The sequence below is a fragment of the Protopterus annectens genome, chromosome 17.part0 (assembly GCF_019279795.1).
Source record: "Protopterus annectens isolate FY-2018-M chromosome 17.part0, PAN1.0, whole genome shotgun sequence".
NCBI classification, from domain to species: Eukaryota; Metazoa; Chordata; order Ceratodontiformes; family Protopteridae; genus Protopterus; species Protopterus annectens.
In genome coordinates, this window is record NC_056751.1 from 223280629 (window position 1) to 223352717 (window position 72089).

Here is a 72089-nt window from a genome sequence, read left to right on the forward strand (position 1 = left end):
AAACTTGAGGAACATGCACCTTTTAAAACCCCAAATGAGGTACGTTCCTCGTAATGAGGTACACCTGAGAGCTATGGGCCCAGCACGGCTGCAGAAGTGCATCCCCCACAGGCTGTAGTGCCGTATGTTGGGAGGTGAGCATTGAATGTGTACATAAGACAGTTGCTCTATTGCCACATGTACGACATATCCCTCATATAGACAGGCAGTAGCACTGGTACGTGACAGATGGACATGCCTGTATATACAACCATGTCCCACAGGATATGTGCGTTATGTGTGTACAACAGCTGTCGTACCTTAAGCAAGCTGGGAAGTGTAGAACAGCCAGTGTACCTGTGGGAAATGGTGTGGAATGGGCGCTATAGTAATCAGTAGCTCATGACATGCTCACAAGTTCTGAACAAGTGCCTAGCATAACCATACAATACAGATAGGGTGTTGGATAATATAAAACCACAAGTGGTGATGACAGTCATTTAGGGTGGCACCGCACTATAACCCTGCTGAGTATGGTGTGCATGTCCATGAACCATTAGCACTGTAGATGTTAGCAGTACAGATGTACAAGACAGCACGGATATTTGATTACAAATACCTTTGCATGTCACAGGAGTGTTCCACCAGTGGCCTGTTGACACTACTCACAACTACAAAAGGTGCAAGAGTGACATGTGCACAGCACATCAGTGCCAGCTACAGCAGAACAGGGTTAATGTGTTGTACCCCACCCTCATTGTAGCCCATACCATACAGACAAATGTTAGGCATCTGTGTATGTAAGGCTGTGAATGGTCATGACCTATCAGTATAGCTGTATCAGTGTTGTGAACAACATACAGAATGGGCTGTGTGGGTGAGGTGTGTGACATATGTGCACAGTCTGATGGATGATACCAGCAGTGTCACTGCTAGGTGAACATCCCTGTACCCATAAACTACTACCTAGGCTGTGGTCAACATTATGGACACTGTGTAAGGGATGGTGCTGTGCAGTGCACCCCCTGACATGGTGACGTCTCCAGGCCCCTTAGGTAGTCATATGAGGTACCCATGTCATGTCAGTGTGCCATCCATGAGCACGGAGATCACTGGACAGGCATATACAGCACTGTGGTGACCAATATTGGATCACATACCACCTGTAAGGGGTAATGGCTATGCATGGATGTGCGATACCAGCCTTCACAATCCACACTTCTACTATGCAGCATGCTGTCTACCTTGCAGAAGGACATTTGCTACACCATGATGCTGGACATGCTACATGTCCATATCCTGATCTATATGACATATGTCATGGACAGCCACCGTCCTAATACTAGGATCGCCACAGGCTGGACAGATCCCTGTGCCATATATGTGACATACTCCCACCATACCATGCAACCCTGTCCATCAAAGCTGCACATGTTATCCCAGTCATACATGGTGTGATGGCCGCATGGTAGATGTACTATCAACTGACTGGATCAGTAATGTGGCACTGATGCACCTTGTGGTGGCACAATGGCTGTCTGTTACAGCATGGAAACCGTGCTTGCACATGCTATGGTTGATGACCATCCCTGCAAATGTCGTCTGACTAGCCATTGTCCCTTGTCTATCACATGTGCAATACAGGCGATCCGTGGCAGGATGTTGAACAGTTGTACAGTGCTGTGTAGATGTATATGGCAAAACACATGCATGTACAGGTGTCCATGCATATGTGTGCATTGTCACTGCTCAAGTCCATTACGACTGTGTCTGTTTTGATATGTGACATATACACAGCATCCAGGTCAACAGTAGTACCATGGACACATCGAGGCATGTGCAGATAGGTAAGAACACAAGTGCAGGCAAATAGACATGCCCACAGCAAGACAGCATTTACATGGAGTATGAACACTGTAATGAGGTGACACACATATATGGTGATGATATCCAATGCATAATGGGTGTGACATGTGTGACACAAACACGTCAGTTGTGTCAGTGTCATGACGCTTTGCAAAGATAACTGTGCAGATGTAGTAGATGTCATAGAAATGTATGTGCAGCAGTATCTCTGTACATCTCTGAAACTGTGACCTGTCACCATCATTATGTCTTACAGATAATGCCCCGTACACGCCTCCCAGCATACACCCGCCAGGAGGATGATGTCCTCATCCCACAGCTCCATGACAACTATGACTTGTTGTTCAGCCATGTGCCACAGCATGCCCAGCAGCAGGATGACCTGTGGCAGGATCTACGCAGGAGGGTAAACGATGTGGGTGGCCATAATTGCACCTACCAGCAGGTGCGCAGACACTGCATGGACCTGATACGACATGCAAAACAGCGTGCCACTGCAATTGCCAGGGAACAAGGTGGAACAGGTGGTGGGCCACCAACCCAGCCCCCACTCACACACACCGAGGAGCTACTGGCCAGCCAGGGGACACCCAGGGAACAGCATCCAGAAACACTAGCTGCCATCGTGGAGGTGGGTGTCTCCCAACCAATGAGCCTGGAGTTGCCTGGTAAGTCAGTACTGCACATATGGCTATTATATCCCATGTAGTTGCATGTGTCACTGTACATTATGTAAAGTAACAACATATGCCAGGTATGTGGACACACATGCTGCATACTACAGTATGCTACGTTGTGTATGCACACATGTGCATACTGTATGCTATTACACAGGTGAATGTGTTCACATACACAGTGCAACCTGTGGCTGTCATACAGTCATGGATAATGTTCATACTGGTGTGTCACCCCTATACAGGTACCTCTGGTGTGCCGCACAGACATGGGTCCATTGCAGGTGAGACTGGCATCAGTATCAGGCATGTTACAGTGTAGATCTATTTGCCATGTGGCCAGTTAACACTTGCACACCTGATGTTTGTTCCAGTCACGATATGCAGGTCACACCACCCTTCATTCACACACGCCACCCATGTGCAATAAATACAAATGTAATGATACACCAACTTGAAACCACAGTACTTGTCATTGCGACATGTGTGGTCAGCTGTGCATACAATGGTGGAGGTGTTCTACAATGGAGGCATATGTAGTATGCATTGGAACAACATGTGTTGTATGCACACAGTACCACACAGTGAGCTGTGATATGGGCAGCCAACAGGTGTCACCATTGTGTCATATGCCCCTGCATTGGGTGCACACATTGTGATGTGCCACCTGACATGTCCCAGACATGTAGTGTTCTGTCTGCAATATTGTCACACTATCGCATGACGTATACCCCACATACCAAACATACAACCCGTTGTCTGCATAGCCCTGTGGATTGTGACATATCTGACATCTATGGGTGTATGTCATATGGGACAACACAGACATGTGGAAAAGATGCCCATCACACACAATTGGCCAACACATGTGCACACATGGCCATGGGGGATGGCCAGAGACATGTAGCCACACAGTACTTGGGATGCGTATACACCCTGTTGCACATTGTCCACACATGGTCCAATTATAGCCTTAGTTGACCGATTATACAGTTGATGTGGTACACTGGACAACCCAAAAGCCTGTGCACAGCTACTGGAGGTGTCACTGAAGTCTACCATATACGATCTGTTGAACATCACGACTGTGTTGCAGTTATGGCTATGCAATGTGTACATATTATGCATTCTACAGCAACATAGATGCCTCATGTTGCCATGCAATGGCACAGCGTCTGTGCTTCACACTGTATAGCAATGTAGATGGCTCATACTACCTTCCCATGCTCATGCACATTTGCTAAACATGCATTCTATCTGTAGGGCATACACACAACACTGCAATGTGAAGCCCATTATGATGCTGTACATGTGTCAGGACACCATTGTGTCAAACATGTATGCATGTTAATGCACATGTCAGCAGATTACATGTCAAGGTCACATCAGCCATGTGTACTGTTATCCTGTTCTGGGCCACATGGTGTACCACGGGAATGCATGCATACTACCATGATTGTGTGAACTGCATGGCTACTGATATGACACCTGCTTGCTGTAGTGTGCACCCCAGGGAGGTATGCTTACTAACACTATTAATTTCTGAGCTGCATGCCCTCTGCTGTATCACAGGCATGCTGCATGCCATCTGACAAATCACATGCATGGTGTGTCTGTGTGTGTGTCTGTGTTTGTGTGTGTGTGTGTGTGTGTGTCTGTGTATGTGTGTGTGTGTGTCTGTGTGTGTGTGTGTGTCTGTTTGTGTGTGTGTGTGTGTGTGTGTGTGTGTGTGTGTGTGTGTGTGTGTGTGTGTGTGTGTGTGTGTCTGTGTGTGTGTGTCTCTGTGTCTATTGTACTTTACAGTATTTCTTTGCATTCACAGGTGATGTAGGTGCGTTATCCTCCTGCGGTCCATCTGATGTTAGTGTCCCCACAGATACTAGCGGTGATGAACATATGCATGAGGTACAGGCAGGGTTGTCAGGGGCTGAATCTGTGCCAATGGTTACCATCCCAGCTATGTCCCTTTTTTCCCCGCACACAGTTCTGCTGCCAACACATACCGCATCACCAGTGGCCAAAGAGGAAGGACATTCAGCGTCTGTTAGCACGGAACAGGAACATGTGGTGGCTACAGAAGGTGTGTCTACACACCATGGTGTCAGTGTAATGACTGCAGATGTGCTACACAGGCATGTAGCCGGTGCTGCTTGTAGGAGGACCTCTGGCAGACATGCACCTGCAGGACAGAGCGCAGCAGCTGGTATCACCGGACGCATGTTCCAGACTGTAATGGTGGCACAGGCACGTGCTGAACGGTAGAACAGAGAAGGGCAGAGGCTGCAGAGGGCTGCTATCCATACTGTAAATGACAACATCCAGGCATTGGCAAATGCTCAACAGCAGATTGCTAATGTTCTGGATAGGCGATTAGGTGAAATGGTCAGAATCCTTGACCGAGGCATGGCAATCCGCGAGCGGGAGCTATCTGTGCTGGAACACCTGGCAGGAGTGAGGCGTAGGCCACATGGATGTAGGCCAGCAATACCACTTAGTATAGGTCGACATGAGCGTGCCACCTCACATTCCCACTCCCATAGTGCCTGTAGCAGTAGCAGTGCAGCTGGTGCTGCGCTGTCAACTCCAGGACACAGCAGGCCACATGGACGTGGCCCTGGACGGTCTCAGCAAGGACACGGTTCCAGCGGACATGTGTCGTCAGACAGTAGCCACTCTGTACCTCCACCTGGTAGTGCACGTGCAACCCCAGGCAGGCACAGGTCACGTGGCCGTGGACGGACACAGTGAGCTGTACAACCTGCTCTGTACAATCTGGGGCTGTCAATTATACCCCGTGTAGGCATCACAAATGGCAGAACTGTGTACACACATACACGCACACAGCAAACACAAATGTAGGGCTCCACAACATCCACATGCATACTGCACAGACATGTCCAGTCAACTCACCGGCCCTTACACACACACATGATGTTATCCATTGGTGCAGCCTATGCCCCTGGCAAACATATCACCCTGTGCATATGATGAAGACTGTGCCGCATCCCTGTCATCCACACCATCGGTGCAGGGTTATGCACAAATATTCTGATGCACAGGGTGGACAGCATAGTGAGAGGTGTATGTAATACCTGTGTATGCATAGTGAGGGATGTGTATGTTGCAGTGGTTGTGTGTGAATACTGAGAGATGTGTATGTGACATAGGTTGTGTACTGTCGACATGCACCAGTCATACCATGTAGTGCAGGTGCAGCATGCATTGTGATGTTCTTGGTTTGCTTGCATTTACTTCGTAGCTGTTGTTTTTCCTTGGCTGCCGTTTTTGCGATGGAAGATGAAGGGGACCTAAATCAATCACAGGGTAACCTGACCCAATTATTGAATTTAATTAATGTACGCCTTGACCGCTTATCGGAGAAGGTTGATAATGTTGCTAGTTCCAACTCCAGTGGACACTCGAGGGGTTCTACTTCACCCAGCAATACCAACAGTAACCACCAACAGCTTCCTCAAAGGCAGGGGAAGTTTCAAAATGAACAGCGTCAGCCAGTGGATCATATAGAACGGAGGCCCATTAGTTTGGACAACAACTTTAACATCAGGTCATGGCTGAATGCAGAACTGAATATGGATGAACAAAATACAGGTATAGAACAGTCTGATAACATTTTAAACATGGGCAATCTAACTGAAAAACTTAAGATCTTTGACAACAAACTGTTTAAAGCAAAAAAACTACAGTTAGAATTAAACTATCTAAACAGATGTGTTCAAGAAAAAATTGTGCCTAAGGGGCTAAGGCTTTTTTCTTACCCCACTGGTCTTGTATTTGGTTCTGATTTCTTTAATGACTTGACTGAACTGTACAACAACCAAGGCCTGGAAATTTTAAGGTGCATGATGAAGCATTATGCCATTTCTTTAGAAGATCTGAACAATGAGATTTCCAACCTGGAAAATGAGATAAAAAATGATATGGACTTCAGTAGATACAAATTTGAATTTGACAGAACTCTTAACAGTGTTTCTCAACAAATGGTCAAACTTAAGGGCAACAAATTGAAAAAATTACAGAGGGACCTTAAAGCGTATAGAGAAGGGGAAGCTTTTCCAAAACCCCCACCCACTCACAAAGTCAATGCTATAGTAAAATCAAATGGTCCCAGTTACCCAAAACAGCAAAATAAAAACAGGCATGGGACAGTTAGATCTACTACAAATACCTATGCAACGCCCCTTGACCATGTGTACGTGGATGAGGAAACTTTTGATGATGTTAACAACGAACCGGAAACAAGTCACAATGTTCAGTTTGGGAATGTTACCAGGCATAACCAAGGTGGACAAAAAAACTACCAGGGGGGGAGGGGGAACAATTGGACAACCAATCCCCCCCACGGTCAGAAACGGAGATACAACACCAGGAGCAACAATCAACACCAGGATTAAGATTGTTTGAAGTTATATCAAACACCAAAAATGACTTCAAAATTTATAATTATACTGAATGTCATATTGATTCTAAACTGGTGGAATTGTTTGCTAAGGGAATGACTTTTGTTCCAACAAGAAAATGTGATATTACCGAACTAATTTTAGATTTTAAAATGTTCACACGTAAATTAAATTTAAACATCATGTTTGGTAACAATAGTTACAATACAAGTGAACTTAAGATAGCCAGCACTTATAACCCACCTCACAACGACACCTTAAATTTATTTGAACACTTGTGTATTAGTGAATTTAGGGAACTTAACAGACATCCCAACAACAGTGACCAAAAAATTAACATGTCAAATGAAGAAACTTATTTACTGAACACAATTAGAGAATTACCATTGAGGCTTATGAAACCTGACAAAGGTGGGGGGATAGCAGTGTTTTATAATAGTGACTATTCAAACATTATGGTTTCAATTTTAGGTAGCGATACATATGAGGAGACAAGCAGAAACGAACTCAACCAAGCATACAACAGAATAAAAATGTTCTTTAGTGACCTTTACACAGATGGTATCATAAACATCAATCAATACACCTACATCACGATGTTGGCACCCAGAATTCCTAAGATCTTTGGTATACCAAAGTTACATAAAAATGTACTTAATCCACCATTTAGGGCTTTGGTAGATGCAAGGCAGTCCATAACATACCCATCTGCAAAGATGGTGGACTGTATTCTTAAAAAATATGTAGAATCAGAAACACAGATATTAAAGGACTCTTGGTCCTTCTTAGAATGCATTCAGAATACACCATTTAACGCATCAGGAAATTTTCTAACAGTTGACATCTGTGAGCTATATTCTTGCATCCCACATGCCATTGGGACTGAGTGGGTCATAGATTTCATCCGGAGCAAGGGGGCAAGACAATGAATGTCTGTTGGTTGAACAACTATTGGAGATTATTTTAGCAAACAACTTTATCTTCTTTGAGGGTTTGCTTTTTAGACAAAAGGTAGGGGTAGCCATGGGTTCCCCTATGGGTTCGAGTTTCGCCAACTTGGTTTTAGCATTTTGGGAAAAAGAACACCTACTTAATAGTGTATGGATGAACCAAATCCTTTGTTACAAAAGGTTTTTGGATGACATATTCATTATTATTAAGGGGGACGAAGAATATGCAAACCAATTAGTGGACTACCTTAGTTCAACCACACACTTTTTAAAGTTTACTAAAAACTTTCAGTGTAGTACAATTAACTTTCTTGACGTGTGTTTATCAAAAGACCTGGACAAATACACGGCGAAGATTCACAGGAAAGAAACTCACTGTAATAGTTACCTACACTTTACCAGCATGCACCCCCACCATCAAAAGAAATCAGTTGTCAAAGGACAACTAGTCAGGGCTGCTAGAATGGTAACAGTCGATGAGGACTTCAATGAAGAATGTAATTTGTTGCATGAGATGTTCATAAACAGGGGCTACCCAGACCCATTTCTAAAAGGTATATTTGAGGAGGTCATTGAAAAAAGAAATAGGGGCATTTATGCACCTATCTTGAACGGCCAAGTTAAATCTAACATTACTTCAGTGTATAACGGTAACTCTGACCAAACTCCTTCATTAATTACAATGGCTACAATGCAAGAATCTGGTGACAGGGAGGGCAAAACTGAAGAAAATTTCAGTACTGCATTTACTTTCACATACTGTATTGAGGCATTAAACATAGGCAATATAGTTAGGAAGTACTGGCGGTCATTGTCATTAGATAAAGATTTAACACACATCCTTGCCCACGATCCAATTATTACATATAGAAGGGGCTATAATTTGAAAAAATTATTGGAAACAAAAAGTAAAACTAAACTACTCAAAAGAGGTACAACAAAATGTGGGAGTTGCAAATACTGTCCATACATAAATACTTCAGAAAGGTTTAACATCAGAGACGAAACCTTCCAAGTTAACACACTGTGCAACTGTAATTCTAAAGGAGTAGTCTACCTGGCCCAGTGCACAGAATGTTTTTCATTCTATGTGGGCAAAACCGATAGACGACTCCGTGATAGGATTTATGAGCACTGTTATGCAATTGCCAAAAATAAGGATGACAATGCCCTAGCTAGGCACTGCACAAAGTATCCGGATCATAAATTCAAATTTATGGTAATTGATCAAATTAGGAAAAACTTTACTGAGAAAGGGTTGGTGAATGACATTATGTTGAAATTAGACTTAGAGAGAAGAGAATTGAAATGGCAAGTTAGGTTAATGGCATGCACCCATCCAGGCCTAAATGAAAGTTGTTCTATTTCATGCATCTTAAAAATTAAGAACTTACTAAGATATAACTAAAAGTCAAAATCAAAATGAAGCAAAATATAGACTATAGTTTAACAACACTAAACATAGTGTACATGTCAAACTTTAAAAGCATAGAATTTTGACAGTACAAAATGCAATGAAAAGGGATTAGATTAGGTCAAAAATTAGAATAATTAAAGTATTATCTTTTAACACACTTACATCAAATAGTATATATAAACAGTATTTTTCTATTGCTTGTTCAATTTCATTTTGAACAAGGTAAACATTAGTAATCGACTATGTTACAAGAACATACACTATGGGGAAGTGTGGGTATGAGTATCCAGCTATATTCTGGGGTACTTTATATTATTTTGTTTCATTTTGAGGGTAACTTATGAATTGTATCAGTGTGCCCACATTGGCAGCAAATAGTAGCAAACTGGGGGTCTTGATGACCCCTAAGTTCAAACATTACCTTTGATTGTTCGCTTATCCGGTCAAGATATATAGGACCTATACACTGTAGGCAACGATTTTTGCATGCCCACTGGTGGGTTTATTGTAACCTAGAACACACTGTTAGACTCTACATAAGTAAAGACTTAAAACTGCAAGACAGTGAAAAATAATTAAGAAATTTACTGTTACAAACTTCAGCGTATTGTTAAAAAACACGCAATGCACAGGTGGACAGTTATATAAACATATACTTTTTAATGCAGTGAACTTATTGTAGTCCATTGACTCCTATTTGGAGGGTTATGCATGTATGGCAGTAATGTGTCCACACTGGTAGCAACTAGTTGAAATTTGGGGGATCTGACTACTTTTAGGTTTTGATTTTTTCATATGTGATTGTTGTACACCTGGACAATATTTATAGGACCTGTATATGGCAGGTAACGATTTTTGCAGGTCATTTCATATATATTTTTTCTGTAACTTACAGTACACTGGCAGACGCTTTATGAGAAAAGATTTGAAATCGTAGGACAGTGAAGAACAATAAGCAATTAATGCTACAAACTTGAGCGCATTGTTTAAAATATGCAATGCATGGGCGGTTATTTACATAAAAACATCCTTTTAAGCAGTGGAGTGTTACTTAGGTAAAAAATAAAACATTTATTGACACACTTTGTGATAGTTGGTTTTCGCAATTTGAGCCATAGTAACCCAGCGCCATTTGGTGCAATACAGGGTTACGGGGCTCTTGCGATCCACTAAGTTAGGTTGCATTGAAACCGGTGATGTGACTTGCAAGCTTGGCATGTTGCTTGCATGTTATGGGACGTAGTGGACTGTCATGCGCACAGGACTGCCGTTCCCAGATGGGGATGCTTGTCATTGTAGATGCAGGACAGAGCAATGGAGGACATATACATTTTACGTTTTCAACAACCGGATCCCAGTATTGGAATGAGATTATTTAACTCGCGCAACCATTATGTAGTGTTGTATCAACTAGCCTAAGCAACCTGTTGGATCAGAGTAGAATTGAGGATCTCTGGAGTACGGACAGATCAGGTTGTTTGCGTGTATTTTTTATGCTATATTAAGCGTGGTTTTATTTACAAATTTTTAGATAGGGATTTACTCGTAAAGTGAGTGTTTATTTATAATGTTTTAAATGGGGAACTATTGTCTATGGAAATTGTTTCCTAAACAACAAAATTTAACTGGGATCAAAGTGTTTTAAAGGAAGCTAATTAACTTTGATACATATGTTTATAATTGTTGATTTATGTTGACACTAGGTTTCAGTACATGTCAGTTTTATTGGTTATTCGTGAACATCAGAATGTTTGGAGTTTTTTAGAAAAACGGAACTTAATCATGTTCCATACTGATTCCTTTTTTTAATTGACAATTCAATCAATGATGCTGGTGCACTATTTTGTACATAAGTACTGTTATGACAGGAAGTAATTGTCTGATGAAGTTCCGGTAGTGACTGGGACGAAAAACACTGTTTGTGTTTGGTGTTTAACGTTACTGAGTGGAATAAAAGAGTGTTAACTTTTAGTTAACGGCTTACTTGTGAATTTTTTATCACATACAACCTGCTCTTCATCTACCTTCTCCAGCGGCCGTCAGTCGTGTGTTCATGCATTGTGATGTGTTCACGGTATGTGTCTCAGTTACATCTGTAGTACCATGTTGGTTGTGATATCCTGGTTCCCTCCTATGGTGTACTTGCATGTGCCTACAGGTAGCAGTGTTTGCAGTCCCCCACGTGTAACCGTGGATTACTCACAGGCACGTCTGGCAATATCAGCATGCTACATGTACTCTCAACCTGACTGTTGGACACACCAACATGACACAGATGTCCGCACATATACTGCACCTGACGCATATGGTTGGTGCCACAGGCTACACTGGACAGAGACGTGACATACATAGCAGGACACATTACAGGTATGGTGACATGGTGCAGGGGTTGTACACAGCAGCCTGGCCAATGATGATGTGAGGTGTCAATTGGTAGCTGGAGGCCACACTGTGCAGCAGTAGGACCCTGTAACAGTACAGGAACATGGCCGCATTCACGGGGTGTACACCACTATAACGCACACCCCATAGTGTGCAGGTGGAGACCCTTGCCTGTGTGGTCATCACCCTCACAGTACTATGCACCCACACGACGTGTCACAGAGAAGGGACATGCACAGGTAGCCAGTATGGCTGGGACCTATGGCATCAACAGGGTTGTGCAATGCATCACCATTACGGGTTAGTCACCATGTGGGGTTAGTGATCATTTCCCACCGTATATTAGCATACACCCTCACACCAAGCACCAGACATACATACAGACATACACACACTGTGGTGACCACACATGTGTATACGGACAGCCAACGGGTGTGATGCACCACACCGGCTGATGTCATGCTTCCCACACTGACATATGTACAGATCTCTACAATGTTGTACAGGAATGTGTAGCAACTGTGACAAATTCCCCGCGATATGTGGCATCCCTGGTCACACATTCGGACACACATGGCAGTGCTGGGAATGATACACCTGTCATATGATGACACGTTTGATAGACATGCAGCGGTATTGATTGCATTATGTGTACCAACGCTATATCTGGCAGATGTGCTGCTATATGCACACGGGAGGTTGTAGGTGTTACAGGTGCCATGTGACATATAGTTGTTAACACCTGACCGCTGTGTATGCATTATGTCAGCACCGTCACGTAACAGAGACATAGCGTACTGTTTGCACATGGCATGATAGGATGGTGCGTGACACAACTGTGAGCCACCCCCTGCACACATACATCTAGACAGGTGGTTCACCACGTTATGTACACACATCCCTCCATACGTGCTGTTTGTATGTCACCGTATACAGGTGTCAATGATGGGTCTGCATTGCATCTGCATGTTGTAGGTAGGTGCAACTATGTTACGGACATCGGCCACTGCACATGCATGGTTGCTGCATGCACAGCACAGATGTCACATGTGTCTCCTGTTGCCATGTTTGTATGCATTGCTATTGTTGGACATGTGTGTTGACATACATAACACATGGACTGCGGTATGATATCACGGGTGTCGCAGGCGACCAGTACAAGGGTATGTGTCCCGGTCAACACTGCTACCCCCTGTAGTGTGAGCATTCAACAGACATGGGCACACCTTCCATTCGTGTGTGTAGCATTGATTAGGCCAGTGTTATGCATGTGGTACATCAAAGGCTATGTATGTATGTGTTGTGTGTGCAGTCCATGCACACATCCACACAATCACATGTATGACATACCCAGACATGTGTTCATTGGTGTACAGCAACAGTCAGGTGTCACAGCTGTGTAAGGACCATGGTATGTGTTGAGCCAACCTGTTCATGTATACTGGTATCATTGCAATGCATAACACCTGTTGGATCCCTATTGGTACATGTGTACTCTGCACAGCTGGTGTATACCGCTGTACAGCCCAGTGGTCATGTGTCACATGGTGTTTTGGAACAGTAAGGCTGTGTAGTGCTGCACCGACGACATGGTGCTGACTTGACAGCTACAGTGTACACGGCAGTGTGTACGTGTGTGACCTGCACCTGTGACAGCTGTGATGGCAGCTGTGTGTGTACAGGTCACTGCATGTGTGACCGCCCTGTGCGTGAGGACAGTTATACCTTACTGTGCCCTTCTGTGTGTACACTCCATCTACATGCAAGATGGCCCTTTGCAACAGCTAAGTGTGTGAGCATGCCCAGTATGCCGTTGTGTAGATGGACACACAGTACATTCCACACTGCGCCCTTCCATGATTAGACTCCGTGTGCATGCAAGTTGGCCCTTTGCAACTGCTAAGTGTGTGAGCATGCCCAGTACGCCGTTGTGTAGATGGACACACAGTACATTCCACACTGCACCCTTCCGTGATTAGAGCCCGTGTGCATGCAAGATGGCCCTTTGCAACTGCTAAGTGTGTGAGCATGCCCAGTACGCCGTTGTGTAGATGGGCACACAGTACATTCCACACTGCACCCTTCCGTGATTAGAGTCCATCTGCATGCAAGTTGGCCCTTTGCAACTGCTAAGTGTGTGAGCATGCCCAGTATGCCATTGTGTAGATGGACACATAGTACATTCCACACTGCACCCTTCCATGATTAGAGTCCGTGTGCATGCAAGATGGCACTTTGCAACTGCTAAGTGTGTGAGCATGCCCAGTACGCCGTTGTGCAGATGGACACACAGTACATTCCACACTGCGCCCTTCCGTGATTAGACTCCATGTGAATGCAAGATGGCCCTTTGCAACTGCTAAGTGTGTGAGAATGCCCAGTACACCGTTGTGTAGATAGAAACACAGTACATTCCAAACAGACGTGTGATACGAAGCGTGTGGGCATGGCCATTGACATCCTGTATAGCCATGGTGGTCATCCAGGCAACAGATGTCCAATTTCAATGTCACAATGGATGCCTACATTGAACACACTGGTTGCTCTCTCGAAGGGTGTACTGTCTGTGGCGCATCCCGTATCTATTTAGTGTTGTAGTGCTCCGTAGATATTTAGTTGGCCCGATGACAGCACTGCCGTGTTTGTGTACGTCTACCTTGGGACAGTAATATGCTTTCAGACCGCTCACTCTCTAAATATTCCCTATCGGCATCTTTGCCTTTGCGGATGATGTCACCCACCTAGAAGTATGCCTCTGGGAGTGCTGTGTTCAGTAATCTCGGTAGCGCATTCTGTAAATGCGTAATGCTGTAGTGTGTTAGAGTAGGTAGGTGTATGTTCAACTCCCGGCCCTTCCAAGTGTGTGTGTGTGTGTGTGTGTTTCCAGCTGCCTGGGGACACAGTAATTCTTTTAGATGCCTCACAACACATACATTCCCTATCGGCGTCTTTGCCTTTGCGGATGATGTCACCCACCTAGAAGTATGCCTCTGGGAGTGCTGTGTTCAATAATCTCGGTAGTGCATTCTGTAAATGCGTAATGCTGTAGTGTGTTAGAGTAGGTAGGTGTATGTTCAACTCCCGGCCCTTTCAAGTGTGTGTGTGTGTGTGTTTCCAGCCGCCTGGGGACACAGTAATGCTTTTAGATGCCTCACAACACATACATTTCCTATCGGCGTCTTTGCCTTTGCGCATGATGTCACCCACCTAGAAGTATGCCTCTGGGAGTGTTGTGTTCAGTAATCTCGGTAGCGCATTGTGTAAATGCGTAATGCGGGAGTGTGTTAGAGTAGATAGGCGTATGTTCAACTCCTGACCCTTCCAAGTGTGTGTGTGTGTGTGTTTTCAGGTGCCTGTGGACACTGTAATGCTTTTAGATGCCTCACAACACATACATTCCCTATCGGCGTCTTTGCCTTTGCGGATGATGTCATCCACCTAGAAGTATGCCTATGGGAGTACTGTGTTCAGTAATCTCGATAGCGCGTTCTGTAAATGCATAATGCTGTAGTGTGTTAGAGTACGTAGGTGTATGTTCAACTACCAGCCCTTCCAAGTGTGTGTGTGTGTTTCCAGCTGCCTGGGGACACAGTAATGCTTTTAGATGCCTCACAACACATACATTCCCTATCGGCGTCTTTGCCTTTGCGGATGATGTCACCCACCTAGAAGTATGCCTCTGGGAGTGCTGTGTTCAGTAATCTCGGTAGCATGTTCTGTAAATGTATAATGCTGTAGTGTGTTAGAGTAGGTAGGTGTATGTTCAACTCCCAGCCCTTCCAAGTGTGTGTATGTGTGTGCATGTGTGTGTGTCCAGCCACCTGGGGACACAGTAATGCTTTTAGATGCCTCACAACACATACATTCCCTATCGGTGTCTTTGCCTTTGCGGAAGATGTCACCCACCTAGAAGTATGCCTCTGGGAGTGCTTTGTTCAGTAATATCGGTAGCTCATTCTCTAAATGCGTAATGCTGTAGTGTGTTAGAGTAGGTAGGTGGATGTTCAACTCCCAGCCCTTCCAAGTGTGTGTGTGTGTGTGTGTGTGTGTGTGTGTGTGTGTGTGTGTTTCCAGCTGCCTGGGGACACAGTAATGCTTTTAGATGCCTCATAACACATACATTCCCTATCGGCATCTTTGCCTTTGCGGACGATGTCACCTACCTAGAAGTATGCCTCTGGGAGTGCTGTGTTCAGCAATCTTGGTAGCGCGTTCTATAAATGCGTAATGCTGTAGTGTGTTAGAGTAGATAGGTGTATGTTCAACTTGCGGCCCTTCCAAGTGTGTGTGTGTGTGTGTGTGTGTGTGTGTGTGCGTGTGTGTGTGTGTGTGTGTGTGTGTGTGTGTGTGTGTGTGTGTGTGTGTGTGTGTGTTTCCAGCTGCCTGGGGACACAGTAATGCTTTTAGATGCCTCACAACACATACATTCCCCATTGGCGTCTTTGCCTTTGCGGATGATGTCACCCATCTAGAAGTATGCCTCTGAGAGCGCTGTGTTCAGTAATCTCGGTAGCGCGTTCTGTAAATGCGTAATGTTGTAGTGTGTTAGAGTAGGTAGGTGTATGTTCAACTCCCGGCCCTTCCAAGTGTGTGTCTGTGTGTGTGTTTCCAGCTGCCTGGGGACACAGTAATGCGTTTAGATGCCTCACAACACATACATTCCCTATCGGCTTCTTTGCCTTTGTGGATGATGTCACCCACCAAGAAGTATGCCTCTGGGAGTGCTGTGTTCAGTAATCTCGGTAGCGCGTTCTATAAATGCGTACTTCTGTAGTGTGTTAAAGTAGGTAGGTGTATGTTCAACTCCTGGCCCTTCCAAGTCTGTGTGTGTGTTTCCAGCTGCCTGGGGACACAGTAATGCTTTTAGATGCCTCACAACACATACATTCCCTATCGGCGTCTTTGCCTTTGCGGATGATGTCACCCACCTAGAAGTATGCCTCTGGGAGTGCTGTGTTCAGTAATCTCGGTAGCGCATTCTGTAAATGCGTAATGCTGTAGTGTGTTATAGTAGATAGGTTATGTTCAACTCGCGGCCCTTCCAAGTGTGTGTGTGTGTGTGTGTGTGTGTGTGTGTGTGTGTGTGTGTGTGTGTGTTCCCAGCTGCCTGGGGACACAGTAATGCTTTTAGATGCCTCACAACACATACATTCCCTATCGGTGTCTTTGCCTTTGCGGATGATGTCACCCACCTAGAAGTATGCCTCTGGGAGTGCTGTGTTCAGTAATCTCGGTAGCACATTCTGTAAATGCGTACTGCTGTAGTGTGTTAAAGTAGTTAGGTGTGTGTGTGTGTGTGTGTGTGTGTGTGTGTGTGTGTGTGTGTGTGTGTGTGTGTGTGTTTGTGTGTGTGTGTGTGTATGTATATATATATCTTTGTAATCTGTATGTGGATATTAGCGCTATTGAATGTGCTGCATTGTCTGTACATGTTCACCTTGGATGTATCTGAATGTGCTATGGCTCTGTGATAGTGCACATTCTGTGTGCTGTAGTGATCCTGGGTTATAGTTGTGTAGTGACCAGTTATTTTGTTGCTGGGTATTACCAGGGACATTGAAAACAATGATAGTACAGCACCTTTAAATGGTCATGTGCACATCTCAGCAGCAATCAGCAGTGGTTATTACTTTGGAGGATGACTATGGCTCATATACCTATGTATTACATGGCATAACTATGCAATCAGGTTAACATTACTGACACCCGTTTATCCACAGTTTGTGATACAGATCCCATGTATGTATGTGTATACATTGCCAAGTGCAGGACTGGACTATGGTTGAATGCATGGAGGGGTGTCCATGGCCAGGAATAGTGATCTGTACAACCTGGCAGGTACAGTCTGTGACTGTCCCACAACCTCCAGTATATGGCTGACACATGCTGAAACAGTGTACATGCAGAGACACACATAAAACAAACAGCTAGGGATAACACATACACACACACACACACACACATTGCATCAACATTGGGCCATGCAAAACCTGTTGTCCCTCACACACAAATGCATACATGTTGATTGGCTGGTTCACTGACAGGCTCTGGAAAAGAAGCTACATACCCTGTGCATATGATGACACCTGTGCCACCTCTTGTAATGTGTAACATTGATGCAGGTACAGACTAACATGGTGCTGATGCACAGGGTGGCTTCATAGCACTGTAATAATGTTACAATGTTGTTAACACAAAGTGTGATTTCCTTCTAGGTGTATGTAAGCAGGCATGATACATTCCAGCTATGATCATCAATGTAGTATAGTGTATAGCACTGTTAATTCTGAAGATGTATTATCCATCCATGTGCCATTTGACTGACATGTGTAGTATTGGCAGCATGTGTTACAGAGTGTGCAGTACGTGTGAGATGAGTGTAGTACAGATTTACATGTATCTATATGTGAACATGGTGAAGGTGCACTGTCTGCATCTACATGTATAGTGGACACATTGGAATGTTGACATGCCCTGTATTTCACACTGTTAACACGTCATACTTTCTATTGGTGGCCAGTATGCATTATACTACACATATTGTTGTACTTGTCTACACATGTGTGATTGCTATGGTTTTACACGGTGCTGTGGGCGATACTGTTACTATCTGTCATAGTTTTGCATTATGGTAGTAGACACGACCTCAACAGTCTGAATGACCAATTGTTATATGATATCTTCACAACTGACCCACACATGTAGGACACACAGTAGCATGTGGAGCCTACATGTACTATACTATACCAGTTTGTACTGGTATTGACTGCCACACATTGCTGGGACCATTACTGTTTGACATGTAGCCATGTTAGTTACAAGCAAAGACAATAGGGATATTCCTGTCCACATCTGGGAATTCATACTGTGGCCTAGAATGCATTCTGCACATGACACAGTTATTCTACACAAGGGTACCATACCGATAGATACGTGCTATCCAACCCATGCTGTACACCTATGAGGCTAAACAGAGTCAGTTATCCACATTTACTACACATACTTTAAGAACAGTAACACATAGGTATTACACCCCAATATGTATAATGGGTAACAATGTGTACATATAGATATGTGCTATGTCATTTGTCATTTGATATTTGCATTTACAATGGTATTGTGAAGCACATCACTGTATCACATATGCAATGAGAGTTCTGCATGCATATCCTCCAAGGTGGTTGTACAACTATGATGAATGTCCATTATTGACATACTTTGCTGTGTTTGAACTGTTCTGCAGTATTACACATACATGAACAGTCACTCACACTATGTATATAAACTGTCATGTGTGTGTGTGTGTGTGTGTGTGTGTGTGTGTGTGTGTGTGTGTGTGTGTGTGTGTGTGACACAGATGACCTAGGCCGCAGACAATTCTGATACATGTAGTTGACAAGTGCGGTAATACTCCACCAGATGTGTCCAGGCACCAGAACTGTGACTTGAGCGACACAAACACATGCTAGAGTAAGGTTTCTGTATCTGCGTGTGCCTCATTATGGCATTCCTGTTCATGTGTGTGTGCATTTCTGATGTGTGTCATCAGTCACAGTCGAACTGCACATCCGGCATCCCCCACTAGGTGACCATGGGAGTTGTTCTCATTGCCAAATATTTTGTACAGCTGCATCAGATGCCACATATCGAAAGCATTGCAGCTTCCAGGGCATCCAGCACACACATTCATTATTACGGGCTGGCCATCACACACAAACCACCACTTCATGGAGGGGAAGCCCTTGTGGATGATGTAGGCCCTACCACACTCACTGGCTGGTGCTTTGATGCATATGTGCGTGCAGTGTATTGCACACAGTACTTAGGGTATTCCACTATTGTGTGGAAATGACACATATTGCTGCCCAATACCTTACGGGAATTGGGGATATATAATTCATCACTGACATGTGCTGACATGGCATTCATGAACTGGTGCAGTACCCTGGATGCTGATGTTTGTAAAATCCACATCATATCACCAGTTGATCTCTGGAAGGTACCTGTTGCTGGTATCTTTAGGGCAACACATACCTTGGTTTCCACTGGGATAGGTTTCCCTCTGTTGGTTCTGTGTGTGAGACATGGCCTGCACAGATCCACAATCTTCTGCAGGAGGTCTCTGTCCACTCTATAGCACTCTACTATCTCCAGCTCATGTAGCCCCTGGTAGGTTACCCTGTGCCTACACACTCCTTTCTGTCTACTCACGGTGTGATGCTGAGCAGCATTCACATTGGCACAACCCTCCACATGTTGCATATGTTGACGTATAATAGCAATGGCAGCCCCTAACATTATGTTGTCTCAGTTAAGCTTTTACAGTTTGCACTTCTCTTGGTATACTACAGTGTTGCAGTGTGTCTGAGAAAAACATGGTGGACTACTGTTTGTAGAGTTGTACGTGCTGTGCTGTGCTGGCCTACTGTACTGGCTGTGTAATATACTCAGTCTGATTGTTTTCACCTGCTAGCTGTGGTAGTTCTCCTTGGTTAACTTACTGCTATTTGTTTACCTTCCTTTTCACTGTTTGTTTCCACAGTGAGCGGCGCCGCGCATAGGAGCACAGTAAAGTGCATATCCGCTTCCATGTGCACACACAGGCTTATACATGCGTACAAACACTTACACTGGCTTACACAACATTACACGGGCTTCAACAATCTTACAGTAGCTTATTCATTCTTCAAGTCGCGCACACAGGCTGACACACATGCACACATGCTTACTCGGGCTTACAGGCTTGCACGGGCACAAACACACTTCACCGGGTTTGCATGGAACTTCAGTGATATCCATGGCGTACACCGTCAGTTTACTGACTTTACCTAGGATAAATCATAACATGCCTCTTCCACTGATGAGTCACTGACAGCAGACATGTGACACACTGCTCCAATAAGATTACAGTGTTTTATACATACACACTCATGATGTCACCTATCTTCTACGCTGACAGTCCTCTTAACCTACTCTTACACTGTAGAGGCTTGGCCCATATGGCATGACAAATTGTGCTTCACTATCCTCAGCCTCAATTGCATAGGATCGCCTACTAATGCTTGGTTACATCTCTGAGTGTGCGCTTCCACACATAGCAACCACTACTCAGTAGCCATGTTGTGTTCAGCTTGCCATTCACCTGCATGATGCAATAACTTTTAATTGACATTACAATTTGTATGTATATTTTACATATTTGTCTTGTTTTGTATGCACAGCGCGTACTTGTGCCACTGCGCTACGCTTAAACACCGGAGATCGGGGGAGGACAACTAGAGTTTTATTAATTTCCAAAGGGAATACATGCCACTGGCCTTATATTTGGCCATTGGCATGCTTCTTCAACTAAACCATCCTTTATTTGCAGATGACATTGCTCCGTTTAGCTACTTGCAGAATGTTACTCGGTTAACATCCGTGTACATTTCTGCACATACCTCTACTCTTGCACGGACAGCTTACTGTTTCATATATCGCATATTTTACATCTTTTGCATAGCTTTCACCTACAAATGGGGTAATTTTCATATCCTAACATTGTCCGTGCAACGTTTGTTTGAGGGGCTGTGTTACACTCCCCTACAGGATATTGCTGAATAGCTCGGCGGACATCTTGCCTTGCTCTACTCTTACTCTACTCGTACACCGACCAAAGCTTCGTGAATCCTGGCCTAAGCTTTGATGTGTGCTAATATGTCTATTTGTGGAGTAAGCATGGCTGTAGGTATGTTTTGACCTGCTACGTCTGTCATTTCTACAGAGCACCTCCCACTTGCATTATTTGTAGAGGTGAAAGCCCTATAGGAACTATATGTACAGCTGTGACATTTGACAAGTCCACACATACCTGCGGTCAATACTAAACTGACTACTTCAGCACTTTTCATACCTTCAGATTTGTCTTGTAGTGGTATAGTCGATGATACTGTTTCCTATAACATGTATCTGTTTCTGATACAAGATATGTCATTTTATTACACCACTACACACAATATATGGAGAAATCACAGGCCAGATGCCATTACATTCCTTTTGTAGGACACACCCACCCAGAGTGTTGTGTTCCTCACAAAAGCCAACAGGTGCTGATCAAAATATATTCTTCTATCATCTACCTTATGTGTTCGCCGGTATTTGCGCTTTCTGTCAGTGGCAGAACTCACATGCGTGTGTGGGAGACTGAACACTGTATCAGGGACACTGCATAGCACCCTGAGGGACACATTTATGTTGTTTCTATTAACCTTCCACATTGACTATCACAGGGCATTAGTATTATTCCAGATTTGTCGAGGTACATGCTTTTGACGTATACATGTTTTGTCATTTGTCATCACATCTTTCTTCACACCTGTCCACCTAATCGCACTAGTTCTGTACATTTATTTAGGTCAGGGTTACCTTCATACCTCTCAACTGTACACATTTTGGGTAAATGTCCCGAACTTAGACGTCTGATTTTGTTCCTTTTTTAATAATATTGTGCCTTTCTGGTAATTTAGTGGGAAGTCATTTGGGACTGTGGGGTTAGACAATAATGACAGACATTTGTTGTTTACAATTAATAACCCTCAAAACATTCATACTATTGACTGATCCATTATTCTATCAACATTCTGACTTTGTAAGAGGAATATTTGAGATATTCCCTATTTGTACTTATTTTAAAATGCCTTTGTCCAGATGTCTTATTCTGATTGAGAGGTATGGTTACCATCTTATTCGTACGCATGTACATCCATGATAATCGCTTACACGACACTAATATAACTCCCTACGTCTTCCCCCAATAGTTTACACGATATCCAGTAAATGGGTTCTTCATTTTAGAAAGTTAGAGGCGTCTGCTATACCCACATAGGTATATTAATCACTCCCATGGGGCGGACCTCATAAATCTGTACCAACCAACACCTAGGCACCTAAGCCCATTATTGCATATCCACGATTCCCAGACCTGACACCCCTCCACAGTAGTCATAACACATATTTAATGTGAGCGATAATAAAGTATGACAACACTTCTAAGCACTATCCACTCTCCGCATGTCGGTACATATGTCTTACATTCTGTCAACCCATGTGTTATTACACTTGCACAAGCCACTGTTGCATGTACAGCTATATTGTAGTTGCGGATGACACTTCTTTGCAGCAATCATTACAGGACAGTGCATTTATAGATTCACTATTTTTGGAGTCCTGCAAAGGACACCTATATCCATGTTTAAAGAGTAGGACTTACAGATCTGGCACACTGATACTTTCCGGGCAGTAGTTTTGAGAGCAGCAGTGTATTTACCTTAATTGCATGTCTGTTGTGTGTATCCATACTAGCTATGGTGTAACCTTTTATGTACATGTGTTATATCTACGAGGACATTTGTTTATATGTTTGTTAGGTATATATCAATTGATGTTGTATGTGTTTGAGTGTGTATATATATATATATATATATATATATATATATATATATATATATATATATATATATTTATATATATGTCTGTACATTCCTTATTTCATATATTTATTTAGTTTAAGTCTGTGGATATATATATCTATACCCAAATGTATATATCCATATATAGACATTACGTGTAGAAACCAGCATTCATTTGCTATGTTGTGAGCAGATTATACACGCACAGGCGCACTTGCATTTCCTTATTGTGGGTTACGCGCAGGCACACATGCATATCCTTATTGTGGGTTACATATGTTTACTAAGTCTTTGTGCTTATGTGGGCTTTATTACTTGTGACAGTACCAGTAAAATATCTGTAATCCGGTTAACAGACATATGCGAAACACACGTTCACCTTTACATATTTAAATGTCTGTACAGCACAGACGCATTCATTACACTTTAACATTATATGTGCTGTAGCGTAGTTGAACCGGAACTGCATTCACATTGGCCGGATGCTGTAACCACTGTACGTTTGGTGTTCTGACTCATTTATATGCATACCCATAGTACATAGCTACATTAACATATGCCTCACCGCTTCACTTACGACACAGGCATCCATTCTTCTGCTGGGAAAAATGCAGTACTACATATTACACATTCCCTATTCCCTACTGCTCTGGACCCAAGCTGCATATTTCATCACTGCAGGGATATTCAGAACCCCAAGGCTTATAGTCTTGACACATACAAGTCTTTAATTGTCAGGGTGTTCATGTGGTGATCTGGGTTTAGGCTTGTCCGCCTGGTGAACGGAACTGACCTGACCGTGTTCAAATGTCAGACAAAGGACATGGACAGAGTTTGTCCATTTTAAACATTTTATCTGTGTTTACAGACACAGGTGTTTGGGCACCTGTCAGCAGCTTATAATGTTGGCAATACATAATATGGGTAGGGGTGGTTACAATACATTATCCACGGTGAGTGGTGTTCACATTCACATTTGACTATTTCCTCTATTCATTCATATGAGGATTATTATTTTGGACATGAATTAGCTATGAATTAACTACAGGTATGCAGTAGTACAGTAAACATATGAGAAGGTTTGTTACAGTAAGAATGTATGGACCTCTGTAATACTCAGGGACTACTCCACATCCTTCACAACATTTCATGCTAATGTACATACTATTATTCTGTGAACTTTCGAAGTTTGTGAGAGCAGTACTTACATCTATCCCTATTTGTCCACCCGTCATTTTAGGCTTTGTCCAGATTTTGTTGCTGTAATAGGTTGAGTGGTGGTGTCGGTATGTGATTGGGTTGAATATATACTGTCGATAATTCAGTGGAGAGTAGGGTTACCACCTCTTCCTCTTTGCGAGGGGAAGTCCCACTTTGGACAGTTGTGTCCTGCGATGACACGTAAGACATGGCAAGTGTCCTGTGATTTTAAGACACAGGTATATTTCTTATTTTCTTTAATAGTTGCTTCATACAGGTATTTTGTATCTGAAACACATAACTATTATTTGGGTTAGCATAAGCTATTCACATGCTATGACATAAACTTTTATCTTGGCAAACAAGTGTAATTCTGTCCTTTGCACTGGCCGGGGGTATGTTTTATCCTTCAAATTCTTACATTTCTACAAGGGATGTCCCACCTTGGGCATCTGAACAGGTGGCAACCCTAGTGGGGAGACCTGCATGGTGGACAGCTGTTCCATCCTGCGTAGTATGTTTTGCATGTCTGTGTAGACACTGAACAGTACCGTGACTACACATACATGTTTTGTCCAGATGTGTACAGTACTGGACACCGTGGCATGTAAACAACTCTGGGGTTTCAACAGGTTACTTATCCCACGCGGGATGTACACACATTTTGCCGAAACATGAACACGCGGGCATTTGGATTTATGTAACTGTGATGGGATGTTTACAAATGTGGCATACATATTTGCAATCCTGACACTGCCTAGGACGATACTTCCTACTACATATGGGGATTACTCGCTATGTGTAGTTGTACGGCTGCGCAAGGCTGGTAGCTGGATTTGGTGGACATTCGGACATGGGTGCAGGTTATGTGCTATACAGGGGTTGTTGCATATTGCATTTGCATGCATGGGTTCTGCTTTTGCATATCCCGGTTCTGCATATAGCATCCTATGTGTATGTGCCGGTTACGTTCCTGTTCATGTGTATGGCACATTTTAATATACATATGTTTGTGTGTGTTTGGTATACAATTTGGACTGTCAGGTTTCTTTACGGTTGTTATATAGCCACAACTGCCCAGCTGTGTATTATCACTATCACTGTGGGACTGCTGGTGACCATGCCCATGGGGCTAGACGTGTGTATTGGCGGCGCGCTGACATGATGCGCTTCACTTACACTGGGTATAACTACTGACAGTGCAGTACATTACGGACACACAATTCTAAATATCATTTGTTCCATGGACGGAAACTCATATTGTTTTGCATGCATTTCTAGTTGGTTCTCCATTTTGTGTGGCCGGGAACTGTCTTGCATGCTTTGCATATGTTTCATTATCCAAGGACACTGATAGGTGCGATTACTATTGCAGGCAGGCTATAATATTCAGCAGTTTAGATTGCTCATCGCCAGCCGACATTGACACGCCTCCGGGCGCAGCTTAGTAACGCCCCAGGCACTCACGCACGTGTCCTATGCACGTGGATGTGGTGGCAGCGCACCTTCATTAATATGCATATGGCGCTACTACACCATTTATATGCCACACGGCTGGCGCAGGCCTTACACCGGCCTTGCGCCGAGCTTCATGAATCCGGGGGAATAATTATTTCAGGTTTTTGCTATTCCTATAAGTGAATGTGGGTATCTCCCCGACTATGTTAGTCATCTGTTGGTCTGTAGATAAAAAGGGCCAATTATTCTTTATAATGTCATGTACCACATTCACATCATTCATGTACTTAGTGGTAAAGGTTACCCTTGCCCCTACCAGCGACCCTTAGGAAAGTGGATCTTGTCTGAGTGTTATTATTTCTAACTATTGGTAAGCTCTCCCTGTTTGCCAATACTTGAACTTGGGTCTTGTTCACAAGTATTTCACTATATCCTCTATCCAGAAATAACCCTGTGAATATATATATATATATATATATATATATATATATATATATATATATATATATATATATATATATATATATATATATATATATATATATATATATATAGATATATATATATATAAATAACTCTTTCTTTAAGTCATCCTCCCTGGTACATAATCTGGATATCCTAGTGAATTGGCTCTTGACAATATTGGGAAAGACATGCCTTGGATGCATGCTGCCATTAACTAGCGACCCATTTTTCCAACATGCTTTATGATATAAAGAGGTGGAGATATCACCATTCAATTCTCTTTTGAGTAAGACATCTTGAAAATCAATCTCAAAGTAAGAATACTTGAGGGTAAATTTTAGGTAGAAGACAAACCTGCATAGTGAATCCTCACCCAGACATTGTCCACAAATTGTCGATAAAACTTGACGTGTCCTGAAAGTTCATCACTAAAAAGATGTTTGTCTTTCCAAAAATACATAACCAGATTGGCATAAGAATATGCACATGGGGTATCCATGGTGACACTCCATTTCTGCAAATATAACTGTTGATCAAAAATAAAAGCATTATTCTCTAAGATCAAGTCTAGAAACATACAAATCAAATTAACAGTATTAGTAGTAAAATCACATCTGGCAGTTAAAATCTCCCTTATGGCTTCAACACCATAAGTGTTGGGAATGGATGTAAAAAGATTCTTAACATCTAGGATAGCCATCAAACATGGAACAGCATCAGGATTATGTATAAAGTCAGTCAAGTTCTTAAGGAAATGAATGCTCTCTTAATACTGTAGGCAACTAAACCACGATCTGTTTTAATTTTCCCTCTACATACATTGATAGAGGTTCTGTAGCCCAAATTTCACCCACAACAATAGGTCTCATGGGAGGGTTGGAGGAATCCTTGTGAATTTTAGGTAAACCTTTCATGATAGATATAACTGGATGTGTCACATTCAAAAAATAATACAAGTATTCATCTATAAGTATCCACATAAGTAGATCATGTAGGGTATCCCTTATACATCTCAGTAATCTTTGTACAAAAGAATGGTCTACCCTCAGATAGGTTTCCTCATCATTCAACAATAATTAGAGAGCTGCTGAGTAATCAGTCGTGTTCATAACAAATGACAACACCCCCCTTATCTGCTGGTCTTATACAAATCTCTGGCATACATTCTAAATGAATCAATGCCTGTTTTTCAGTGGAGTTCAAGTTGTGAAAGTTCTTTTTGTGAGGGAGGCTCAAAGCATGACAAATGTCTCTTTCACAAATTCATACAAACAAGTCTATGTGGGGAGGTAGTTGGGGAATGAATGTACTAGGTCTCTTAAGGGTTTATATATTAGTAGTTATTGTGTACCAAACAGTAGCCTTAGCACTACAGTATGTGCAAACATTCATAAGTCTAACAGGACATCACTTACTTTTGTAGAAATGGCCAGAATGTAGGGCAATCCTTTATTTAAAACTGTAAGTTCCATGGCATTTAATGCAGAATTAGGTTAACCACTAAACCATTTACTGTTGAATTCTCCTGCTGTCCAGAAGTCTCTCTGATGGGTGTTTCCAATTCTGTCATCCTCTGCTGCTGGAGTGCATATTCCCGTTCATTCTCTGCTTGACTGGTAGGGGTAAAAAACATCCATATTGAGGGAAGGGAGTATCTTCAGTCTTGCTCCTGTTCTCTCAAAATTAAGTACTTCCTGATTCGGAGGTGGAGTTTAATAAATCCATATTGAGGGAAGGGAGTATCTTCAGTCTTGCTCCTGTTCTCTCAAAATTAAGTACTTCCTGATTTGGAGGTGGAGTTTAATAATCTGTCAAAGCAGTTCCCATGACGTTCAAGGTCACATTGTATGATTTCTCAGTCGAGTCACTAGTTGAAATGGATTGCACGTCTTCCACTCTGTAAACAGTCATCTGAGTAGAAGGGGGCATGTCAGATGAAACAGGATCAATGGCAGTGTGCTTGGGTCATAAAACACATTGCCCAAGTGAAAATCATTAAAGTCTCTTTGTAGTTTACATTGTTTAATTTGCTGTAATTTAACATCATACATCATTATGTTAGGTAGAACAGTTTTCATCATGTTAACATAGGTATCTCCCTTGAAATGATTTATAAGGTATTTTTGTAAATGTTCCATATTAACTGTCAACTCTTCCTCAATAGGTTTAAAATGTTCCAACATCAATTTCACATAGTTAAATCCTAACTCTATATTCAGCTTTTGCCACTTTTGCCACTTTTTTAATAGAGCTGGATAAGCATTTCCACAAGTGGGCATACACAACACTTGCATACCCCTTGGAATATAAAGATAATAAAAAAGGATTTATACTATAACTGATGCTATGAACAACAACAACAACAACAAAAAGTACCGCTAATGAGCTTAGACACTGAGAAGACATTTGACAGCAGATTTTTATGGATTCCCACAAAATTTGGGCCTACTATTTAGGAGCAATTATCTTGACAATAAAGCATAGGTTAAAATATGTACTTGTTTATTGAATTATTTTGAGATTAATAAAGGCAATAAACAAGGATGCCACCTCTTGCCAGTATTATTTGTCTTGGGGATAGAAATACTAATATCAGCAATCAGAACAAATACAAACATTCATGAAATAGGCTTTGGGTTTATTTTTTTTAAAGATAATGCTTTTTGTAAGGTCCCCACTCTGGGCCAGTAGTCAAGGAGTCTGAATCCTCACCAATGACACTGGAGAGGTATGTTCACTTGGAATACAAATGGATACACTCAGTATTTCCAGATACAGACCTCTCTGCATCAAGCACAATTTCCCAGGGTACACACTCAGCCCGAGGTCTGGGTTTCTCTATATCTGTCTCTCCCCAGGTCCCCAATAAAGCTCTCCACTGGCACTGTGAAACCAGTGCTTTGTATCCCTGCTCCAAGTAGCTAACACACATACTCTTTGAGATTTAATTTGCACACACACACACACACACACACACACACACACACACACACACACACACACACACACACACACACACACACACACAAGCCTATGAAAGGCTGGCGCAGATTTACTAGCTATAGCACTTTCTGTTCAGACTATAAGGTAGTTTCACTTCCACCAGTAAGTTAGTATAAAACTCTTAAAAGGGTATCCAGTTATACTGAGTGAAATTAATATTAATACAAATGGTAATATTGAGCAAACAGCAAGGCTTTCTGGAGTGGCCGGAGGTATCACCAAATAAATATATGCAACTACTCTCAAAACTTATATATTTTTCTAAAAAGACCAGTCTTAATGAGAAGTTTAAATATATCTAATGATAAATAATAAAATAACATGAGAACTCTAAATATCTATTTATAGTAAACACCAGAGTTTCATTCACGGGAAATATTAAAAATAACACCGATGGTAAGTTTCACACAGTTATAGTAAGCAGCATTTAGCTAGTCTCAATATCTATTCCTGATTGACCAAAAGAATTACTGTTCCTACTTACTGAATAGAGCAAGGCAAGATGGATGAGTGGCCCTTGTGGTTAGATCCAATACATAATACAGAATGCTCTTGAGACTTCAGTCTCCTCTAATATTAAAACATTATTTCTGTATAGAATGACATCACATACATCTGGTCATCTGACGTCTGGTTTAAAATGCAACACCACTGCCAGAAGGTGTCAGGGTTTAGCATTTATGTGTTACTATGCACACAGAGCATTGCTCTAGATGTGGTGCAGCTGCTGAAAGTCGTAAAACCATAAAACCATTCCAGTCTTCCTACAGGAGCTACAACCTATTCTTTAGTACAGACATTGCATCTCTGGCTCCCTTCAAAACTGTGGGATAACATATTTATGGCTTAAACCATAAAGTAATTTAATTTCAAGAATATTTTTTCAAAGCCAGGTGGACTATGCTGTTACAATGCATATATTTAAGCAGTTACAATAATGTATGTGCATTTTTGTCTGTACAGCAGGAAACACTGTTAATGCATTTTAATACAAGCAACTTTAAAAATACATTTTTAAGCACAAGCATCTGTACAAACCAGTTTGATACACAAATGACTTGTAGTTCTTTACAAAATTCCAGCTAGCTGTGCTGGCATATATTATACATCCACTGCCTACTTCTCCTGGTATGGCTGGCAGTACCTCCTGTCATCACACTTTTTACCGATTATTTGATGTTAACAATCATTTATATTAACCCATCATTACAAGAAATACTGAGAGCATTTCAAAAATTTGGGAATATCTCAGGACTTCATTTTGACACAAGAAAGCAAAATACACAAGTTTAAACAACAGTCAGAAGAAAATAATGTTGGGGAAGAATATCAAGAAAAAGATTATATGGGAGTTATTTTAAATGCGTCATAGAAGATAGAGTTAAAATTAAATTCTATTCTAGAAAATATAAAGGGTATAACACAACACTGGAATAAGCAAATGTATACCTTTGAGAAAAGACTACGACTCAAAAATAATTGTATTCCCTAAGATAATGCATATATTTCAAAATATAGGTCTTACTCCCACTAAATCATAATTAAATAATTTTAATAATGCATTTTTGAAATTTCTGTGGTGTCATAGAAAGCCCAAGACTGCATATATGAAATATGGGATTGGGATAGGGGAGGCATCCAGTTGCCTGATTTAGAAACATATGCCAAACCAGCCTCCTTGAGTTCCTTCCACTTGGCGTCATAAATATTATGGCACCAACTGGAAGGAATTATAGCAGTCCTTATTTAATGTAAGTAACATGAGAATTTCCTTATTAGAAATGGAACTTAGGAAAATAATGCAAGGCTAGTCATATGTAATTATATACAATATAACATTTATTCACCAACATTCTCAAAGCTTGCCAGCAATATTTAAAAAATAAACATATTGTTAAGGTGCATTCTGATAATAAATTATGATTTAAAATGTTATTCCTTTCATTACATCAAAGGGTTTGTCCCAGACCCTTCAATAAACACACATCACACCAAATGACATTTGACGACCTTTATTAAACTTCCATAAACATAATTTCATAAGCATAACTTTATTGACCAATAGTTTAATTTATTACGTCATAAACATCCATTTAATTGTTAACTAGGGTAGCGTGACTGAGCTCACCCTGATCAATCACAGCATAAATATGCATATAAGTGTTAACTAGGGTAATGTAACCTCACTCACTCTGACCAAAGAAGCAGCGTTCTTACCCCCGCTCACTTATTTACTTATCAAGCAGCATCCCATTGCTCACTTTCATTTCCCACTTATTGAATTAAACATCCACCAAATAAGCAGAGTACTTCCTCTGCTCACTTACTTTTACTTATCAAGCAACATCCAATCACTAACTTTCTTTTCCCAAATCATTGAAATGAACCTCCAACACCAGAGGGGGAACAGAAGAGGGACAAGCCTGCCCTTTTTCACCACCCACCAGCCTGACCAGGCTGTTGCCCCTCCCTCATACTAAAACTTCCAACCAAACATCATTCAGTATACTCCATCCTGTCTGAAACAAAATGGCTCCCTGTCATCAATGCCCCACAGCCCTATCATATAAATCTCCAAACCAACCAGTTGCCTAAACAGCTGAAAATAAGCCGATGATCTCTCTCCAACTCCAAACTAATACCCATAATCTTGTAAAACCTCTCTGAATCAAACATATCCTCATTTATCCTGACTACAAATGGTAGTTTTCTAATTATTCATCTGTCATTACCTGTCAAATGCACCACCAAAACTGAAAAGCCCCAACACCATTCAAACCAAGCAAGCCCAGCTGTATGCTATCCTGCCTAAATGCAGCATAGTTTTGCCACTCAAAGGATATAATAATGACCAAAATTAGATTTCTTTTTCACACCGATCAATTTAATAGTAATACCCTCATCTATTATAATGCATACACCTGCTGACTAACATAGCATTTGCTGACTAATGCACCACCCTCACATGAATTCAATACATCCAAAAAGATAGTACCTGCCAGAATTCAACCCAATGAATCTCCATTTACCAACACTAGCCCTGACAATAAACTCATCTTGTCAATAGCCACAGAGTCAGTCTTCGCACTATCCAACCTACCCCAACCCTTCTAACATATGACCCAGCATCCCAGATTTAATAAAATCGCATAACCCTGTCACCTGTGCAACTATACAAATCAGAGACAAATCCACCTTGACCAGCTGAATTGCATAACCTTGCTCCCCCAGCCTAAATACCATTTAACAAACTCTTCAATGTCTTACCATATACCTTCCTATCAAACCTGCCCTGAAGTCCTGTACTGCAACTGATCATTCCAAGTCAACCTAACACATCTCACCTTGACAACACCAAAGACTCATACCACTGCCCTATTGTCCAAATGAAAATTAACTGTTTCCCCACCACTTCTCCTACTAAACCTTCAATACCAGACAAACTGAAGCTAAATCCAAATAGTAACATTCCCTCCTCCAAACATCTTTCCATCATGTACATCCCTCCTCCAAACATCTTTTCATCCTGCCAGCCAACAAGCAGCAACCATTCCCCCCAAAATATAAAAAAATTGGGATCCCAATGAGTTCCATGATGTCTTTAAACTACCCTTGTCATGAAACTTCACCCTCGAATTTGAATCTGGAAATTAAACAAAACTATGACCTGCATTCACTAGTAACCCCTGAAACAATGACTTGCTTGGACCTTCAGACTTCTGCTTAAACAATGAAAACCAGTTCCTCACACATCCTCACACATACATACCTTGCAATGCTGTGTCAAACCATTCACCTAGTCTTAAAGTCCCATCCACTGCTGTCATATGCAATGGAAAACAGTGGTAACTCTCAAAGTTCCACAGGATACTGAGCAACTTATCTGCATAGCCTCGCTGCAGGAAAGCTCAAACCCAAATACCGTGCTGTGCTTTAATGAGCACCTAATAAAGTATGATTACCTTTGACTTCCTTGCCACCTCACTTGTGGACAACCCCTAACTCCCTACTAACCTATGAACCTATGAACCTATGAACCTAACTCCCCGTTAACAATCTCCAAACCTGCTTTACCCAGCCCCTGACTTACCCCATTCTCACCTGCCCCCACACTACTCCCAAACTGCACCAACTCTGATGTACCTTAATGAACACCAAATAAAGTAGGATTACCTGTGACCTCAATGTGCACCACTCCAGCAGCCAGAACATCCACCCAAGCAGAATTAATTACCTTCCAAGTCCACTTCCTTCAGGCCACTGAATGATGCCCACTCTGTGCTCCCCCATCTGCAAAAGAAAAGAAAATTGTAAATCTGCTGCCCACACACAAGCCAAAACTTCTTAATAACAACCTTCCCCATCTGATAAAAGTTCATGTTCCTTGAAACCCTACATCTAAAGAGTCCATTACACATTCCATGTTAGCAATTTAATGGATATCAATGCTAAATAGAACTGAATCATTATTTCTTAAAAGGCCTGTTCCATAAATAAATTTATCACACTTTAACCATCTTATGAACATCCTAGCTTACGTTTTTGGTGAACCATTGGAAAATGCTCCACCTTTCACCCATTTATACTACATTATAAGTGGCAGCATGCAGATGGAAGGAAAGACAATAATCAGGGTAAAGAAAATTAAACCATTCCATACTTCTGCCAACACAAGAAATTATGCAGCTTGTGACTCCATCCGTGTTAAAAGGGGAGGCTTTACTTAACATAACCCCCTCATAACCTTACCAAAACTTACCACAAGTTTCAGATGAGAAGCGTGCACATAGTAGTGGCACTCGCCACCACAGAAAAGCCACTATCTTCACTCAACCACTAATTTTCACAAAAAACAGACACATACAGTTGCATATCACCCTGCCTCTGTAGCACTTCAGCCTTGCCCACCGCCATTTTACCTCTTTGGAGTCCACACTTCAGAGTGACATTCCCAGACTACATCAAGGATTGCCACAGGGAATGTCCATGTAACCCCCCCCTGCAGTTGAATATACCCATCCCTCCTTGTCACCCAAGGGGCTAATGAAAGCTGGGGCAGCTGGGCTATACTCAGGGCATTAATTCTCTATGCCACCAGAGTGGCAGCCAAAACCCATTGATGGTAAGTCAGTCTTCATCTGCCTGTAAAAATGAATCTACAGTCCCTTACCAACTTTCACCTATTTCTATCCATATATAGAAGTATACTGCTTTTCCACATGCTGTGAAGTGATTTTGACCTACTTCTATAGCATGATATGGAATTTTCATCCTAATATTTTATAATAAGCCAAGTGTTTTTAGACTTACACTGGAGGTACCCCCCCCCCCCACACACACACACACAAATATGTGGACTTTCATACAAAGGGGATAATAAGTAAATATGAATACATTTATAAAGATTCTTGGGATTTTTTTACCCAAAGTGTCCACTCAGTTATTTTCAAATAATTTATTGTTTATTACAATAGATGTATGCAATTTGTTCTCAGTAATCCTACATGGCAAAGGACTTGAATTATTTTATGATTTTTTTTGTGTGGTAATTCAGGATTTGAACATAATAAAATTCTTGCTATCAGGACACTCATGGAGGTCATCCTAGAAAACAATTGTTTTGATTTTTGAAAACCAGCTCTTTAAGCAAAATAAGGGGGTGGCTATGGTGACCGCCTGTGCCCTGGTTTTTGCCAACATGGTACTGGCTCAATGGGAAAACATGGTTGTGTTAAGTTCTGAATTTTCTAAGAGCTGGTCCCTTTATCATCATTTTTTGGATGATGTTATTATCTTTTGGACCAACAGTCGTGAAAGACATAACCATTTTTTCCATTATTTAAATGCTAGTACCAATTTTTTGAAATTTGCAACGGAGGTCGATGATGAAAGGGTACACTACTTAGATGTGATCATTTTTAAAGATAGAGCTTTGAAGAGATTTGAATCTTCCATTTATAGGAAGCCCACGTATTCTAATTCACTACTCCATTTTGACAGCTGCCACCCCCTACATCAAAAAAGATCCTTAATTAAGGGGCAATGTGTGAGTTTGGCCCGGATGGTAAGTAAGGATGATATGTTTTAAGATGAATGTCTTATCCTGAGGGGGATGTTGGAAAGGAGGGTTTCCATGGGCCTTTAATTGATAATGTCTTTGATGAGGTTAAAAAAAAAGGGATGGATGGATGGACACTTTCTTCCATTGTTAGGGAGTTCCGAAAGGGGACAGGTGATTTTGAAAGGAGAACCATCCACTCAGACCAGACAGAGGGATTTTCACACGACCCTTATTTTACCTTGTAATTCACATTTTAATGGCATTAGAGACATAATTAATCACAATTGGAATACTTTTTAGGGTGGACTTGGAATTTTCCAAAAAAGTGGGATTGAACCCCATCATTATCTACAAAAAGGACCTATGTTTTAAAACCTTATTAGAGTGGGTAACTTCAGTTACCAGGATTGCTGGTATGTATAAATGTGGATGATGCCCCCAGTGTAGGTCCAAACTAGATGGTACAGAAGTGACTAATGGCACCACGGTGTTCGTGAAAATCTACTGCCAATCATTAGCGGACCGGAGTTCTGCTGTGGTGACCCCTAACCGGGAAAAGCTAAAAGACAAACATATATATATTATATATACAATACAAATGTACACATACACACACACACACACACACACATATATATATATATATATATATATATATATATATATATATATATATATATATATATGTATATATATATATATATATATATATATATATATATATATATACATATATATATATATGTATATATATATATATAGAGAGAGAGATACAAGTCAATATATAGAGATATACATATATATGTAGATATATAAATAGGTTAAAAACATCTACACATATATGGAAGTACAGATAAACATATGCAATAATATATATTTTATATATATATATATATATATATATATATATATATATATATATATATATATATATATATATATAGATATATACATATATACACACACACACATATATATATATATATATATATATACATACACATACATACATGTGTGTATATAGCATCTGAAGTGTTCAAATTTGAGTATAACATGGAGCATAGCAATCACCCATTCTTTCATCCCCAAACAATATGAACATAACATATGAAGAGTATATGCCAATACACTATTACAAATATGTTTTATGGACATGAGCCAAATAGGGTTAGTCACCAACACAACTACAATGACTGCAAATATCCATGACAGAAATACACAGACATCTTTTATTTAGCAAAACTTTTTTACATTCCGATGTATTGCCAAAAGGATTCAAGGATTAACATTACCTGCATGCTATACAGGAAGCACAAGTAGCAATGTTCAGAGATATAACAGCAGTACTCACATTTAGACCAAATCTTCTAGGCATTACACACAATATATTTGTGTTTGCCTCAATACAGCTGTTGCAATAGATTTCATACAACACTTCCAGGCTGTCTGCCTCACAAGTAAGGCAAAGGGACAAAGCCCAAGTGGAGTACTCAGTTATACTTCACTGTTGCCATGGTATTGGCTAATGGAGTAGCTGCACAGCCAATGTGCATGTAAGTAACTACTTCGAAACACCAATTGGTGATCAGGATAGCACATGTTACTGATCTCTAACTATAAAAGGATGCCTTGTCACACATTCAAACCACCTGTATATACCTGCAGAACAGTACAAAATACCCAACAGAAGATTGAAACACAAGCCGAAATAGATTAAAATACCAATCAATAACACCTCCGAGTACCAACAAGGTATGTATAACATTTAGTAGGTCTGTGTATGTAGTACCTGTTCTGTAATAATTACAGCGTAATCAGTGAATATAGTGGAAATAGCTATCTTGTAGTGATGTATTGTTGAGCAGTAGTAATGCTTGTAGTATTCTATGTGTGCACTGTTGTACGTTGCAACTCATAGAATACTACAAGCATTAGGCAAACTCCTCATACACCACAAGGGATGATATATATGGGCTTGGAATTCACCAATTCTTTTCCAGCCACTGTCAGTGTCAGGGTTGGTCCAACAAGTATGTGCTATAACTGGATAGCATATGCTGATATATTGTAACAGTATGTATGGGTGTATTAGTGAGATGAACATGTCAAAGGTGGGCTTACTGTGCAAATATGATTTGCATTGTGGGATATTGTGCCAATAACTGTGTAATGTACAGTATTCTAGGCAGATCTGTATTCTATTTTACATAGCATTTCTGTTATGTTATGCAAACATTAGTCATGTCTATTGGCAATTGCAATACTCAATACCAGGATACACATGAATTGTAGTCATCTGACAGTTTAGCAGCATGATAGCAAAGAAAATTAGAAGAGCTAGATAACTATCCATGCACATAAAACATGTAATATCCACCTCTCTAGTATCATTTGCAAGCAATAACAGCTGTGCATGTGTACATGCTATGCAAATGTGTAGTGACCCTTATTACAGGACTGGACCCAATGGCTATTTGCATACCTACATAGAGTGGATATTGAGAGTAGAGACACACTGGTTGAACATTCAGGTTTGTGTAGCCTAACCTCTCATTGCCAGCCTAACAGCCACTTGCAAATACTGTATGTAAGGTTGTGCACAGTACTGGTAATGAAACAAGTTGCATATCATCTTTAACTCCAGTGTAACCTCTGCAGTAGGAGTGTAAGATGTAGGAGACTGCTGCCCATGTGTAATAGCTGCTTCATAGGTGATGGCTTACACTGTCTGATTATATCCTAATCATGTTGATAGTGGCAGCAGAGTCTATTGATACATGACTCTGTTTGGGGAGTGGGTGTCCGTGCCCGACAGAGCTCATGGTTCTGGTGGATATGTGAGTATATACCCAGAAAAGGATACAGACATGTTGACACTTGCATCATCTGTAATCAACTATCAGGATGTGATATGCTCCTCAGATGAGGATTGCTGCTAAAGGTAGCTACTATGTTTCTGTAATAGCCAGTGTTGTCACGTCCATAACACAAATATTTACTTGTGAGCATCACTGTCTAAAACATCTTCATAAGCAATAAGTAAACTAAATACAGTACTTGGTACTTGTAGTACTGAATGCTCATACAGGCATGTCCACACGTCAGCTACTGGTGTTTACTAATGTCAGCTTTGTGTATGTGGCCATCCTGTGGGAATGTAATCTCTATGCCATGTACACTGCCAAACCCACCTAACACCACACCTCACACATTGTCTGGGATGGAGCTATAGGGGTAAGCTGGAAGGCAGTCCAGTCTACAGCCATGACTGGACTGGACAGTCATGAGGTGTAGATTAATACATGCATCTCATCACCACAACCAACACATACCCTTACGAGAATACAGTAAGGACACCCACACATACCACCAGAAATCACACACATTCACAGAGGCTTCTAAGTATCTGGCCAAGCAAGAGACTTCCCAAGCTGGAATAGACAGACAACATAATACGCAAACTGTATGACATAGTTTGCCAAATTGTGCCACCCCTCAGAATACGTGGCCAGAAACATGCCCAACAGTACTCATTTGTGAATGCAAACTCTAGCACTATGTTACACACCAAGCTATACAAGGGCAAACTTACTGTCAGCTGCCTGTCTGCCATGATTAGCCACATACCCATACACTCAGACCACCTTTTGAACTATACACATGGCTCTGGCATATTCCATGTTGTTGTGCAGGACCTGTGATGCAGTAGCCTGGACTGCATGGAAACACACATGTAGGAACTGTCAGGTTTTGCAGCCCATGCAGGTATATCCCAAGGCCTGGGTAGCATTCTGCCATTGGCCAGAATGATACTGCAGTACAGGGACAAAAGGACTGTATTCCACAATTGTCTAATGTACTGGTGTAATTCAAAGGGTATCCAGTATCTCTGTGCCTGGGATAACATGGTTGACAGACCATGATGCTTTGCCAGACAGGGCCTGCACCTGTCACCCCTGGGAGTCTGGATACAGGCTAGTACCTTCATCATGCAAAGTTCAAGTGAAAGTCCACTGCTGTAACAGGGACAGTCAAGCAATAAACTGCGGGTCTCTCTACTCAGTGATACATTTCAGAAACTCAATATGGACTTACTTGCGTCAATCCTTAACAAAGAGAACATATCTGTGCAGTGACTGAGATATGGTTCAATGCTCCGGAGAGCACCCCTGCATAATCATGTTATAACACATACCTCATCTCTTGGCCATTATCCTTTATTGGAACACACAGGCCACAGGTGTGTCCATATTCCTGAAGGATATGTACACCCCCATGCTAGTTGCACTTGCATAACTTCATTGCATTATGCTGACCAACTACCTTTGTGCCAAAGTGGAATCCAATTTGCACCTTGTGACAGATCACTCACCATGCTTCAGAATTCCCAACTGTCATATTGTTCTGCAATGGAGAATATTATGTTTGAGACAGAAAACCATAATAATGGCTACTCTCTACTATCCCATTATGAACTGGGAAGACTCCTCATGTGCCAACACCTGTGCTCAATGCATGTCGGATTTCATTGACCCCAATGACATGGATCACCATAGTCACACAAACAGGACTAACAGTATGCTACACATAGTCAGTCTCCAAAGCCAATGTTATGCTTCTTAAGAGCGAAGTGGTGACTGTCATGACACCCATGCAGATGGACAATGCATGTGCAAATGCTGAATCCTACACAAATGCACTTTAAGCACTCACATAAGTGCAGTGATTGTGCCATGGAAACAGAACCAAGATTCAACCAAACACAAACAGGCAGGCAAACAGGTGGTACCCTGCCTTAAACTGTACCACAGAAGGTAGTAACTGTTGCAAGAGTGAACACACGAGTGGAGGTGATCCCTGGTCAGCCTCTGTAAGATGCAGATCCATCATATAAAACCACACAAATCTACTGTGAAACTAATCAGCCACATATTATGAGGCCAACCATAGAGCATTCTATAGCTGTTTCATGAATTGTAATGGCAACAACAAGACCTACCGTCTTCACACACTATGGCATGAGAAGTACTGCACCTACAGAAATAGCACTTGTTCATCCAGACAGGGTCTTGGATAACCTAAACCCACTCTCACCTCCCCTCAACAGGTACACGTATTTATATATCTATGTACACTACAGAGCCCCTGCAATAACAACTATGCAGGTACAAGCTGCACTCTCTAAAGCCATACATACAGCTTGCATGAGACCTGTCAACATCCCAGGGTGTATTTTACACAAATGTCAGAACAATTTGCTCTCCACATACACATCATGTTCAATCATGGCTTCATGTCAGGCTGTGTATACATTGAATAGTGCACAGCAACAGTTATCACACCCCACAAAGGGGGAGTCACCACTGATAATGGGGAATAGTGCACTGCTACCCTTCTGAGTCTGGTCTGTAAGGCCATGAACCTTGATCAACTTATTTGATGTAGTCATCATGTAGATGACAGTAAGGTTGATTCACAAAGCATATCATGACCTTGCTAGGTCTTAGGTTCATAGGTTCATACTAGGCTATCTGCCCTAGGGCATTTATAAGCCTAGCCAGAGTGTGTTTGGCTTTCGCCACCCATTTTAAATTAATTTTGCTATGCCCTTTTTCAAGGTTAGTATACTGTGCCTCTGTCTAACAGTGACACAGAAGTGATACCCGGGGTAAACCTACTATCTCCCATCCACTCATCCAGATTCCTCTTGAAGAGAGTCAATGAGGGACTCTGCCTAACCTGGACTGGGATTTTATTCCAGAGTGAAGGGAGCCTCTGGGTTATGAACTGTCCCTCCAGCATGTCCTATTTATTTCAGTGCTGAGGTTCAAGTCTCTCGATGGGATATGGATTTTCTGAGGTGCAGCATGTCCATTAATTCCGGGTTGGACATGGCTTTATACGTCAGGCACAGATCGCCTCTGAGCAGGCAGTATGCCACTGAGTAGAGCTGGAGTTTCTTTAACCGGGCAGCATATGGCATCTGTTTGAGCCCTTTGATCCTCTTGGTGAGGTACTTTTGGGGTCTTTCCAGTTGCTGCAGGTGTCTGGTAAGGTATATCCCAAAAGGGGCATTGTACTCAATTGTGGGCCTAATGAGGGATGAGTAAAGAGGCACGATGACCTCCCCTGATCTAGATGTGAATCCCTTCATGATTAGGTGGGCTATATAAAATGTTTTTCTAACCACTTTGGCCACGTGGGTGTCAAATGAAAGATTGCTATCAACTTTGGTCCCCAGGTCCATAATTACTTCTTCCGTACTTAATGGATTACCACCTACGTGGTAATTTGTGGGCACTTTGTTTTTGCCAAAGGGGATGACTATACACTTTTTGCCGTTTAGCTTGAGGCCATGGCTCTGGCACCAGTTGTCTGTTTCTATGAGGCCCTTTTGTAGGATGCTTGTGTCGGCTGGAGAGTCTATTATGGCGCCCAGTTTGCAGTCATCTGCGAACTTGGTCAGCTACAGTCCTTCCATGTTAGCCTGTACCTCCAAGAAATATATACCAAACAAGAGAGGTCCCAGGACTGAGCCTTGTGGGACGCCACTTGTAACTAGTTTGGAGTCTGACATGGCTCCAGCAATTCTAACCATGTGGGTTCTGTCCTTGAGCCAGTTTGCAACCCATCTAGTGACACAGGGGTTTATATTTAAGCTGGTGAGCTTATCTATAATGCCCGAGTGGGGTACTGGATCGAAGGCTTTTGCAAGGTCCAGGTAGGCTGTGTGGACCACCTTCCCCTCGTCAATGGCCTTGGTGACTGTTTCAAAGAAATTGACCAGGTTTAAGAGGCAGGATCTGCCCTTAACAAAGCCGAACTGGGTAGGATCCAGTGTCTGTAGGTCTCCAATATCTTTATTTATGAGGTCCATGATGATCCTTTCCATAGCTTTGCAGACCAAGCTAGTCAAGCTTATGGGGCAATAGTTTCCAGGATCCGTAGAGGCACCACCTTTGTGGAGAGGGACCACTGTTGCTGTACGCCACTCTTTGGGAACATATCCTGTAGTAAGGCTGAGATTGAACAGTAGTTTTATGTTTGGGTTTAGTTCTTCTTGGAGTTCATGTAGGACACAGCCCGGGATACCGTCTGGTCCCATTGATGCTGTGTTTTTTGCTTTGGAGAGGGCGGCTCTTACCTGGGCATCTGAGATGTCAGGGGGGGAAGCACTATGCTGGGATAGATATTTGCCCTTTTGGTGGGGAAGGGGGGGACAAGTTTGCGCTGAACCTGTCAGCTAGGATGTTGGCAATGTATGTGGGTTCAGTGTATTTTTTGTCATTTTGGACTAATTCTGAGCATATCTGGGAATTCCCACCCAGGTTCCTAACATAACTAAAAAAAGCTTTGTGATTATCCTTAGTGTCCTGTGCAATTTTTCTCTCGAAGGTGGCCTTAGACGATTTTATGAGTGCCCGTGGTTTTTTGCTAATACTGATCAGAGATGCCTTCCCTTTTTGGGATTTTGCTCTATCATGTAGTAACTTCCTCCTTCTATTGTATAGTTTGTTTATGGCTGGGGTCCACCAGACAGGACGCCTAACTTTGGAGGATTGGGTCTTGGTTTATTTGGGATTGCATGATCCATGCATTCCTGAAGGTGTTCATAGAATGCGTTTATAAAAGATTCTGCGGTCTAGGCCGTATTTTCCACAGGCCTGGGGGCTTTGAAGGATTCCACCTTGGTTTTGAGGAGTGTGAAATTTGCTTTAGAGAAGTTTTTCACTGTGGTTTTCTGGGTAGAGGCTGGGGTCGGGATGTGAATATCTAGTGAGATTAGTTTATGGTCTGATCTTACCAGTGAGGGATACACTTCTGGTCTGGAGCATAGAGTCCCCATGTTGGTGATGATCAGGTCCAGTATGTTTTCCCCTCTTGTGGGAGTGGCAACAAGTTGTTCCATAGCATTTGAGTTTATAAATTCTAGGAACCTTCGGGCTAGGGTGTTGGAGCTAGAGTAATGCTCCCAGTCTATGTTAGGGTAGTTGAAGTCGCCCAATATAATGGTGTTTGGAGAGACCTTCAAATTTTCCAGTGTTCTCAGGAAGGCCGAGTGGGGTTCCTGGGTTTGGGAGGGTGGTCTGTAGCAGGCTATAAACTGGAAGGCAGTTTTACCCACTGTTAGTTGCACATGGATAGTCTCTGATGCTTCATGCTGTACCACCAACCTGGAGGTGTGGGTATCTTTGACAAATATTGATACTCCCCCTCCTTTTGTGGTTCGGTCCAAGTTTTGGGGCTGAAAAACATGGTATGAGGTATAACCTGGTAGTGCTGGGGTGCTCTCAGGAGCCTTGAACCAGGTTTCTGTTATTGCACAGATATCTATGTTCTCCATGCTAAGGAGAGTTTTGAGTGCATGCATCTTGAGGTTTTGACTTCTGGCATTGAGTAGCATTACTCTTAGTTTCTTATCCCTTGTGATACCTATGGAGGTGGGTTTGTCTTTTGAGCCTTGCCTAAAAAAGGCACTATGGGGGTGGCAAGAGCCTTTGCCAATATCCAAAAGCCCAGGGGTGACAGGTGCAAGCCATCCCTAGTGAAGCATCGTGGCTTGTCGAGCATGTCATCCCAGATAGACAGGCATTGGATCCCCTTTGAATGACACCAATACTTAAGCCAATTGTTGAAACACCATCACCCATACTGTGTTCCAGCTACACTCAGTAAACTAGGTGTATATTCCTGTGTCACAGGATTGGTTGGCAACTGGACTGCTGACAGAACCAACACTACAGAAGGTGTCTGACTAATGCACGCACATCAAACCAGTGCCAGCTACAGCAATACAGGGTTCATTCCTGGTACTCCCCTTGTTTGTTACCTATACCACACAGACTAACACAGAAGGCATCTGCCCATTGAAGTTTGCAAATAACTATGAGCTAGGAGCAATAGTTGACTCAATGTGTGATGCGGGCAACATACAGAAGGGCCTTTGTGGGTCAGATGTGTAATGTGTGACGTATGGCCACAATCTGACAGCTAAGTATTGCATTGACATCCCCTATGTTAAAAACCCTGTACCCATGAACTACCACCTAGGCAGCAGTCAACATGATGGAAATTGTGTGTTTATGAGATGCAGCTGGACAGTAGTCTTTCCTTTGATAGTCACTTCATCACACCAGTCAGGTAGTCATAAGTGGCATCCCTAATCATGACAGAGTGACATCCATTAATATAGAGAGGATTGTTCAGCCATACTCAACACTCAAGTGACCCATAATAGATCACATATTTCCTTTAAGGGTTATTGGCCATATTCAGATGGCCTACACCAGCCTTCCTAAACCCTAGCTCCATTATGTAGCATGATGCCTACCCTGAATAAAGCCATGTCCAACCCAGATATGTTGGTCATGCTACACTCACACATCCTGATTTCAAATAAACACATACTTCATGGACATCCACCTTTCTAGTACAAAGATCATACCATGCCTGACAGATCCCTGTCCTATACACTTTACATACTCCTGTCATACTATGCATCCTTGTCCAACAAAGCTGCACATTGCCCCTCATTGAGACATGGTGTGATGACCACATGGCAAATATATCAGTAGCCCTGTGGATCAGTTCTGTGGCACTGCTTGAACTGGCCACTGAAAGTTACCTGTCTGTTGGCTACGGCTAGGTAACCTTTCAGCCTAGGCTCATAAATGGCCCAGGCCATATAGCATACAAGTTCACTATGACCACACATGCTATAGTTGATATCCAACCCTACAAATACCATCAAGCTAGCCATTGTCCCATGTGTTTCACATGTGCAACACAGGTAATACATGGTAGGATGCTATACTGCTGTACAGTGCCATGTAGATGTATATAGCAAAACACATACATGTAAAACTTTCCATGAGCACATCTGCAGGGTCACAGGTCATGTCCCATAAGGCTGTGTATGACTATATATGTGACACATACACAGCATTAAGGTCTCTTGCATTAATGTGAACAGATCCAGGCATGTGCTGACAGGTAAAGACACCAGTACAGGCAAACAGACATGCCCACATCAAGAAAACATCAACATGGAATATGAGCAATGTCATCACTTGACACACACATATATGGTGATAACATCAAATCACCAGTAAGTGTCAAATATGTGTGATTTAAACATGTCATTGGTGTTAGTGTCATGCAGATGTGGAAAGATATATTTGTAATCATAGTAAATGTGATACACATGTATGTGCAGCTGTACTTCTGTACTTCTCTGTGAGTTACTGTGACCTGTCTCCATCATTATGTCTTCCAGGTATGCCACGTGCTAGGCTCCCACAATACACCCACTTGGAGGATGAAGTCCTCATTCCATACCTCCTTGACAACCATGAAACACTCTTCAGCCATGTGCCACAGGATGCACAGCAGCGGGATGCCCAGTGGGAGGAACTTTGCAGGATTGTAAATTATGTTGGCGGCCACAATCTCACCTATCAGCAGGTGCGCCGACACTGCACCGACCTCATTAAAACAGCATGCAAATGCAATCACCAGGGAACAAGTTGCAACAGATGGGCGTCACTTACCCAGCCCCCACTCACATGTACCGAGGAGCTACTGGCCAACCTGGGAACACCTGCAGAACTCCATCCACAAGCTTTAGCTGGAATTGTGGAGGTGGGTGTCTCACAACCACTGAGCTGGGAGTTGCCTGGTAAGTCACTACTGCACATAGAACACAACTATATTTCATATAGTTACATGTGTTACTGTACAATATTTAACATAACATTATATGCAAGGCATGTATGCATACATGCCACATACTATAGTTTGCTACTCTATGTATGCACAGATGTGCATACGATGTGCATACTCCATAGTATAGTCTATTGTACTGGCTTATGTGCTAACATGCACATTGCACCCTGTAGCTATCACACAGGTGTGGATAATGATCTTTCTTATGTGACACTCCTATTTAGGTACCTCTGACATTTGGCAGCGACAGCAGCCTGTTGCAGGTGAGATTCTTATTATTTATCAGGCTTGATAATGCACAGATCATATTAATTGTATGCTATCTGCCATGTGTCCATTTAACACACATACACATAATATATGGTGGTATGACTGTCGCAAATATCATGTGCTATCTGACATGTCCATGACATTTTGTGGGTTGACTGCAACACTGGTTAACTATCCTGCAAAACATGATATCTCTCATCCCAAACATACCACCCTTTGTCTGCATAACCCTGTCCTCAGTGGAGCATATGACATCTATGGGTGTATGTCATATGGGACAACACTGACATGTGGAATAGATGCCCATCACAACCATTGGACAAAACATGTTTACACATGGCCATGGTGGATGACCAGAGACATGAAGCAACACACATAGTAGAAGGGATGTACATGTGTGTGCACCCTGTTGTACATTGGCTCAACACAATACAACTATGGCATTTGTGCAATGGTGATATTGCAGATATGACACACTAAACATCATACAGGCCTGTGCACAGCTTGTGTAGGCATGACATCAAACCACCACATAATATGTCTTGAAAATCTTGAGTGTGTTACAACATGAAAGCTTTCACCTGTACAGTATCCAAATACATACATGTGTTGCACAACATACACATAAAACCACATCAGGCCACAGATACAGTACACTCACCTTGCTGATGTCAGACATCACTGTCATGCTTGCTCCTCATGTGTGTGAGGTACACAGATGGCATGTGGGACATGGAGTACTGCTAGGTTAGCCATGTCTGGGCATAGTTGCCAGGCATCAGCAATATGGTTGCAGATGTGCAGGGGTGTCATCTGTATACCCTTCAGTGACCTGTGTCACACATTCCACGTTAGGGTTAGTGTGTATACACCTCAGTGATGTAGGTCACATTCCACATTAGATATGTATTGTATCTGAACACAGTCATGTGTATGAACTGTGTCTGTAACTCACATCGTATAGCAATAGTGAAGCCACATGATGCCCTGCAATGGCTATGCACATTAGCTCAATGTGCAGTATGTCACTGTAAATCTGTAGGGTGGACTGACAGCATTGTGTCAGCTGAAGGTCTGCGTTAGTATAAAATGACACCTTTACCTCACTGTATATTTGAAAGGACACTATTGTATTAAACATGTATGCATGTCATTCAACATATCAGCAGAAGACATGTCATACTATATGTGATTGGCAAGGTCATATGCCACACACAGGTCAGCGATGGTCTGTTAAAATGTGGGGTACATTGCACAAAACATGGCAATGCGGTGCAACGGTGCATAGTGCATGCGTTATGTTGCAGGTTTAGGGCATGAACTACTAACACAAATGGTGCAACACAGGGATGCATGCTAACTACTACTATAATTGTGTAAGGTGCATGCCTTTTGCTATAACACATGCATGCTGTTGTGTGCAACAAAGGGATGTGTGATAACTACCATTATAATTGGCTAAGCTGAATGCCTTCTGCCATATCACATGCATGTTGCATGCCGTTGGGTGCCATATCATGCGTCACTGTCTGTGTCTGTCTGTGTGTCTGTCTGTGTGTGTCTGTGTGTCTGTACTGTGCTGTATAACTTGTAATGTACAGTTTTTGTCTGCCCCTCACAGGTGTTGATTTAGGTATGCTACCCTCCTGCGGTCCACCTGATGTTAGTGTCCCCACAGACTCTAGCAGTGATGATGAAAGTATGATTGAGGCACAGGCAGGGTTGTCAGGGGCTGAATCTGTGCCATCAGTTGCCATTCCACCTGTACCCCCCTCATCCCTGCACACAGTTTTCATGCCTACACATATCCCATCACCAGTGGCCATAGTGGAAGGACAGTTGGTGGGTGGTAGCATGGAACAAGATTGTGTGGAGACTATGGAGGTGTGCCTGCACTCCATGATCCCAGCCAACTGACTGAAGATGTCCCACACAGGCATGTGTCCAGGGCTGCTCGTAGGAAGACTTCTGGCCAACATGCCCCTGCAAGACATAACACATCAGCTGGTGTCACCAGACGCATGTTTCAGGCTGTAATAGAGGCACAGGCATGTGCTGAATGGCACAACAGAGATGGTCTGAGACTTCAGAGGGCTGCTGTCCATTCTTTAGCTGACAACATCCAGGCAGTTGCAAATGCTCAACATCATCTTGCAGATGTTTTGGATAGATGATTGGGTGACATGGTGGGAGTCCTTGAGTGTAGCATGCCAATCCTCGAGCATGGAATGTCTGTGCTGGAACATCTGGTGGAAGTGCGGCATCGGGCATGTGGATGTAGGCCAGTTACATCACCTGTTGAAGGTCTACGTGAACATGCTACATCACATGGCCGCTCCCATAGTGGCATTAGCAGCAGCAGTGCAGCTGGTGCTGTGCTGTCCACACCAGGACACAGCAGGCCATGTGCACGTGGTCCTGGACGGTCCCAACAGGGACACGGTTCCAGTCAACATGTGTCATGAGACAGTACCCAATCTGGACCTCTGCCTGGTAGTGCCCATGCAACCCCTGGCAGGCACAGGTCACGTGGCCATGGCCAGACACCGTCAACTGTAAACCCTGCCCTGTACAGTCTGCACCTGTCAATAATACCCCTGTGTAGGCCAGCCACATGCCAGACCTGTGTGCATACATACACACACACACACACACACACCAGTAACAAATGTAGGGCACCTCAACACACATGAATGACATCCACACACGCCCAATGAGATAAAAGGCCCTAACACACACACATGATGTCATCCAATGGTGCAAACTAGGCCTCTGGCAAACATTATCACCCTGTGCATATGATGATGCCTGTGCCACATCCCTGTCATCCACAACATCAGTGCAGGGGCATGCTCATATGGTCTGATGCACAGGATGAACATACTAGGAAAACAATTGTAGATTACCATTGTTGAGTAGTGTTGACAGGCAGCAGACATACCGTGTACTACAGTTTTAGAATGCATTTTGTACTTTTGACAGTATGTATCATGTGTAACAACAGTAACTGCATGCTGATCTTGATGTTCTGCCTTCCTCTTTCAGGTATAATTGCATGTGCCGGGGGATATCAGTGTTTGCGGTTAGTGTCCCATATGTAAATGTAGGCTACTCACAGGTCTGTATGACAAAACCTGCATGCACTTTGTAGCTTCCACATCACAGTTATAATCTCCCAAGTTTCAAACATGTTTACTGATCTAATGATCCAGGACCATGATATCTGTGTAGTAAGCTACTGTGGCCAGAGCCTACACATCCATAGTGGATGACATCAAAGGTATAGTTACCTGGAGCGGGGACAAGGGAAAAGGCCAATGGAGAAAGTGGTTTCTCATTGGGAAGCAGTAATACCCACTACCATGACAGGATGCAAACACACATACACTCACAGGGATTCACAGACACAGTAACACACCGACAAACTCAGGGATTCACAGAAACAGTAACACACACTCTGACACACACAGACAGACACACACACACACACACACACACAGTTGCTAGTGTTGGGATGAGAACCCCTCCCTATGTACAAATCATCATTATAGTACTACGCAATTACAAGACACACCACAGAAATTACACATGTACAGGTAGTCAGAATGGCCTAAGATCAAGGGCATCAACAGGGATACTAGAATGCAGTCAGTGTATGTGGGGAGGGGAGGGTTCATCAGTAGGCTATGTAACAAGCCTCACCCCAGGGTGTACATGTTTACAGGTGGTTAGAATGCCCTTCTGTGATTGATGACATCAACAGGGATACTAGATTGCATTGCGTGGATGGGGGGAGGGAGTCTTATCATTTCACTATGGTAAAACACAGCCTCACTCCATGGACCAGAAAGCCATACACACACACACACACACACACACACACACACACACACACACACACACACACACTGTGGCATTCACAAAGATATACACCTATGTCACACAGATACAGACACTTGACATGTGTAAGATTCAAACTCCTGCCTATGTCTTGCTTTCTACACTTCACTCTGTACAGAAGTCTACAACAGTGTACAGAAGAGTGAAAAACATTTGGGATGTATTCCCCACCATATGTGACATATATGGACACACACCCACACAGGCCAGTACTGTGAATCAAACACCTGCCTATCTCATGATAGGTATTACAAAGTTATAGCACTATCGCACATGCTACAAAGTGTACTGACTCTTTCCTTTGCCAACTGTGCTGATATATGCACAATATATGCACAGGGGAGGTGTTATTGTTGCAGGTGTCAAGAGGTTTGCCTTCAGTGTCACCCTTACTTCATTCTACGTTGTGTGTCTTCCCCTTCAATTAACAAAACCATAGCTTAGCAGTTACACGTTATTGTAGGAATGGTTGTAACACACCTGTGAGCTGTCCTCAGTAATCATTTATCTGCAAAGTAGCCCCACCACTTAGTAGTTATGTCCAAACATCTGTCCATACCTAAAGTACAGCTTACTGTACTTTGAGCATATCACCATATACAGTTGGCAATGTTGAGGCTGCATTGCAACTGCATGATGTACTAAGACAACAGTCACCTTCAAACATCAGATACTGCACAAACATGGAATCTAAGCATACATCAATAAATGTGCACATATGCAGTCTCCATCAGTAAGTGGACTAGCAGGTCATGAGGATACATTCCACACCTTCCCCACACCATGTGTGAAATCTAGCTGAACATTACACTATAATGGATGTTGTATTCATGTACTGGTAGGACACACAACCACCTTCACTGAGTAGCTAAGTGTACATTTATGCCAACAGCACATATCAGCAAGACACACACACAACAATATTCCATGTCATGATCCCACAAACTGCTAGTTGACAGTTCCACTGTGAAGTCAGGGCACTGTAATGGTCAACAGTGAGCACATCATATTTGCCACACACACATAATATTTGCCACATGCACCTCATCATTACTGGAAGAGTGCCAGCAATGTGCTCTGTTTGAGCTAGGCATTACACTTATTCAAGCATGTGCAAGGTCTGTGACTTGTAAACATCTCACCCCAGCACGTTCTGGCTATTGTAATAAGATTAATGCCCAGACAGCACACAGCATGCATGGCTTGCAATTGTTGACATGGGGTATATGTAGGAGCTGTGGGTCACACATGGCTGTACATGTCATGGACATATCACCTGTAACTACTCAGGAACATACAGAACATAGCTGTATTTCCCTGAGTCTGTCAATACAGGCCACGTATGTAGGTCCTATGATCCTGTTATTTGGGTATGTTTGTAGGCATTGCATTTGGTGGACATGTCTAATGACATACATGCCACATGTGTTGTTGTATGATATAATAGGTGTCATGGGTGACCAGTAGATAGAGAATATTACCTCTGTCAACATAGATATCAAACCTTATGTACTGTTAGCATTCAGCAGCCAAGGAGCTATCTTCCATGTGCATGTGTGTAATGAATGTAGCCACCTGTATGTGCAAAGGACAACAGCAAATATGGTATTTTCATTTATGTTGTATGAGTGTTGGATGTACATATCCAGGGCAGGTACATCTAAGTCATATCCAACCATGAAGGTGCTGTTTACTGGTGTACAGCAACAGTCAACTGTGTTAATGTTGACAACATCCGAGGGACTCTGGTATGTGTACAACTAACCTGGTTACAAACAGTGGTATTATTGCATTGCATAACACATTATGCAATGGTGTCAGTACATGGGTACTTTGCACAGTTGATGTAGGGCTAGGTACAGTCCACCAGTCGAAGGTTCATTGGTGTTGTACCATACAATTTCATACCACATTTATGGATGTGTGTTGGTAGTCTGAGGACATGGTGGTGGATGTGTATGAGGATACAACCTAGAATGCAGCTTTTGCCACTGTCACATGCACCTGACTCATCTGTGATGCATTATGATGGAGTAGTGGTCTTTACTTGTGAGTAGCCTTTATGAATATGTGGACACCACCACCTGGAGTGGTCCATACCAGTGTTATGGCCCACATGTCTGGATCTGAGTTATATGGTGGTAGTGCTATTGTGCACTACAGAGCCTTCAGCCAGGTGTTCCTCACTGCACAGATGCCAGTATTCCCCATTGTAGGTTCTACAATGAGAAAATGCATTACAAAAGCCACACATCTAGCACTGGTTAGCAAAAACATCCAATGCAATTGTCTTGTAGGTGTCAGGGTGTTACTTCTGTGTTTACAACATTTGTCTTGGAATGGCGCTATATAGGTAAATGCGACCTAGGTATTATCCACACTCCCTTGAATCATGGATGCATGTGTTCTGTGACAAAGGCTTGTCTTCTTTCAGTCATGTCATCCTGGAATGACAGACACTGGACAACCTCATAATTACAGCAGGACATTGGCTCATTGCTTTGGTCAAGTGGTTGCCACTCATACCATGACATCACTGCAAGTGGCAGTATTGTACTTGGTATCAAATGCTACATCTAAGGTGATGGACAGCAGAACATGTTGTGTAGATAACCAATGTCAGATATACTTAGTGGAGCGGTCCTGCTAATAATGACAACTACTAACACAGTCAAGAGAGGTCATCTTGACTCCTGCACCTCAGTACTATTAGACAATGGGTCTCACATGTTATGCTTGCACATGCCACTGTTCCAAGTATAATGCCACTGTCCACAAACTGATATCAATGTATGCCTTTCAGGGTAGCAATGTGTGTGACACATGCTGTACTTTGCATCCACCTGTGTGTCCCAGTTAACCAATTGTCTGTCACTTCCACACATGCATGATTGTGCATACTTCACATATATATGTCAGTACTTCATGTACATGTATGCATGTGTATCACACAGCACAGACGCAGATATATAATTTACGGGCCACATACAGGTATCTGGTAATAAACCTGTATGATGTGCATATATACTGACAGTTAAGATGTACATAGCTGTAAACCTGTGTGTTTGCAATAAGAGTCCATTACAATGTGTTCTGTACATCTAAGTATATGAGCATGCACACTGTGGCCTTACGTGGTTAGAATCAGAGTGCATCCCAAACAGCCCTGTGCTGCTAAGGGTATGAGTGTACCCACTGCCACCTTGTGTAATTTGAGTCAGTGCATCCAAACAAGCCCTTTGTTTCTAAGTGTATGAGCATGCCCAGTATAAGCTTGTGTTGTTGTAGTCATAGTGCATCCCAAACGGTCCTGTGCTACTAAGTGTATAAGCATGTCCACTGTCACCTTGTGTAATTGGAGTCAATGCATCCAAACAAGTCCTGTGATTCTATGTGTATGAGCATGACCACTGTAACCCTGTACAGTGATAGTAGTTGCCCATTCCACAGATGGGCATACTCCAGTTCAGGTCTTGTTGTGCTACAACTATATCTCTCAGGCCTACCTATGTCTTACCTGCAGATGATGTGTCTTGTCTGTGCATACAGGTTGTAATGGACTCATACTTTAAACACACAGGTTTACAGCTATATACATCTTAACTGTCAGTATCCCTGTTGTTGTCCTCAATCTTAGAAGGGCATTCTGACTGCTTTGAAATATGTAATCTCTGTGGTGCGTCTCGTAACTGTGTAGTACTGTAATAGTAATCTGTAAATAGGCAAGAGTTCTGATATCGCCACTGGCAACTGAGTGTGTGTGTCAGCAAGTGGTTGTGTGTGTGTATTTGTGTCTGCATCCTGCCATGACAATGGGTTATACTGCTTTCCAAAGAGAAACCACCTTTTGCACTGGCCTTTATCCTTCTCATCTGCTAAACCACCCTTTTCCCCCCTCCCCACTGCAAGTAATCAGTCCTGTGATGCCACCCAGCTCAGAAGCAGAATCAGATTAAGTGTGATTGTATGGGTTCTGTGGCACATACGCCAACTGCATACCACTCTACTTGTTACCTTTACACAGGCAAGACTTGTAAGCAAAATACTGGCAAGTGTGTGTGTACACATGTGTTATGTCTTTTAACATGCTGCACACCATGGTAGTCATCTGTGGTGAGTGGAGTCTACAAATTATTACATAGTTAGGAATAGAAAGGAATAGACAGTCAAGAATGACTACTGTTGGGTATGTTATTTTCCTGTGCCACTGTCAAGCAGTGACACAGAAGTGGTCCCCGGGGTATATTTCCTCAGCCATTATTCCCCACCCCAAACTCCACATACACAACAACCATCCCTTCTCTGGAGAAATGATTAAGATTTAAATGTTATAATACAAGAGTTGCCTCTGTTTTGTGTACACGTCAATTCCTTTGGAACCCTTCTGTGTCACAAAGGGTGTTCAGACATGTTTATATATATGGCTATAGCTGTGTCTGTGTATATGCATATTTATATATATATAGATATATATATATATATATATATATATATATATATATATATATATGTGTGTGTGTGTATATATATATATATATATATATATATATATATATATATATATATGTGTGTGTGTCTATATATATATATATATATATGGTTCTATCTGACTACGCCGACAAGTCAGAACGCCGACAGCGAACACCGACGCCAGAAGATCGAAACGGAGAAGACCGACGGATCAAAACCCCGACGCTGAGAACATCGACATGGGAAAAGGCTGTGGATGTATGCGTAGTGACAGACGGTAGGGTGCGAGTAAGGTAAGTGTGCGACTGTGATAGTTTGTGGGTTGGGGCGGGTTAAGTGAGTTAGGGTTAGGGCTAGGTAAGTGTGCGACTGTGATAGTTTGTGGGTTAGGGGCGGGTTAAGTGAGTTAGGGTTAGGGGCGCTGGCTAGGTAAGTGTGCGACTGTGATAGTTTGTGGGTTAGGGGCGGGTTAAGTGAGTTAGGGTTAGGGCGCTGGCTAGGTAAGTGTGCGACTGTGATAGTTTGTGGGTTAGGGCGGTTAAGTGAGTTAGGGTTAGGGCCGGGTTAGGTGAGTGTGCGATAGTGGCGGACCTTAGGGTTAGGGTTTGGGTTAAGGTTGTAGGTAGTTGTGTATGTGAGGTTTAGTGTTGGTTTGTAAGGATTTTGGTGTGCTTGTGTTGTGTGTGTGCTTTTTGGACCGGGGATTTGTTTTGTTTGTTGCTTGTCGGGATTATGGTTTGTCGGGCATGTGAGGTTTCGTGTTTGTGAAATGTCGGTTATGTGGTGTCGGTGATTTCGTTTTCGGCGTTTTGACTTGTCGACGTTGTAAGATAGATCCATATATATATATATATATATATAATTTATATATATATATATATATATATATATATATATATATGTGTGTGTGTGTGTGTGTGTGTGTACACATCCCGTGAATGCATATATGTATTTAATATTTAGTTATAACAGTTGTAGATATGTAGACTTGTCTATGTTGTTTCACAGAGTACAGTACATTCAAGGGTACTGTACATATGTACACAAAGTGACTGTCCCATTTGTTTTCAGTACTGTGGGAAACCTGTAGTAAAATGTGTATTATAAAAATCATAGCACATCTACACAACCCAGGTGGCTTAGTGGTAAGTCCAGTGACCTTGGTGTGCATGGGTCAGGGTTCAAGATCTGCAAGGGTTGTTCTTAATGTCATGTAGGACTAAATAAGACAGTGGTAAGCGGGTCTGCATGTGTTTTCATGACAGTAAGCAGTGGGTACACTCAGTTAAAAGACATGTACAACTCGCAATACACTTGAAATGCCTTTCTTTGGCAATCCTGCTGATGTCACCCACCAAGAAATACACCTCTGGGACTGCTATAACCCAGTAATCTCTGTAGTGTGTCCTATAACTGTGTAATGCTGTAGTGTAATAAGCTAGTTTGGTAGGTGTTCTAATCCCAGACTTGCTAACTGTGTGTGTCTCTGTCTGCCTGAGAAGGGAATAATGCTTTTTTAGAGTACACACACTCCTTACAATTCATTAACTCAACTTTGGCAAGGATGCTGATGTCACCCACCTAGAAATACACCTCTGAGAGTGCTGCAAACCAATAATCTCTATAGCATATCCTATAACTGCGTAATGCTGTAGTGTGATAGACTAGTTTGATAGGTGTTCTAATCCCAGACTTGCCCCCTGTGTGTGTCTTTGTTTGCCTGAGAAAGGAACAATGTTCTTTACAGTACGCACTCCTTACCATTCATATACTCAACTTTGGCAAGGATGCTGTCACCCACCTAGAATTACACCTCTGGGACTGCTGTTACCCAGTAATCTCTATCGCGCATCCTGTAACTGTGTAATGCTGTAGTGTGATAAACAAGTTTGGTAGGTGTTCTATTCCCAGACTTGCCAACTGTGTTTGTGTCTGACTACCTGAGAAGGGAACAATGCTTTTTAGAGTACGCACACTCCTTACAATTTATATACTCAACTTTGGCAAGGATGCTGATGTCACCCACCTAGAAATACACCTCTGGGAGTGCTATAACCCAGTAATCTCTATAGTGGGTCTTGGAACTGTGTAATGCTGTAGTGTGAGAAACTAGTTTGGTAGGTGTTTTAATCCCAGACTTAGCAACTGTGTGTGTGTGTGTCTGTCTGCCTGAGAAGGAAACAATGCTTTTTAGAATACGCACACTCCTTACAATTCATATGCTCGACTTTGACAAGGATGCTGATGTCACCCACTTAGAAATACACCTCTGGGAGTGCTGTAACCCAGTAATCTCTGTAGCGCGTTGGGTAACTGCATACAGCTGGAATATGATTTAGAACTGTTGTAGGGTTTCATCCATAACCATGGCAGTTTTGTATGTTTTGTGTGTGTTTCAATGTCTGTGTAGGGAGCAATGCATTTTAGCCTACTCACTCGCAGGACATTTACAATGTCCTACTTTGGTAATCCTGCTGATGTCATTCCTTGACAAATACACCTCTGGAGAATGAGCTCCCTAGTAATCCTCATGGTGCGTTCTATGACATCTCTATACAGTAGTATGATATAGATCTTGGTCATGGCTTCTATACCCACACATGTCAGTGGTGGATGTGTTGCGTGTGTCTCACTGTCTGTTTTGTGAGCAATGCATTTTGGGCTACTCACTTGCACGAAGTTTGAAATGCCCTACTTTGGTAAACCTGCTGATGTCATTCCTTGTGAAATACACCTTTGGGGTTAGGGTAGCCCAGTAACCTCCGTAGCGCGTGCTATAACTGAGTAATGTTGTAGTGTGATAAACTAAGTAGGTAGGAGTTCTATTCCAATACATGGCAGGTGTGTGTTTGTCAGTCAGAGCCTGTGTGGAGGTGGCTGTGAGTATCTAACCACTGGACATGTTGAAAAGTGGGTTTTTAATTTTCCTATATGGTGGCCATATTATATGTCACAATGTCCACCTCATGAGGATTACAGATTTTAATCAGCCAAGAAACTGGGTTGGCAAGCCATACCCCTACATCTGGCAAAAGGCCTGGTGAACAAAGTAACCAACCCTAAAATTACCCAGAATACGGTCTGAACCCATGTGTCATACACAAACACAATTGCCTAGAAAATACCGCTATGTTGCTAGTATCCTGCACATTGTTGACAGATAGTAGACATGGTGGGATTGCAGAGGGCACGGCACCCTGTCCACCAGTACAATAGGCACATAATTGTGGACAAGGCGCCTTCACTATCTTCCCCACTGGATGCCTGCAACATATGTGGTGCCATCAAATGTGATCCACAAAGGACATACAATGCCTTACACACATGCCCTGTATGAACAGATGCCACTGACACCAGTATCATGCTATCAGTGTAGGTGCAGGGTCAACCTGCTGTCTATTAGCAGGTCCTGCCACACCAGGCCAGGATTGGCACATCTGATGATAACAGTCTGTGTACATAACATGTGCCAGGCAAACCAAGTACACTTAAACATGTCACTGTACATTAATGTGAGACGTGCACATCCCAGGCAATGTCCATGTCAAGGACTATCAAACACAAACATGGCATGCATTGCAAAGCAATGGCCACACAAAATAGTAACCAGGATGACAGGACGGTTATTACAATAAACCAAAACAGTGTTCTGAGTGCCAAAAATTAAAACTAGTAAACCTGAAATAAGGCACACATGGAGTTCAGCAAGCGGACAACTTCTTTAATTGACACAAGTACAAATAAATCCACAGCAAACGAAATCACAGCAGCACAGCACAGCAAATGAACTCACAGCAGCACAGTAATGCTGTAAAAGTAAATCCACATACGTTTTCATCAAAATAACTTCATCAGATACCTAAACTCTCTTCCTTTGAGGAATAAATAAACTAATCTAGTTCAAATGAACCAATGGCTAAACAAATTCAACTAAACATGTAAAATGCATTGAAACACATGGACCTTAAAGGTAAATGAATCTGAATGTTAAAACCAAATAAATAAATAAATATGTATATATATTTTTTGTTGTGTAAAATACTTCAAATATAAACCTTAGTTAAAAATATATATATAGAAAGTTTCATATAGATATTACAAACACAAACCTGAAACGCTTCTAAAATGTTTTTTGAAGTAAAAGCTAAACTGAATCTAAATAAAATGAAATATCACCATCTAGTGGAAATTAAATTAAATGCATGTTCATCTTGTTAAAAAATTATTATATGAAAATGAACCATGAAATGCTTACATATACAATATGAATAAAATATAAAATTATTTAAAAGTTAAATGTAAATATAAATATAATATTTTTATAAAAAATACTATAATTTAGCAGATCTCAATTTCAGCACAGGTTTCAACATTTCATTTAAACCAGGGAAAGAGCTTGCATCCAGAATAATTTGCCAATATAGCTCCCTGTATTCCAAACGAGTCTCCCAAGGCCCTCCCCTGGGGTCTCATGGGACTACTTCTATGACCAAAAACTGAAATTTAGCTTTGCCACAATTGTTTTGATGTTTAAACAGAGCATTATTATCTTTCATTTTCCTTAGCTCATATAAATGCTCGTAAATTCTCTGCCTCAATTTCCTCCCGGTCTTGCCAACATAAAAAGAGTCACAGACTTCACATATAGCAATATAAACCACACCTGTGGTATTGCAGTTGGCAAAACCTTGAGTAGTAATATACTTGCTTCTCTTCTTCAAAAGAATAGAATCACCTTCCTTAATATTAACACAATATGGGCAACGCCCACATTTTCGTGTCCCTTTTTTATTATTACTAATGGGGTTAGTGAAGTTTGCCCCTTCCAATATATTCTTGATATTGCGTCCCTTCCTATATACACATTTAAATGGTTTCTCAAAAATATGGTTCAAATCGGCCAAACTAGCAAATTTATTCCATTCTTTACTAAGAATACTTTTCACCAGATTACTCTCACCATCAAAGGTGGTAAACATGGCAGAATGAAAACCTTTTTCTAAAGTTGTAACTTTAGCAGTGTTTGCCTCAATATTTTGTACTTCCAGTATATGTTGTACTTCCAGAAGGGACGCAATATCAAGAATATATTGGAAGAGGCAAACTTCACTAACCCCATTAGTAATAATAAAAAAGGGACACGAAAATGTGGGCGTTGCCCATATTGTGTTAATATTAAGGAAGGTGATTCTATTCTTTTGAAGAAGAGGAGCAAGTATATTACTACTCAAGGTTTTGCCAACTGTAATACCACAGGTGTGGTTTATATTGCTATATGTGAAGTCTGTGACTCTTTTTGTGATGGCAAGACCGAGAGGAAATTGAGGCAGAGAATTTACGAGTATTTATATGAGCTAAGGAAAATAAAAGATAATAATACTGTTTAAACATCAGAGCAATTGTGGCAAAGCTAAATTTCAGTTTTTTGTCATAGAAGTAGTCCCACGTGATCCTAGGGGAGGGCCTTGGGAGACTCGTTTGGAATACAGGGAGCTATATTGGCAAATTATTCTGGTTGCAAGCTCTTTCCCTGGTTTAAATGAAATGTTATCCTTGAAACCTGTGCTGAAATTGAGATCTGCTAAATTATAGCATTTTTTTATAACAATATTATATTTATATTTACATTTAACTTTTAAATAATTTCATATTTTATTTATTCATATTGTATATGTAAGCATTTCATGGTTCGTTTTCATATAATAATTTTTTAACAAGATGAACATGCATTTAATTTAATTTCCACTAGATGGTGAAATTTCATTTCATTTAGATTCAGTTTAGCTTTTACTTCAAAAAACATTTTAGAAGCATTTCAGGTTTGTGGTTGTAATATATATATGAAACTTTCTATATATATTTTAACTAAGGTTTATATTTGAAGTATTTTACACAACAAAAAAGATATATACATATTTATTTATTTATTTATTTGGTTTTAACATTCAGATTCATTTACCTTTAAGGTCCATGTGTTTCAATGCATTTTACATGTTTGATTGAATTTCTTTATCCATTGCTTCATTTGAACTCTATTAGTTTATTTATTCATCAAAGGAAGAGAGGTTAGGAATCTGATGAAGTTATTGTGACGAAAATGTATGTGGATTTACTTTTACAGCGTTACTGTGCTGCTGTGAGTTCCTTTGCTGTGCTGTGCTGCTGTGATTTAATTTGCTGTGGATTTATTTGTGATTGTGTCCATTAAAGAAGTTGTCCACTTGCTGAGATCTGTGTGTGCCTTATTTCAGGTTTAACGGTTAATACAATACCCATCTGTGTGGGACATTGCAGACACTACACCCCTGAACCACACTGCAGACCATTGTCAGGTGGCCTGATGCCAAGGATTACCTCTCACCCAGCCTTGTACAGCCATCTTGCACAGCTAACCACTACACACCCATGAAGCAATGCAGACATGCATGTCAGTACTGGCATCTTGTGTCTGCATGTGGGGTATGATGTTCCAAACCACAATCACACCCAGTATAACTCCCACTGGCATACTGACTGATGTCAGACACGTTCATATGCCCTAGCCCATAGAACCTTATGATAACCCCTGTGGCGCATGTAATACCTGTGCATTACTGTAGTGTGACAAACTAAGTAGTTAGGAAGTGTATTTGTGAGCCTGGCAAAGTGTGGTAATGTGTCTGAGTCCCTTAGACAGTGTGGTTGTGTTGACAATGACATCTGTTCATGTGGACAGCCATATGTGCTACACCTAATGTAGGTCTACTATATCTCTGTTGCAGATGTCGCTCACCAGCACATATATGTTCTTACAGCACACCACCATGTCAGCTATGTGGCACATGGAGTAACTGCATGTACTTGTGCTAGTCAGTCAGGGGTTTGAACCCCTTTACTGGTAGATGTGTGACAGAAGATGCTTAAGTTTAGTCTCCCAGCCTTTCCCTGATGAACTTTGCCTCTGTCTGTCCCTCCCACACACTCTCTGGTGGATGTGGAGATGTACACCTGCTCAGCAGCAGCTTGTGTTTTGTAAGTGATGGTCATGATTAGGTGATGGCCTCTGCACCTATTGTAGTCCTCCTCTAGCTGATTGCATGTGGAACAGATGTGGTGACATTCCCATAGCCAATTGCATGGAAACACAGTACAATATCTAGGAACATCATGTTGGTGTTTGCCCATGACAGTCGTTGTGAGTGGAACCTGGATCTGGTGTTTGGTAAACAGCATCACAGATGAAATCTGGTTATTCCTCAAACAACATACACAGTGGAAAATAGCCTAAAGACAAGAGGGTGATGTGCCAAACATGACTACAGCATGTAAGTGTAGCTATGCTTCATTCAGACTACTGGCAATTTAACAGGTTGTGTGTGGTAATGGCTAGTCTGCATGTTTTAATAAACGACAAGAAATCCCCCATCTGTAGGGTCATCTGTGGACTGGTCAGTGTGTGGGACCATTTGTTTCTTGTGTTACTCACAGAACGCACATCTGTGAACTGCAGAAGCATAGTGTGAAGATTGCAGTCAGTACACGGTGGCAGTGATGAGAGTTACTGCCATCGCATCCCTGATTGGACAAATGTCACATGAAACAGTGCTATGACAGTCATTGTCTGAGGTTATTACAGTGACATGCCAATAATGAGCCACTGTTCATAGCTGCAGTCACAAATCATCTACGCTTTGGACAGATGGCATGCAGTATATATGCATGGGTTGTGCTCCCTCTGCAAATGTATGACATCTGTTGTCTTAGGTTGATGGCAATATCTATGCATGTTGTTATAAGTAATCCTAAATGCTGTTGACTATTACTAAGCCTTATCTGTGTTAAAACTGCAACACCATAGGCTGTATGGGAATGGAGGGCCCGGCGGAACTACCTGTCCCACTTCAGCAGGCCATGGCACCAGGCACCAGCACGTCTGGGGCCCAGCTGTGGACCTCCACCTCTGTTGGCTCTGCACCACCTTCTGGTGGAACCACCACTGAGGATGGGGCTTGCCCCCCCTGAGAGCAGGTTCAGACAGGAACATGTCAGCTGTCATACAGTCCAGGCCATGGTGGGTAGAGGGCTCAATAAGGGGGTTTGAGGCCAGCTATGCCAGTCCGAGGGCAGAGTGGCACATTTAGAGGGTGAACCTGCCCCCCTAGACAATCCCCAACACAGCCACCTTTGTGGCTGTGAAGGTGCAGTGGTGGCTGCCCATGAGTGGGGACCTCCATACCACTGTTTCCATTTGGGAGCTCACGGGCTTGTGGCTGCCAAACAGCCCTCCCTGTCCAAGATGTATCTCCCCACATGTGTCATATACCCTCCCTGTATGCTGTCTTGTCTGTCTTGTCTATCATCCTACCCAACCTATCCTCCATGAGCATATCTACTCTACTTCCCCAACATCCCACTCTTACCTTACGAAAATGGAAACATCTAATAGATGTCAAGCAGTAAAATGGAAAAAGGCAACCTCCTCATTTCTTAACACCCCAACTGGTGTCCCCCAAGGATCTATATTAGGTCCCCTCCTCTTCAATATATTTATAAATGATTTCCACAAAGCTATCCCTCTCTCCAATATCATCCAATATGCAGATGATTCAACCATTATCTGCGTTGCCTCAACTATCCATACTCTCATAAAGCTAACTCAAGATGCCTTTTCGACCATTGAACAATGGATGAGAACAAATCACCTAGCACTCAACACCTCTAAAACCAAATTAATGATATCCATCCCTAATAAACTCAACTCTCTCAATACAAACACATTCTCTATTACTAGTGAGAATAACATTCCACTGGAACTAGTGACAGAGACCAAATTACTTGGAGTCCAAATTGATAACTAACTAAAATTCAACTCCCATCTACAACTAAACATAAAAAAACCATCAAAAACTAGGGATGCTCTATCAATAAAAGTTCTACCTTACAACTGCGACTAAAATCACTCCCTCTACTTCCTTTCTTATTCCCTCCCTTCTCTATGGAGCTCCACTACTAACTAACCTACAAATCTCTCTGAAAACACAACTTTCCTCCTGCTACAATAAAATCACCAAGTTTGCTACCAACCAAAAGTCTTCCTCCCACCACTGCTCCTCTCTCCAACAACTAAAATGGCTAGAACTACCCAATAATCTCACCTACACACAACTATCCCTTGCACATAAACTAATTTTCAAACCCTCCCTCTGTCCCTCCCTCTCTTCTGTGTTCAAAATGCACATACCTGATAGAATTTTAAGGTCCAACAACCAAAACCTATTAGAAGTGTACAAACCAACCCATCCCCCAGGCAAACATCTCCTCTCACATGGCTTAGCAAGTCTCTGGAACTCTCTACCTCTATCTATCCGTACTATCTCTAACCATTTCATGTTCAAAAAATCTCTTCATGCACATCTACTTTCCCAGTGGGAATGCTCTTGCTCCCACCCTACTTAACTACACTGAACATCCCCATTTCCTCCTAGTCCTGCTTACACCCTTGATTGCTCTCTCTCATTATCCACAACTCCCACATTCCTATTATTACCATAGAATGTGTAAGAATACTCTACACTCTACCTCTCACTTTCCTATTATTACCATAGAATGTGTAAGAATACTCTACACTCTACCTCTCACATGGAGAACTCTCTTTATGAAATAACTTTAGTAGAATTTTAAATTTAGAATTTTGAATTTATGTATAATCCTTTTTAGTTTTAACACTGTTAAATTAATTGTAATTGTTGTGCATTGTATTTGAATTTGTCTACTTGAAAGTTTTATAATGTTTAAGTATGTATAATACCTAATGTAATCTATAGTGTTCTGGAGCTTTTCTCCCCAAGACTCCATTGAAAACTGGTTCATTTTGGCCCAATGGACTATCCTGGTAAACCAACTGCAAATAAATAAAATAAATAAAATAAATAAAAGGCCAATCTGTTCCCAGAACAACTTTTGCTCCATAAATAGCTGTCCATTTCACACACGTGTCCACTGGACACATGTAACCTTTTTAAATTGCATCACAACATACTACTGTTGTCCTCACCCCTCTCTCAGGCACATGATCCTGGTATGCACATGATTCCTAAAGGTTCCAGGTACACGTGATGCAGACGACCCCATTGTACACACAACACTACCAGTCTCTCTATGGTTACCCCATTTAACTTTTTAATGATAATGATGTTGCATACACCACCTTGAAGGAGTATGTTCTCACGTAATGATTGGACAGGAACTGTTTTGTTAATGTAAATAAAATGCTCAAAGTAATGTATTCGGGCAATGTACAAATGGTTGCATGTGTTAATGACAGTCTGTCTGAGGGAGTCTTGATGTTACATAGGACAACACCACTACATAATACAGGAGTTGCTGGTGTTTCCGTTTTCATTCTTTTTTAATGCTTTGTTGTCACATGGTATGTTCTTGATATATCTATATATATCTATATCTATGCATGTATATATATATATATATAGACATAAACACACACACATATATCTACATAATGAAATACATTTCCTATACTGTTGAATTACTGTGCTGGATGATATGTTTGTGATAACATCTGATGTCTGTATATTTGCCATGGCTTAGTGGCAAATCACAGTGGCTGTGGTGTGCAGGGTCCTGGTTTTGACCCTTGCACAGGCCATTTATTTTGTTGCTGGGCAGAACAAGGGCCATCGAATACAGAGTGATTAAGGCACTTTTAAGCAGTTGTGAGTGGGTGTACACGGCTTTGCCAATGGAAAATAGTGGTTACTTTTCATTACAGGTCCTTACACTCAGTTACCTTCTTGATTGCTTAACCTGTGTAGGCAGTGCTTACCCCATGCAAACAGGCTGAAACCTGCCCTGCGCTAATTTCTTTAAAAGAAAAGAAAAAGTGGTGATAGGAAAGTGGTGAAAAAGGGGCACAAAGAGGGAAACACAGTAGGCAAGGTAGCTAGGGATGTGCAGGAAGGGTGTAGGGAAGATCCATAGCTGTCCACTTCTTCTACAGCAATGTCTGTGCATATGCAATAAATTTGGCAGTACATTTGGACACTCACAACTCTGATAGAGGGGTGAGGACAACAATAGTATGTTGTGATGCCAATTTGAAATGTTTACATGTGTCCAGTGGACACGTGTGCAAAATGGACAGCTATGTATGGGGTGTGCTTTTTTTGCGGAAATAGATTGCCCTTTTTTCTTTTATGTTTAGGTGAGAGTGAGATGTTGGGGAAGGAGAGTAGGTATGATCAGGGAGGATAGGTTGGGTAGGATGACAGACAAGACAAACAAGATGCGTACAGGGGAGGTATATGATACATGTGGGGGGCACACCTTGGGCGGGGAGGGGGTGTTTGGAAGTCACAAGCCCATGAGCCCAGAAATGGATACAGTGGGACTGAGGTCCCTACCCATGGCCAGTCACCACTGCACATATACAGCCCAGAATGTGATTGTGCTGGGGGATGTCTAGGAGGGGCAGGCTCACCCTCTAGTTGCACCACTCAGCTCTCAAGCTGGCATAGGCGGTCTCAAATCTTCCTGTTGAGCTCCATACGCACCATGGCCCGGACCGTACCACAGGTGACAGTTTTCTGTTCGCTCCTGCTCCTGGTGGGGGCCAAGCCCCATCCCCTGTGGCAGTTCCACCCGAAGGTTTTGCAGGGCCAATGGACAAGGAGGTCCCAGGCTGGGCCCTAGATGTGCTGGTGCCCAGTGCCATGACCAGCTGAGGTGGGACAAGTGGGTCCGTTGGGACCGGCCTTCCCATACGAGCTATGTTTTAGCATGTTTAAGGCAGATATGGGTTAGTAATAGTCAACAGTATTCATGATTAGGTATAACAGCATGCATAGGTATTCCCATTACCCAGGGCACCGGATATAAAATAGTTGCAGAGCAGGCAGAACACATGCATATATGGGTAAACAGTGGCCGTTACAACAACATGCAGGTTTCATTGATGGCAACAGGACACCGATATGGGAGGATTTTAACATGGCACATGCATAGAAAAAGATGTGAATATTTATAAATCAATAGGACATATGTCCCAACAAAGGTTAGGAGTTTAGACATACCAAATGAGTTGTGTAAATCGGTTATTTTTGCACATATGGCAGGGGTGAGAGAAAGTTCAATTAACAACTAATAAATCCTTGTAGTTTTCACAACATTCATAGTCACTGCAGTGGTCTGTCCCTTACATGTATTACTACACTACCCAATGGTGTTATATTGTACAATGGTATGTTTGTAGATTAGTATGTACGGGACCTGTGTCTTACGTACAGACTTGACAAGATGCAGGTGTTAATGCAACATGTTTTGAGACTGCTGTCATACACTTTGGGTGAGATGCTGGGATAACAGGTATGTTTGCATGTACATTCTATGACTATGTACAAGTCTGGCTATCAGTTATATGTCATTAACAGCTGCTTACATTTCTTGGATCATCACACTAATCTGTCAGGGGAACAGGGCAAAAGGCAGGTGATGTGGGCCATTTATCAGGACATACTGGGCAGATTGGAACAGTTGAGGGGTATGAATATGTGGGTACCTGTCAAATCTTTGAACACTCAAAATTTCGAACGTTACATGGTCAAGACCAAACGTTTGAAATTTTGAGTGCTCGAAGATAGACTTTCAATGGCACCATACTGTGCAGATAGGAAGAATTTCCCTTTTCTGTACTGAAGTGCGATCTCAGAGATGATGTATTTAAGTAGGGGGTGTGGGGGGTGCAGGGGGGATTGCCCCCCGTCTACACTGTTAAAGTGTTTTTTTCTGTGTTTTCTTTTCTTTTCTTTTTTTTTATGTTTGAACATCCAAATGTCGAACATTTGGTCTCGGCCATGTAATGTTCGACATTTTGGATGTTAGAACATTTAACATAGACCCAAATATGCATACCACTTCCTATTTGAACATTCTAGCAAAATCTGTACAGTTAAGTGTATATATGCATACAGCTTTCTCTCTGAACATTCTAACAAACTGTGTGCAGTTGTGTGGAACGATTATGCATACAACTTACTGGCTCTCCTGGGATCCAAAGCCCTGTTGTGTGTGACAAAAGCATTACAGTTAAGATCACTGTACACTATGCTATCAGGCAATTGTTGTGAGGTTTTGCAATGTATTTAGTCTAATATAACTGACCTGTTTGCACGTCCAGCATTATTGTACAGAACTTCATACACATTTTATCTGCATACCACAGTGTGGGTAACACTGCTTACTACAACAGTACTATTTAATAACTGCAACAGTACAACAACATATGACTGCAGAGTAAACAGAAGCAATGCAGGGGTTACATCTTTATTCGCAGCATATTACACAATCGTGTACACTGGTACAACACTTTCTGAGGCTCTTGCATTTATTTGTTATCACAGTACATGCAGGATATTTACTAACCTGCCTCACAATGCATCCTTTGCAGCCTAGCATCATAGGCTTACTGGTTCACAGCATGCTCATCTGCAGCTGTCAGAGAAGTACATTGATATTTAGCCATACCTATCCATAGTATACACAAGCTAGGCAATTATTAACTACGTAGTGGAAGGAGTACTTAGTTCTGGGGCATTCTGCATGTGCCTTGCTTCCTGGATCCACTGTTCCAGGACATCCCCCCCTCCACCGCTTTAGGTCCGCATGGTGGTGCCTGACCTGCTCACCAGTCTGGGGGATACCTGTGGCACTAGTGAGGTCATGGGTGAGACTGTCCCAGGCCTCCATTTTGTACTGCGAGCCTTGGTACTGGCCCTGCAGTAGTCTCCTGTCATGGTGCTTTACCAGGAGCCATACCATGAATTTGGACTCCTGGATGCTCCAGCGATGTGTTGTAAAGTGAGTGCCTTCTCCCATTCCAGCCATTCTGCCTGCAGGGGGATGCTACAACAGGTTATGAGCCATATTCCTGCCTTTTCAGTTTAAGTAGGGCCGGATTCCCGCACTTTTCCATAACTGGCCAGTTTCGAAAAGGCTAAGCTATGTCTTATTCATTACAGGTTATATATGTGTCTGGTATCTGTGATTCATGTGTACATACACTGTATGGGGTCCTGGGGATGTCATAACTTTATTACAGTGACACCTCAACTCTGTGTTTACTGCAGTACTCCAATTCACATATTTATGGTCTGTGGCAGGTTATAAAACATTATACTGTACATAGATTCAGTTCATATGTTTTATTTGATTTCCCTGTGGTGAGGATTAGTTTGCTGATACCTCCTTGATCTGTATTGCTATCATGGCATAGTGGTCAACTACTGTGACTGTGATGTACAGCATCCTGACTTCTAGGCTTGCATAGGCTGTTTATTTTGTTGTTGGCCAGAACACAAGCTGTTGGGTACAGAGTGATTAAGGCACTGTAAAGCAGTTGAGAGCAGGTGTGATTGGGTTTGCGAGGAGCTAAGCAATGCTAACCTCCGGTTACAGTTTCTTACACTCAGTTAGCCTCTACATTGCTTCACCAGTGTGGTACTCACATACTGGTGACCAAACAGGCTTACACACCTGCTTGCTCCAGCATTTGTAAATGCACTGCATTTGGTGTTTGCATCAGACACTCATACCCATGGGTGTGGGTGAGGACTACAATAATACCTTGTGATGCCTATTACATCGGCTTACATGCCTACAGTGGGGTGTTGCGACCATGTGTTTGTAGGTGTTGTGTAGTGGTTTAGGCAACGACAGATATGGTTATACTGTACTTAGCCATATAAACTGGACTGTGCTGCGGTTGGACTCATATCGGGAATGGCTGCCCATTAGCCGTAAGCATGCTGGTCGACTGTACAGAATCCGTGGCCTGTCCAGAGTTTGCTTCATACTATTGGTGTGTTCCTCTTACAATCTGCACCTGACTGGCAAATACCTGGGAATTGACCCCATTAAATACAGACAAGTAATTGGGTTTAGGACCCCATATTCTTCAGCCGAGTCATACTAATGCATAACCTATTATTCTATTAGTTATCTAAGGTTGTAAGTGGAATATGTGCTTTCTTTCCTTATTTGTTCCCCCAACGGTTTATGTTCTGTCCAGTGGTTTTGCTCTTAGAGGCTGAGAGGTATGGGCATAAGCTCTGCCCATTTCAAAATATTACTTACATCCCCGGGGCAGTCCTAATACGACTGCGCCAGCCAACACCTGCACGCCTAGGCCCATAAATACATACCCATAGTTCCTCCACCTGCCTCTCCTCTACAGCACTCATCCTTACTGTGGGTGCAGGTGGGGTCTAACCACACACCACTAAACACTGCCCACTCTCCACATGTCAGGACCCATGTTGTACGTTGTGATGACCCATGGGTCATCAGGCTTGCACAACCTACTAGTCTGTGTATGTATACAACCTGGTTAGATGAATCATTACAGGGACTGACTCTGATGATCATTAATTTTTGGGGTGTCCCACAAGGGACATTGATGTCTTTGTTTCAAGATTAGACCTGGCAGGTCTCTCCCACTGGTAGTATCCTGCCTGTGGTCTGGTAAGCAGTGGTGTGTTTACTTGTATCGTGTGTTTATATGTTTCACCTGTCTAGGTAGGGGTGGTTGATGCTACGTGTTACACATTTGTTGATTGGACCCCTCACCCCCATTTGCACGGCTTGTGATCATATGTAATTCATAACTGCTGTATCATATCCTAGCTATTTATATGTGTATATTTACATACACACACACACACACACACACACACACACACACACACACACACACACACACACACACATACACATATATATATATCGACATTACTATATACAGATATATCTGTATATGTATGCATACATGTATATATTTATATATTGCTGTCTATGTATATCTAACAACATATGGGTGTATGGGCATCTGCATTTGTATATGTCTATATGTGGGTATGTATATGTATTCTGTCTCTGTATGTATACATTTGTACTACGAAGAGGGAGAGGTATATCTCCATGTAGCTATGGGTAGATATACACACACATTCCTCTATATATATACATCTACATCTGGTTATTCCATTCTTTGCCATGTAGATTAGACTTTGCTGCAGTGGGACTCGTAGCAGGTGTGGCTGCTCGTTGGGCGACGCCTCTTCCCAATGAACACTTTTGCTCACATCCCTGGGACTGTCCTTATAGACCCACATCAGCCAACACCTGCACACGTAGACCCATAAATAGCTACCCATAGTTCCCCCACCCGCACCTCCTCTACAGCACCCATCCTTCCTCTGGGTGCAGGTCGGGTCTGAACATACCACTACACGCTGCCCACTCTCCACTTCACGGGACCCATTTCGTACGTTGTCTCAACCCATGGGTCATCAGGCTTTCCCACCCTTGTATTCTGGGTATGTACCCGCACCAACCCAGAATGGTTGTCGTGTCACCTTCCTTTGGTTATATGTCAATTTTTGGGGCGTCCCGCAAGGAACGCTCCTGTCTGTGTTCCAAGACTAGATTTCATGGATGCACTCTGTACACCCCCTGGTTCTATCCTGCCTGTGGTCTGGGGAGCAGTGGACTATTTACATTGTTTGTGGGTTTGTGTGTTATGTTTCCTCTGTCTGGCTGGGGGGGGGGGGGTCATGCTACGTGTTGCATGTTTCTTGCTTGGGCCCCTCACTTCCATTGGCATAGCCTGTGAACATATGTCATTCTTGTGTGCTGTTTCCTATCATAGCTGTATATCTGTCTATATCTACACACACATATACACACACACACACACACACACACACACACATATATATATATATATATATATATATATATATATCTGCAACCATATATATATATATATATATATATATATATATATATATATATATATATATATATATATATATATATATATATATATATATATATATAAATATATATATATATATATATATATATATATATATATATATATATATATATATGTCTGTAACCTCTGGTTACAGTTTCTTATACTCAGTTAGCTTTTACTTTGCTTAATCTGTGTAGGCAATGCATACCCCCGTGCAAACGCACTTAAATACGCTTACTGGTGCTTATATATGCTTACTACTGCTTATTTATGCTTAAAACACTACACTATTGCTGTGCTGCTTCATTTGCATATCCCCATATCCCCATGGACCCTAGTTCCCCAAACACCCACCCCAACACTTCACTGACACAGCAGCCATCCATTCTCCAGTTGGATACACGGTGTATGCACACCACTACACATTGGCCATTCCCTACTCCTGTAGACCCATCCTATGGGTTGACTCACTCCATGTATCCTCAGACATCCCAAACATTTAGTCCACAAACATTGGTGAAATGAGTGTCCAATAGGACACTATTCACAATTTTTGGGTTGTCCCACCTGGGACACACGTCTTTATTTCAAGAT